This window comes from Nuphar pumila, chromosome 7 (genome assembly GCF_984573655.1).
Source record: "Nuphar pumila chromosome 7, dmNupPumi1.hap1.1, whole genome shotgun sequence".
Classification (NCBI taxonomy): Eukaryota; Viridiplantae; Streptophyta; class Magnoliopsida; order Nymphaeales; family Nymphaeaceae; genus Nuphar; species Nuphar pumila.
Window position 1 is genome coordinate 94,055,893 of NC_143255.1, and position 72,089 is coordinate 94,127,981.

At 37.2% G+C, this 72,089-nt stretch overlaps 1 protein-coding gene and 1 long non-coding RNA gene across 5 annotated transcripts; one reads left to right on the top strand and one right to left on the bottom strand.

Annotated features, from left to right (window-relative positions):
• The first annotated feature begins 1,927 nt into the window (after nt 1-1,927).
• LOC149832504 (tobamovirus multiplication protein 3-like) lies at nt 1,928-53,337 on the top strand. 4 transcript variants are annotated; one of them, XR_016433347.1, is made up of 12 exons: nt 1,928-2,233; nt 3,372-3,462; nt 3,578-3,630; nt 3,767-3,859; nt 3,946-4,017; nt 23,211-23,283; nt 23,427-23,472; nt 44,518-44,581; nt 44,665-44,718; nt 44,823-44,900; nt 52,638-52,872; nt 53,183-53,337. XR_016433347.1 is itself a non-coding variant. In XM_090014540.1 (11 exons), the coding sequence occupies exons 1-11, from the start codon at nt 2,102-2,104 to the stop codon at nt 53,291-53,293; spliced, it is 867 nt and encodes a 288-aa protein (XP_089870666.1). In that variant the 5' UTR covers nt 1,928-2,101; the 3' UTR covers nt 53,294-53,337. The 4 variants fall into 4 exon arrangements, 3 of the variants coding, with proteins under 3 accessions (XP_089870666.1, XP_089870667.1, XP_089870668.1); XM_090014540.1 differs by lacking the exon at nt 52,638-52,872; XM_090014541.1 differs by lacking the exons at nt 52,638-52,872; nt 53,183-53,337 and adding an exon at nt 51,931-52,461.
• On the bottom strand, nt 4,031-53,340 carry LOC149832505 (uncharacterized). Its single transcript, XR_016433348.1, has 3 exons — nt 53,282-53,340; nt 28,265-28,357; nt 4,031-4,946 (listed from the first exon to the last, which is right to left on the bottom strand). It is a non-coding gene; the product is annotated as an uncharacterized LOC149832505 (long non-coding RNA).
• Between the last annotated feature and the right edge of the window lie 18,749 nt (nt 53,341-72,089).

Genomic DNA, 72,089 nt, shown 5'->3' on the forward strand with positions numbered 1-72,089 from the left:
CCAGACTTGGACCAGATTTTCGGGTATGGTATTGGGTCCAAACTTGGATCTGCTATAAGAGAAATCATACTTGGACCCAATAAAAACTACATGAACCAGACCTGGTAAAATAATATATATTTTTCATTTTTAAATTGAAAAATTAGGGGTCTTAATCGAAACTCAGGTTGGCCAGGGTCTGGTATAAAATTCCACAAACTATACCCAGGTCCATGTATTAATCGGATCTTTGGGTCTGGAGCATGTTTGACGGGGAATCTAAGTTCAAATCCCATGGGTGTCACCCCCATGTGTAAGCTGAAGCTTAGAAACTCTCTAGGGTTGAGGGGCAAGCCCTCAGAGTTTTAAGCACATGAACAGAGACGCTTAGTATTGTAGGTTGAGCCAGCAGGGCTAGATCTCTACGCCTGCGCCGGGGGGCAGTTTCTTGGAGTGAAAAAAATATTTGTGATCTGTTCATGGACGGGTTTTCCCATGGCCTAGCCAAAAATTAAAAAAACAGCATAAAGCTTGTAAATTGAGGTCGCGTTATGGACAAAAAGACAAAATTTTCACATGAAATATGAAAAATAAAATAAATATTTTCATATCATTCCAAATGAGAAAAACTTTTCATTAATTTCACATCTTTGTACTATTTTCAAAATCCACATATGATAAATGTGAGCTGTTCATCCACGGTGATGAACGCATCAAACTATAATGGTTGGATTCCTTATGCTTCAGATGGGTCCCACAGGGCCGTCCAAGCTGGTGATGATGATGGATGGAAGGCTGAAACAAAAGCACAAGCCATGGTTGTTTGAATTGACGCAAACGAGACTGAAAAAAGAGATGAGCCACTCATGATTTACTCATCTTTGGATCTTAAAGAGCTCGTTCAAACTCATGAAATAGGGGCTCATTAATTATTAACCATATATATTTTTTATATTCATAAAGTTTAGATGCTTGAAGTGTTTGGCTTGCAAGCCATAAGTTTATAGTTCAAATGCTATTGCTTACAAGTTTGAAAAAATTATTTATTTTTGTAAATGAGTCTATTCAGGTTTGATTCAATAAGTTTAGGGTTCAAATTATGTTATTTTCAACTTAGGCACTGGAATGACAGCTTTCTATTGAGTTTAATCTTTATCGCTGGCTTGCTCGGTCACTTTGCTCCCTCAATAGTTATTTTCTTTTGAGATAGACGAGTTTAGCTCATGCTCGACTCGGGTCACATAAAAAAACAAGCCAAGCCAAGCTTGAACACCCCTGACCTGATCCGCGTTCGTCTGGCGTATGGTTTGCCAGGTAGTTTGTCCCCCCAAAAATCGTGGGCCCCATCACGTTCCTGTCCTGTCTTGAACACTACCTTGATTTAGAGTTCCGCCTATTTTTACTCGCTCACTACCCTTCAAAAAAGCGTGGGTCCCACCGTATCTTTAATGACAGAAGCAGCTTGAGTACGGGTCGGTTCGGGTCTCGCTTGATCGCATCTTTGATACGGTATTCGAATAATACATGATCAAGTATCGTTTTGGATCTAGATCCGATCTGAAACTCGTGACAGAATTTCAGACCCAGATCAGCTGAAAATATTCAACGGAAAGGCTACGTTATTTGTTTTTTCTTTAATTCAGAGGTAAAACATGTAATATGAATCCCGAATCAATATGTCTAGTAGATTAGAAACTGGACCCCACCAAGTTCCAATCGGAATCCCGGTTCGGATACACTTTACCCGTATCCGACATCATGAAACGAATCCGTTTCTCACCTGGTTTGGACATCCGACGCGTTGGCTCGATGCCTCTCACACCTGGCCTGGTCGTCCCCACGAAGCGACCAACACGTGTCCAGCAAAACGACCGGCGCTAGCCGGTCACGCAAAGCCCGCCTGCATACCTTTTTTTTTTTTCAGAGAGGAAAATCCAAAACCGCCTCTCTCTCTCTCTCTCTCATCTCGATCTTTCTATTTTTGTAATTTTCTTCTCCTCTTTTTCTTCTTTTGGCAATTCCTCCGCTCTGTTCTTCCGCCGGTGGCGGTTGTTTTCCTCTTTCCGGGCGTGATTCCGGCCGCGGATCTTCGCCGGAGCTTCTGATTCCAGTGGTGTTGGGGATGGAGGCGACGCCGGGGGTGGCGATGAACGTCAACGATTGGTGGGAGGACGTCAACAGTTCCACCGTCTGGCAGAACCGCATCTTCTACACCCTCGCCGCCCTCTACGGCTTCGTTTCTGCCGTCGCCCTCGTAATCTCTATCTCTTTCTCTCTTAATTTTGATCTTCGATGTTTTTTCTAAAAGAACGTTCTTTGCTCGTGGATTTTTGTTCATTAGGGATATTCCGATTCATGATTGTAAGTAAAATCAGGGATTAGTTGTTCTATAAGCTCTGGTAACTCGTGAGCTTCGTCTGTTTTTTTTTTAGGTATTTCGTTTTCTTTTTGTTTGTTTTGATTAGAATTAGAGTTTCCCCGTTCGTTCATTCATGGCAAGGTGATTTTTTTCACCTTCCTTTTCGTTGTTAGTGGATTTCTCAATGGTTTTTAGATGTAGATTTGTGGAATTTCCATGTTTTTGTCTGCCTTGAGTTGCTTCGGTCTTCATTATTGGTGTATGGCTCGTGCATGCGTGGATTTTTTTGGTCATTTTTCTTTTTGGGTTGTTAATCATTGGCATGAGTTTTATTCTTTTGTCGGTCGGATGTTGGGATTGCTGAGCTGATTGGTCGATTACAATCACTTTGTTTATGGTTTACCTATTCATTACCCTTCTCTTGCTGCGTAGTTTGGGGTTGCTCACGGGGAAGGCTTTTTTGTCACTTTGAAGTTTGTCTTTTGGACCATAAACGCTGGTGTTGGTATGAGCATAACAATGGCAATCCAATTTCTCACGAGAACTTGAATTGTTGAATTGGTCTAGGGGTTGTATCCAGAAAAAAGCAAAAAAAAACTATAGAAAGTAAATGATTACAAAATTGTTGCAGGACACCTTTTAGGTTTTCATGATACTCAAAATTAATGTCACAAAATCAGGAAAATATCAGAATTAGTGACTGTGTGAACTGTTGCCAGTTTTACAATAATGGAATTTGATAATTTTTAAAAATTTTCATTTTAGTGCCATCTTGATGCATCTCTAGGATCGTCTGCATGGGTGATTTTATTGAGACAAGGTTTATTATGCTAAATTAAAAATAATTTTATGCATAGAGTATAGAGCTGTATGCCAGAAGATTGTCCCGTTTTCCTTGGATTTTGATTTGTGGCTCTTTCCCGCTTTTTGATCAATGTCTCTGTTCGTGAGCCAAGACAATGTGGCTCTTTTTTTTGGTGCTTTATCTTCCTAAGTTTTCCATTGTATTGAGTGGTGACTTACTGTATCTCAGATACAACTTGTGCGGATTGAATTGAGAGTTCCTGAATATGGATGGACAACACAGAAGGTTTTCCATTTCTTGAATTTTGTAGTGAATGCAGGTTTGTATGTGATGTTGACCTTTGTCTGTTAGTTATTATTAGTATGATATTGGTTCACGAGGATCTTTCTGTTAGTAAAATTGTTTTTCCTTCTTGATGTTATTATTATCTGCAGTGAGGTCTGTGGTGTTTGTGTTCCGGCGGGCTGTTCAAAGAATGACACCTGAGGTGCCTTTATCTGGTTCTCTTTTTTTATCAAAGTTATTATTACTTTGAAGAACTTCTGGCTCTGAAATTTTGCTGGTTTTCTTCTATTGTAAGACTTATTGTTTGTCCTTTCCCCCCCTTTTGTTTCTGCTTGTAGATTCTCCAGCATGTGCTTTTAGATATGCCGGGTCTTGTGTTTTTCACGACCTATGCACTATTGGTTCTTTTCTGGGCTGAGATATATTATCAGGTTATTACTCGGTGGATCTCTTTTTTCCTTTCCTGCTTATGGCGTGGAGTTTTCTTTTTGAAATGAAAACCATTATGATTTTTTAGGCACGGGGTGTATCTACGGATGGTCTGAGGCCAGCCTTCTTTACAATCAATGGGGTGATTTACGCAATTCAGGTAAAATAGTTGCACAATCAAAGCATTACTTAGATGTGGATTTTTGAGACGGGGAAACACATGGAGAAATTTTGTACTTATTTTAGTGTTTGCTTGTAAATTACCTTGTTGGGACTGGGTGTTGACCAGTAAGGAATCTGGTGGAGTGTTATGGAAGTTGAATAGCACATGTTTGTACAGAAGTTGACCGTTTTAAACTGTTGGATTTCACATTTCTATGTTATTTTTGGTGTATCTGTTTTTTGTATTATGACTGAGTTTGACTAGAATGCATGTTCACTGAAATTCTTAAAGATATTGTAACAACGGGGTGAATTTAAGTTTATAATGGATTCGCTTATTGTCTCTACTTAACCAACCAACCGAGGAGCAAATTATGTCTAGATGCTGAAGACTCTTTGTACACTTCATAAAACTGAGATGCAACTTGTATGTAAGTTGAAACCCATCAGGCATTGATGCTGATTGACTAAACAAGGTTGTTCTAGGTAAAGGCCGCTTTTGGCATTTCTACCATCTCTTTTACACATATTAGAGTATGACTGAAGCCATTGGGTTGAGAGAGCCAGCTTATGATCCATATAATTTTATTGGATTAACCAATTTATGTTTAATGAATTGTAGAGCAATTATTTTCATAATGTCTGAAGAAAAGTGTAACGCCTCGAAATTTTAACCCAAATTTTTAAGGAGATTTTTTTTTATAACAGCGGAAACAAGAAATACTATAGGGTTATGCATTTCGGAACATTACAATGGAGAACAACCAACTCATTTATTTCATTCTAATATCGATGAAAATTAACATCAGAGTTTTAAATGACATGAGCAAATAAATTACAATGAACCTACACGATCCCGGGAACAGTAAATCCGAAACCTCGATCCGATGCCTCATCCTGCAGTTGCTCATAAATCCTATTACTCACCTGAAAAATGGTAAATTTATAGGGATTAGACTACAACTGTCTAAGTAGGACAACTGTAAATTTTCTTGCAGGTATATCATGAATCTAGTATGTGATGTGAGTGTCATGTGTGATTTTCATTTTATACAGAAGCAAGTAAAACAAACTATGCAACAACAATAACATACATATACATAAGCAAGTAAATCAGATTATGCATCAATAATAACAGACATATACATAAGCAAGTAAAGCAGATTATGCAACAACAATAACAGCCATATCAATAAGCAAGTAAAGCAGACTATGCAACAACAACAACATGCATAACTTTCATGTAACAATCACAACATTTTTCGTGTAACAGTCACAATATGAATTAAATTATCTCATAATTACAATTTTTAAAGCTTACTGGAATTTAAGGAATATACATTCTGCAAGACAAAGACAAGACTAGCAATATACTAAGTCTACTCAATGTGATACCTGAACTGTTCTAATTAGTGTTTATTTTTTCTTATCTCGTGGTTACACACGGGCCAAGGCAACCATCATAGAAGAGAACGTTGGGGGTATATTATTCAAGGTTGTTTTATTAACCTGAATATTGTAACTGAGACTGAAATCCTAAGGGAGCGGTCAGTAGCCGAGAGAACCTCCCAAGGGCCAAACCAAAACAGGATGCATCCCTAATTTTTGCAGAAGAATATAGAGCTACCACCTAGGACACATTTGGTAGTCCGGGTCCCCAACTCCGAGGACTGGGGACCAACGAGCCATTTTTTTTGCTCAAAACACGAAACACATGTCCCCGGAGTTTTGTACCACCTACCCTCTCCAAGGTAAGCCCAAGAACTGAGTGGGTTGGTCTTTTCATTTAATTTATTTTTCCAAGGTACTGGGGCATTTTCCTCAACTACCTACTACTACCATATTAGTAGGTTCCCAACCTCAGTCATTTTAGCAAGGTATATACACGTTCCATCCTTTTTTGTACAACCCACTCAGAATGCTCCTGCCTTTAAACCAGTCAAGCACTGATGCCCCGGTACCTTTAAACCAGTCGGGCACACAACTTTTAGGATTAAGTTTTTCACCTTTTTTTATTGCCAAAACACACAAGTTAACAGTCCAAGTACCCGTATCAGGTATTCAACCCATATTGCCCATTAGGCAAGGTTTCCCAAACAACCCCCTTGTGAGAAGACACATATCCATATGTCACTAAAAGCACCATCATATATTTGAACTCAATGTAACAACCTTAAGCATATACATGCTTCTGTATACGTTCAACAATGGTGTATGTGGTCAGTTGTCACAATTCATCATGCAATTTTGCCATAAAGCAGAAAATTTGGAAAAAGTAAAACAATGCATAGGCATCAATTTCATATGCAGCTGGATAGTAACCCGAACGACCTCATAATAGGCATAAAAAAGGCATTAAGTATCAGCTTGATGTGTAGCTTTCTATGAAACCAAATATCATCGTAATAGGTAGCTAACTATGCAGTGAGCATCAGATTAGTGTGAATTTCATATGAAGTAGAGTATCCTCGTAACAGGCACCATTTTGCTAACATAATTTAAAGTACGCATGCCATATTTCACAGACTTGGTTAAAATACACAAACAATAATAATTATAACATGATTAGGTACCCTATGCCTAAAAGAAATACATGAATTTCCATTTCAATTCGGCTACCACATAGCCTACATTAAGCATGCTCTGTTTCACAGAAAATAACAAGCACTATTCAGCAACCATAATCTCAAATAAGCATGTTGTATTTCTCAGACTCATGCCAAAATACACACTCAATAATAAAAGCATGATCAGATACACCCCATGCCTAGAAGAAATAAATGTATTTCAATTGCAGTTCGACTACCACACAACCTACCCTAAGCATGCTTTGTTTCACAAATTACACATATGCAGGCCAGAACTCATTTAAGAGGATTTAGCATGTATTCCCAAATTGAAATACCCCAAAAACGAACAAAACTGTTCAGTGCCATATTCGCTGAAGAGGTATTAACCTCTTTCAACATTGAATTTCAGGATACAGACTTACATAGTCTGCGTATATGCAACAAATCATTACCCAGTTACACAGGGGTAACATGGGGCCACTATTTAATCCCCAACCCCCGAATGCAACGGGCCATTGCATCCGAGAACGCAACACATATTAAAGGTATAAACCCTGAATACTTAAAATCCGACCCCCGGTAACCGAAACCCCGAACCCTTTATGATATATATATAATCGAAATCAGACCTTCCCCCTTTTAGCAGCAATCGCAATCAAAACATTAAAAAAAGAAAAAACTAATTACAGAAATTGAAAAGAACATACTCAACGATTATAATTCCTTTTAATGTAAAGAACCGAAAATATACACCCCAATTTCCTGTTAGATTTAGTTTTTCTTCCACAACAATCGAAATCCCCAAATCAATTGATTTGGGGTTTTCAGACAACCTACCGCATGCTCGACCCACTACCAACCAAGCAAGAACTCCCTCAATGGATCCTACACTCGGATGCCGTAACTACCGGAATCCCCAACTCACAGACGTTGGGTTTTCTGGCAGCCAAGAATCCAGACACTCGTTACCTGTGCAACACAGGGTTTCCCCCCCTTTGACCAACCCAACCACACCCGGATTCACTCAATACCCAACAAGAAAAATTACAGGAATCCTACCTTTTTCCAGCGATCAGAGGAGGATGAGAAGGTAGCCGCTGTCGCAAGAACAGGGTCGTCGGCGCCGACGGCTTGCGGTTGCGTAGGAGGTGTGAAACAGAGAGGGAGATGAGAGACAAGCATTTTGGACGGTCTTTTTTTTTCCATTTCTTCCGCTATGGGTTTCTTGGAACCCGGATCTCGGCAATGGAACTTGGGACGACGATGATGGAGGCGGCTGTTAAAATGTATATTCAAAAACATTATTGTAAGTATAAATATATATACTTATATACATAGAGATACGTATACATATATTATATGTATACGTATCTCTATATATAAGTATATATATTTATATATTTTTCCCTTTTTTCTCTTTTACCCAAAAAGGGTATTCCTGTCATTTCACATTTTGCGCATATTCCATTTGGAATATGCTGTATTTCTTCTTTTATTTTTTGTAACTCTTTATTTAATTTTATTTTTCCTTTTTATTTTATAAAAAGGTGCATTGGGGGTCCCCCCAATAGAGTCGTTGGGGGCTCCCCAACGACTCCTTTGGGGAGCCCCCCTTTGCACCCCTTTGCTCTTGTATAAATAGGGGTGTTCCCCCTTGTTGTCAAATAAGCTTGAGAGTCTCAAGCATTTGCTATTTTATGAAATACATGCCTTAGTGCATGTTTGCTACATTTATCCTTTTTTGCGTATTTTGTTTAAGTGTTGTGAGAGTACCTTCGTGCAAGGTATTTGTGCTTGTATGCGTATTGTCTCTTTGTAGACATTTTCACATGGTATCAAAGCTCCGTTGGTGATTGAGGATCGTGGGATTCTCCTTTTTTCGAGTGCCTCGAAAACCGTGCCTTCGGATCTTTAGAGGTTGAAGTGGTGGATCTTGCTTCTCAAATATTTTAGAAGGATCTTGTGTAAGCTAGAAGTTGAAACATTGTGTTGTTACGCCCTTTTTTCTCCTTTTCGTTACTCCTTAATGAGTGAGAAAGAGTCTCACTTTGCTCTTGGCTTCAAGTTAAATGGGTCCAACTATCATATTTGGGCCGGAAACATGGAGGCTCACATAAAAGGTAAAGGATTATGGGGTTATGTGCAAGGCACAATTCCGGAACCGGAACCCAAAATAACCGTGATAGACGGAAGTGAAATCAAGATTCTTGAGGGAGAGGAAAGGATCAAAGCTCTTGAAGAATACTCCTAGAAGCACGACGAATGGGAAATGAAGAACTTCAAGATTCTTTCTTGGTTCTTCGCATCCGTTGAAACAAAGATTAATGCCAACATTGTCAAGTTCAAAAGAGCATCGGAAGCTTGACATTATCTCGAGAAAATGTATACATCAAGAGATCTATCCCATAAGTATTACCTTCAAAAGAAGGCCCTCTCCCTTACTCAAGGTGAAATGCCTATTAGGGAATATTTTGCCGACCTTTCCTCCATTTGGGATGAGCTTTCCATGCTTGAACCAAAATGGAGTGGAGAGGCAATTGAACTCCGCCACAAGCAACTTGAAGAAGATCGGTTCTTCAATTTTTTGAATGGGTTAAGACCGGAATTTGAGCAAATAAGGTCATCACTTCTATCCTCATTTACTCCTCCCTCTCTTGAAGATGTTCTCACCAAATTAAGTGGTGAGGAGACTCGTATGAGTTTATGTAAACAAGGATCAAATGTTCTTGCGGTTCCTTGTAATTATGAAGAAAACAATGAGGTCAATGCCGTATCAAGACCCGGAAATAATGTAAAGACCTATCGTCCTCCTCATTTCAAATCACAAAATCAAGGAGGTGATGATGGACAAAGAGGAAAGAGAGACTATAGCAAGATTATTTGTCATTTTTGTAAAGAACCGGGGCATATCAAGCTCATATGTCCCAAATAGAAGAAGCTTCTCGCCATGCCTACCACCGGTGTACCACAAAAGGAAGAGGCATCATCAAGTGGGTCACTCTCTTTAAATCAAATAGTGGAAGCCCTTCATCCTCTCCTCAAGGGAGCTACCTCCGGTGCCGTCGTGTCTACTTCTTCCTTTCCAGGTAAAGTCTCTTGGCTTTTGGACTCAGGTGCATCTTTTCATATGTCCCCAAACATGTTTTCACTTTTCGACTATTCAAAAAATGTTTCTCCATCCTTTGTTTCCACTGCAGATGAAACCTCTCTTGAAATTAAATGAATAGGTAATTTTGAAACTCAAGATTTTTTCATTCCAAAAATTAGATTTATACCTAAACTAAACTTAAACCTTCTCTCTGTTTCTCAACTCTCGGACCATGGTTGCGATATTAAATTTTCGTGTGATAAATGTTTAATACAGGATCGCCGGTCCGGAAAATTGATTGGGGAAGGCTTTAGAAAAGGAGACTTATACTATATGAAATCTCTTCAAGTTCCAAAATCTTTTTGTAATGTTGCCTGAAACAAAGATATAAATATGTGACACAAAAGACTTGGTCATCCTAATATCACCAAGTTATCTTATTTACATTTTGCGAAGGACCTATGCAAAAGTTCATTTTCTTGTAATGATTGTATTCTCGAAAAAATGCAAAGTTTACCTTTTGAGCAAAGAACTATGTTCTCATCTAAAACCTTCGAAATTGTTCATTCCGATGTTTGGGGACCCGCACCTGTTGTTTCAAAAGGAGGCTTTTCTTATTATGTCATTTTTGTGGATGATTTCTCCAGATATTCATGGATCTATTTTTTGAAGTTCAAACATGAAGTTTTTACGTGTTTTAAAACCTTCCATTCAATGATCAAGAATCAATTCAACAGTAATATAAAGATTTTTAGAAGTGATTCTGGAGGAGAATATCTCTCCAACCAATTTAAAGTATATTTTGAGGATCACGGAATTTTCTATCTCAGTCTAAACTTGCTTGTGAGATTATTGACAGATCAGGAATTTCTGATGACAAAGTTTACGAGACTTCTGAAGTCGTGAGATAAAAAATGAAGATTGACGACAGAGTTTCTCTAACTGATCCTACTCCTTACAGGCAGTTGGTAGGTTCTTTAATGTACCTTAGCATTACTCGACCTGATTTGTCTCATGCTATACACATCGCCAGCCAGTTTCAACACGCTCCTACAACCATTCATATGAGTGCTGTCCTTCGAATCATCAGATATCTGAAGGGAACAATGAACAATGGAGTATTTCTATCTTCTTTCTCTGAATTAAAATTACTTGCTTATACTGACTCAGATTGGGGAGGTGACCCTAGTAACCGTCACTCCACCACTGACTTTTGTGTTTTCTTAGGTGAGTCCTTGATCTCATGGCGATGTAAAAAGCAACAGAAGGTCTCTCTGTCATCCACTGAAGCCGAATACAGAGCCATGACATCCACTACCATGGAAATTGTATGGATTCGACGCCTTTTGGAAGATATGGGAGTGCTTATCAGAGAACCAACAAAGCTGTGCTGTGACAATAAAAGTGCAGTCTATATTGCCAAAAATCACACCTTTCACGAGCGAACAAAGCATATAGAGATGGACTGCCATTATGTCAGGGAAGAATACTTGAAGGTCATTGATTTACCATACGTGACGTCTGAGTATCAACTTGCGAACTTCTTCACAAAAACTCTTTGTTCGCCCAGATTTCATTTCCTTCTTGACAAACTTGTAGTTATCGCACCGTAAGTTTGAGGGGGGGGGGGTGTTAAAATGTATACTAAAAAACATTATTGTAAGTATAAATATATATACTTATGTACATAGAGATACATATACATATATTATATGTATATGTATCTCTATATATAAGTATATATATTTATATATTTTTCCCTTTTTTCTCTTTTACCCCAAAAGGGTAATTTTGTCATTTCACATTTTGCGCATATTCCATTTGGAATATACTGTATTTCTTCTTTTATTTTTTGTAACTCTTTATTTAATTTTATTTTTCCTTTTTATTTTATAAAAAGGTGCATTGTGACCGTTGGGGGCTCCCCAACGACTCCTTTGGGGAACCCCCCTTTGCACCCCTTTGCTCTTGTATAAATAGGGGTGTTTCCCCTTGTTGTCAAATAAGCTTGAGAGTCTCAAGCATTTGCTATTTTATGAAATACATGCCTTAGTGCATGTTTGCTACATTTATCCTTTTTTGCGTATTTTGTTCCAAGTGTTGTGAGAGTACCTTCGTGCAAGGTATTTGTGCTTGTATGTGTATTGTCTCTTTGTAGACATTTTCACAGCGGCTTGGCGATAAGGACTAAGCAGTGGGACGACGACGAGAGATGGCCATTGGTCATCGTCAAAGAGAGAGAGAGCAGGAGGAAATCCGGTGGTCGTCGTCGGCGAGGAGAAAGGGGTGCTCCGGCGAGGTGGGTGGGAAGAGAGATGAGAGATAGAGGGAAGAGAGAGAGCGAGATAGCGGGAGGAAGAGGGCGAGACCCTCTCCCCCTTAAACAAGAGGCGACCCCTTCCCCGACGGTTACGCTTCCTCCCAACAGATTCACGAATCGTGCTAGGGCACAATTCTTTATCTGGGTTTTAATGAAGCATCCGGGTCTGAAATCCGCGACCCGCGACTCGGGATCCAATCGAAAATTGGATCCGGTTCACGCTATAAAGGTGGATCCACAAGTTGGATCCAAATGGGTCCAACTGTGAAGCAAACCCCAAAGTAATTTTATTTATTTAGTATTATTATATATATTACAATATATATATGGATATATGGATCCGGAAAGCGGATCCCAGCCCATCTATGTATTATTTTAAATACCTATCACTTAAATAATTAAATTAAAGTTATTGCATATATATATATATATATATCTTTATGGATCCTGGATCCAAAACTTGGATCCCAGGCCCAAATCACAATATTACGAAATTTGTATATACTGTTTCTAAATAAATGCTTAAAAATGCGGTTATTACAAAAAGTCCTTGCTCTATGTCTTTGATTGGATTAGTGTGGTTGTTTGACTTAATTGGGATGCGTCTTTATCTCATCAAAGTTAGAAAACATTTTTCCATCGCTCTAGTTAAAAAGCTTCATTTCACATATTATTGAAGTACTCAAAAGGGTTGCCGACAGGCATTCTTGACCAAATAATGCCTTGAGGCATGAAGTTTAAGAAGCCTATATTGATAAAGAAGAATTGCATGTGGGCAATTAAAAGACTGGGGTAGGTACTTAATAACACATGAAGATGTTTTGTATGTGAAAAGACATGTAGATATACAAAATCTAACATAAAGTTGTAAAATTGTCAAGGCTTAAAATAGATAGTAGATCACTTATGCACAAAAACCTTGTGGAATTGGGGCTTTTATGCCCTACTTATTTCATAAAAAGTGTCTTAGGTGAAGGCAATGGTAGGGGGAACTTATAGAAGCCGTGTTGGTTCTTCTTTGGTGATTGTGTGATTTGCCAACTTAGGATGTTCGAATGGTTTGTGTAGTGGTGCTATTTTTTTTTCAGTTGAAAGGCAATTTTATTGCTGGATTCATAGTTTAATATGAAAGCGCTGTTTGGATGCATTTCTATTTGTAAATTTGTATAATAAACAACAATAAGGGTTTTTAGATGTTCATTGCTTTTAAAAGCAGGTTTGGGGCCTTTGATGACTTCCTGATTGGGGTTCTATCATTGCCCCTTATAAACACACACACGCATGTGAAAATATCTCAAAAGAGATAATGTGCAAAATAAGCACCACCTCCACAAAGGGATATGTGCACAAAGGCACAAGAACACTTGCAACAAATTGTACACAAGGTACAAATAGAAAGCACAAATGCTAAAATATAAAGAATTTTATTGAACAATGGAGAACAATGCTCCAAGCATTGAATACATTTAAGAGGGGGGTTCACCCCTATTTATAAGAAAGAGGAGACCTTGGAGGGGCTCCCACTAGACGTTGGAGCCCTTCCAACGTCTAGTGTTGGACCCCCTCCAAGATGTTGACTAAGTCAACAAAAGGAAAAAGAAAAAGAAAGAAAAAAGGAAAAGAGAAAAGAAAAACGAAAAAGAAAGAAAAGAAAAGAAGGAAAAAGATTTACAAACATATTCACTAATGTGAATATGCATAAAAAGTAGAAAAGACAGAAATACCCCTGGGGTTACATAATGAGAAAATAATATATATATATATATATATATATATATACATACACACACACATATACATATATGTGTCATACATATATGTATATGTATACAAAAGAGAGATACAATTTAACAACACACACACAGATGATACAACCTGATGTGACCCTTGTTCATAAATTTTTGAAAAACAGGACATGATGACAGATTTTTTGTATTGAAATATAATTAAAATTACTAGAATCTTAAAATATTTAAATAATCTTTCTACCTTTATGGTATGTGTCAGCATGTTTGATTTGTGCCACCAAGGACATGCGACCAAAATGGCAAGAGAGAGAGAGAGAGAGAGAGAGAGAGAGAGAGAGAGAGAGAGAGAGAGAGAGAGAGAGAGAGAGAGAGAGAGAGAGAGAGAGAGAGAGATTCCAATGTTGTGAGACTTGCTAGAAAATTAGATTTCCTGTGAAATGGATGATAAGAGCTAGACCACCCTACAAGAACAACTCCTCGGATGTCCATTTCATTGTCCTACTGAAGCAACCCAGCATTGACTTGTTCACCCTTGAGTTCGAGGGAAAGGCAATGCATTCTCACCTTTAAGCTCCTTGCGACCATGCTTGCGAGCAATAACTAGTCAATCATGATTATTAGGTGCTAGCGTTGGTAAACTATGGTTGGGAACAAGCTTACATGATACTTATAGCAAGAACAGGAGGATCGGTCGAAGAGGTTGGCTGATGCTATTAGAATATAGATCGGATATGGATCCAGTACTGGATCCATATCCATACAGAATAGATTCACGTGTTCACGTGTATTGTACATTACTAACCAGGGGCAATCTTGCCATTGTAAAAATATCATTGTAAACCTATTTTATATACTAATGATGTTTTAGTGCAGCACACAGAAAACAGTGGCTGCCGATTCCAAGAAAGTCTCTCCTCTCTTCTCCCCTCCTCTTTCTCGGTATTCAAGGTAAAGTACCCAACCCAAAAGCTGTTTTATCATGGTATCAGAGCAGCGATTGGTCTGGGCGTAAAGATATCTTCATCTGGGATCGTGAAAGGGCCTGCTCCTTCTTCTCTTCAGAGGGCCGAGTTCCTGTAAAGGGCCTGCTCATTCTTCTCTTCAGAGGGCCGATCTTCAGTCAAGTTTACAAACAGGTCACGCCTGTTTTATCCTTTTCTCTGTCACGCCTGTTCTACTTCTGAAATATTTACGCCTGCCTGTTTTACTTCTGAAATATTTACGCCTGCCTGTTTTACTTCTGAAATATTTCATTTATCTGTCACGCCTATTTTACTTCTGAAATACTTCATCTCTGTCACGCCTGTTGGTCTGAAAACTACTTTGTCAGACTGCTTTATTCTCTTCTACTTAGCCTTGCATTGCTCTGTCGTTTTCCCTTTTCTTCTTGTTACTTCAGTCGAGCCCTTTGTTCTACAACAGGAATCGAGTCCTTTTTCTTTCTACTTCTGGAATTTTTTTTTTCTTTCCTGTCACGCCTATTTTATCTCTAGTCCTTGTTCTTTCTACTTCTGGAATTTTTCTTTCCTGTCACGCCTATTTTATCTCTTTCTGCTTCAGCCACAAGTGTTTTCATTTCAGTTTCAGTCATTAATACTTCAGGCAAGCCGTGTCTTCCCGTTGTCAACCAGCTACCAATGGATACTTCAGGAAATTCGGGTCTTTCTTCCAGCTTTCTTGGACAGCTAGTTTCAGAAAAATCGACTACCAACAACTACCTGACTTGGAAAAGGCAAATTGCTCCTTTTATTCGTAGTCAAGACCTTTCAGGCCACTTGGATGGGTCTACTCCTATACCTCCAGAATTTATCATAACCGAAACCAAAGAAGATGGAGGATTGCCGAGTACTATTCGCAATCCTGCATTTGTTTCTTGGATGAAGCGCGATCAGGCTCTTGTTGCATACATTACTTCCACATTATCTCAAGCGATATTGATTTCCATTCCTGATGATTGCACATCCAAAGTTTTGTGGGAGGTTTTAGCTCAGACATATTCCCAGATATCAGAGGCTAAAGTGTTGTTTCTCAAACGCAAATTTCAGATGTTAAGAAAGGGGGCAATGAGCATTATTGAATTCTTAAATCAAGTTAAAAGTATTACGGACCAGTTAGCCATGGTTGGATATCCAGTATCAGATAAAGAAAAGGTGCAACAAACATTGAATGCCTTGGGATCAAAATATCACGTCCTTGTGACCTCCTTATTGTGCTTACCTACTTTACTCAATTTTGAGGAATTACGTGCCAAACTGCTTCAATACGAAATGACTCTGAAGAGCATGTCTGATACTTCAGCTGGACAATCATCTACGCATGAGATTCTTGCCACAGGGATGATAGTTGATCGAGCACGAGGAGGACGTGGCAGAGGCAGGGGAACTGCCATCCAGGGTGGACGCGGATTACTACCCACACCAAATTCCACAGCTAGTTTTTCAAGGAATGTTCCCACATGCTATCAGTGTAATAAACGGGGTCACATCAAAGCCAATTGTTGGTTCAACCCGCAGAATCGAAACAGATCGCAAAATAATAGAAATATTGCTACACCAGAAACTGCAGGTACCTTTCGAGTCAGTGATGATGCTAAGGATCTTCTCCTATCTGCGATGGCCAATTTGAACTTGAAACAGAATGATGATGGAATATGGTATGTTGACTCCGGGGCAGCGACTCATGTTACTGGCAATGCAGGTAAATTCTCTACTTTGGTTCCCTATTTTGGAAAATCTAATATTGTAACTGGAGATGGGACTCACCACCCTATTTCAAACATAGGCAATGTCCTTATTCCTTTGACTGAGTCATCTATTTCTTTATCTGATGTTGTTCATGCACCAAATATAAAGAAAAACATTGTCTCTGTATCTAAACTTGTTGACTCTACCAATTCATCTGTGGAATTTACTCCTACTTCTGTCTTTGTCAAGGATCTTCAAACGAAGGAGATGTTCGCTAAAGGAGAGCGACGTGGAAACATGTATGTCTTCAATGAAGATCCAGCCTCCAGTGTCTTGAAGCCCAAGTCTGATCACGTTTCTGAAAATGTCCTAAGTTTGTCCAAATGTAATAAGCCAGATCTCTGGCATTCTCGTCTTGGTCATTGTAGTCAAGTCTTTATTGAAAAGTTAGTGTCCAATGGTTTTCTTTCAGAGTCTGTTTCGGTTTCATTAAAGAATAAAATGTGTTCCAGTTGTCAAGTTTGCAAGAGTCATGTACTTCCCTTTCATCAAATAAATAAAAGATCTTCTATTCCTTTTGAGATGATATGTTCTGATGTTTGGGGTCCAGCTCCCAATCCTTCTTCTTCTGGAAGTAAATACTATGTATCTTTTATTGACAGTTTTTCCCGTTTTACCTGGATATTCTTCATGAAACACAAATCAGAGGTTTTTCTTATCTTTCGTCACTTTCATGCCTATGTTAAAAATCAATTCTCCCAAAATATTCAAATTCTCCAATGTGATGGAGGTGGTGAGTATTCCTCCAAAGAATTTTTAGATTTCCTCAAAGATAATGGGATACATCGTAGAGTTTCTTGCCCGTATACTCAACAACAAAATGGAATTGCTGAACGTAAACACAGACATATTGTGGAAAGTGCAATGAGTATGATGCATTGTTGTAATTTGCCCATCAACCTGTGGACAAAAGCTTTTCATACTGCCACTCATGTGATAAATCGTCTTCCTATGCCTATCCTTGAAAATCAGTCTCCCTATTATGTTCTCTTTGGTATGCAGCCTAATTATGATGAGTTACGAGTTTTTGGATGCACATGTTATGTACATGTTGACAAATCCATGAGAAACAAATTTCAAGACAAAGCCTCTATATGCCAGTTTGTAGGTTATGCAGATGAACACAAAGGGTACAGGTGTTATGACCACATCAATAAAAGGATCAGAATTTTCAGAAATGTTGTCTTTGATGAAAATAGCTTTCCAGAAAATAAAGCTAATTATGATCGTGAATATGGTGATATGGCTGATAATTGGTATAATCCATGGCTCAGTGCTGAACTTATTTCACATGCTGCTGAATGTACCACTTTGGCTCCTGAAGACATACATAATGAGACGGTTTCAGATAAGGTGTCGGAAACAGAATGTCAGAGATACAAAGGGAATGTCTACACCAGAAGACCTAGAGCGCAAACAGATGCACCTGTTGGAGAACACATGACATTCCCCAATAACGTGGAGGCCCCAAGAAGATCAAGCAGGATAAGGCACCCAATTGAAAAATGGGTAAGTTACGATAACTTCTCTATGGATTTTCAGATTTTCCTATCCAAGGTTGAAAAACATGAAGAACCACTTGGATTTTGTCAAGCTGTTCAATCTGACAAATGGATTGAGGCGATGAATGAGGAAATAGAGGCACTTCATGAGTGTCGAACATGGGAGATAGTTGGTCGTCCCCCAGATAAAAATGTTGTTGGCTCAAAATGGGTGTATAAAATTAAATATAAACCGGATGGGAGCATTGAACGATACAAGGCACGTCTTGTTGCCAAAGGTTTCACCCAAGAATATGGTGAAGATTATGATGAGACCTTCAGCCCAGTAGTGAAAATGGGAACCATTCGCATTATCCTCGGCCTGGCCATTGAGCATGGGTGGAGCCTTAGTCAGCTTGATGTCAAAAATGCATTTCTTCATGGGGACTTAAAAGAAGAGGTCTATATGGAGCAACCTCAAGGTTATGCAGAGGGAGACCCAAAAGCATATGTATGTAAATTAACCAGAGCATTATATGGTTTAAAACAAGCCTCCCGGTCATGGTTTGAAAGCTTCTCCTCAGAGATTCAGAACCACGGTTTTATTCGTTCCCAACTAGATCATTCTTTATTCATATACAAGGATGAAACCACTGTAGTTTTCTTACTTATATATGTTGATGATATAGTGGTCACTGGTAATGCTCCAGAGCATATTCAACAAATTAAAGTTTTGCTGAGTATGCGATTTAAGATGAAAGATCTCGGAAAACTAAGGTATTTTCTTAGTGTAGAGGTGGACAGACAGGATGGGGAAATGTCATTAACTCAACACAAATACAATCTTGATCTTTTGGCCAAAGCAAGAATGACAGATTGCAAACCTGTGCCCACACCCAGTGTTGTCAATCAAAAACTCAGCATTTGTGATGGCGAGTTGTATCCTGATACAAGCAAGTATCGCAGTTTAGTGGGGATGTTACAGTATCTTACTTTTACTAGACCAGATATTGTATATTCTGTAAATCAAGTATCTCAGTTTATGCATGAACCAAAGACTGGTCATATGGATGCCGTCAAGCGTATTCTCCGATATCTAAAAGGCACGGTGGGTGATGGCCTCAAATATGCTCAATCTTCATGGACAATACCGAAACATGACATATTGGCCTATACAGATGCAGACTGGGCAAGAGACCCAGATGAAAGAAGGTCGGTTTCAGGATACTGTGTTTTCATTGGAAGCAATCTTATCTCATGGAGTAGCAGAAAGCAAAAAGCTGTGGCAAGGTCTAGCACGGAGGCAGAATATAGATCTATGGCAGCTACCACAGCAGAAGTAACATGGGTTAGACATCTCCTTACAGAAATGGGAGAGAGTATCTCAAGTTCAACCCTCATGTGTGATAATAGAAGTGCTGTACAAATTGCGTTCAATCCTGTTCATCATGGACGGACCAAACATATTGAGATTGATCAACATTTCATCAGACAAAAGATAGCTGACAAAGAGATTGAACCGGTCTATGTGCCTTCAGAAGACCAAGTTGCTGACATGTTCACAAAAGGTCTCACAAGCAACCGCTTTTGGTATCTGAAGAACAAGTTGCACATGGTTCAATCCCATGCACAACTTGAGGGAGGGTATTAGAATATAGATCGGATATGGATCTAGTACTGGATCCATATCCATACAGAATAGATTCACGTGTTCACGTGTATTGTACATTACTAACCAGGGGCAATCTTGCCATTGTAAAAATATCATTGTAAACCTATTTTATATACTAATGATGTTTTAGTGCAGCACACAGAAAACAGTGGCTGCCGATTCCAAGAAAGTCTCTCCTCTCTTCTCCCCTCCTCTTTCTCGGTATTCAAGGTAAAGTACCCAACCCAAAAGCTGTTTTATCAGATGCCTCCCCATGAAACCAAGATGGCAGCCTTCTAATCATGGTGGTTCACCAAGAAGAGGAGAAGCATTAATTGGGAGAAGAAGAGCTCGTGAGAGAGAGAGAGAGGAAGAACAAGATAAATTGGAAGAGAAAAGATCAAAGATAACCTCCCTTGTTAAAAAGGGGATTATTTTTATTTATTTGTAGTAAAATTTATAACAAGTAAATATAAGACAAAGTTTTTAAAAGTAAAAAGAGATAGATGGGAGCTTCTTATTTATAAATTCATCCTAACATTAGAAAGTACATCCTTTCTGGGTTGATTATTTTAAACAAATAAAAGTGGTGTTTAGGTAGAAAAGATGCTATGTCACAGGGATTCGGCTAGCAGGGTGCCGCACCCGCGTCGACGCGACTCAACGCGGGTGCGGGTGCGGGTGCGGCACCGGGTGCGGTCAACCCGATTCTGGGTGCGTTGACCGCACCCAGGATCATTTAGGTCCATTTTTTTTTTTAAATTTGCCCAAATGGGCTGCGATTTTTTTTTTTTTAAAATTATGCTGACAGCAGCTGTCTGTCAGCTGCTGTTCTGTCATCTGCTGTTCTGTCAGCAGCTGACAGCTGCGAAATTTGAAAAAACCCGCGTGTTCCCCCAACCCCCTTTATATATATATTACATTTTTGCCCCTGCCGCACCCCCGCACCCGGGTTTTTTGGAAGTGCCGAATCCCCGCACCTGCACCCGCACCAGCACCCGCACCCGCACCCGCACCCGCACCCATGTGACACAGAAAAGATGTTGGGTGACACTTAATTTGGGGTGTGATGTCCTAGACAGTGGCTAGAGAACTGCAGGTTGTTGATTTGTGCACATAAAGTCAAGAACTATCTGTTAGGTTTATTTGTCACTCTTTTAGGTCTCAAATGTTGGCAAAAATGGCCCAAACATATTGTACATAAAGTAGACATGTTTTAGAAAATATCATGATGTCAAGAATGAGAGAAGAGAAAAGTTTTTGCGTTTAGGGAAAATGCCACATAACTCACATGCTAAGTTAAACCCCAACATTTTGGTGCCCCATACTTAGTGAAATTGTAGTCATCCATTTCTTGTATATTCTTTTTGTAATTTTTAATAACACTGACCCTATCCTATTCTTGAACTTGTGTTGTATCTTGCTACCACAATAGCCCATGCTTAAAATAGGGTGAAATGGAGCAAGGGTTCAATCCAATTTGCAAAATGCACCCACAATTAGGATTGTGTTCATAGTTTGGTTATTGTATCAGGCTATCAGCCTAAGTGCTGACATTGTGATACAATGTATCATATTGTAAATACAATATGTTATTGATAACGTTGGTTTAGATAATTTATAGGAAGAAATTGTTTGTATGAAATAACTATAGAAAATCATCGATATAAAGAAGCTTGGTTGTGATGGTTTTGTTTGTGATGTGTATGAGGCTGAGCTAGGTTGAGCATGGTTGGCTTCCTAAAGTTGTTTAGGGGTGATACGGTTAATTTGGTGAATCAGTAAAAGATAGAAGCTAAGGAGAAAGCATGTGAAAGTTATGTCACGCAGACACTTCACTTATCATGTGTATCCCATATCAACATGATGCTTCGTGGACACAGTCAAACCAGTTTCACATGGTCAACATTGTATCATTAACTTTATCTACTTTCTTTTATGATCTTATTTGCTTATTTCATATTCACTTGAATTCTTTTTCTTTTAAAATTTGTCATCAGTTACATTACATTTCAATTTCAATTTACTTTCATTATTTGACCTTCTTAATTATAGCAATTTAGAATTGTTGGTTTGTACAAGCACACACATGCATACATCTATGTGTGTCTACAGCCTGTCCCCGTCCTAATTATTGAAAATTATCCAATTGTACCAATCGAATCCGCATCGTGTCCCGCTCCCACATCTGTATCCATGTGACAGTGTGTGAAAGCATACATTGATGATTATTAAGAAAATGTTTATACTATCTCGTTCACATAGAATGAAGTCAACTGCTTATCGTAAGTTCATGATGGTCAAGACCATAGCTGGTTTTGGGTTAATAATGAAGGCAACTGCTATAAGTTCAGCAGGGCCTTTTGCAAAAAAAAAAGTTTTGTGAAGACTTTGGCCAAATATAAAGGACATTAACCTCTTTATGAATGAGACATCATCTCTAATTGCTGAATAGGTGGTAAGGCCGGTGCTTATGATCTCTTTGGTTAATTGCTTAAAAGAAACTGTGCTTTTGGGGATAGTTGATGCATTATTTCATTTGAAAAAGATAAGATGCTGCTGCTTAGGTTATTGATGAGTAGTTGGGAAAAAGATAGAGATTATAGTGTGCCTATTTGCTTGTGACGCTTTCATTATTTATGAAGCCCATTTTGTTGACATGATATTATTCTCAAGCCACAATGCATTTAACTACTCATGGGAACCCCTTTAGTTTTGTCATGCATTAGTAGATGAAACTGTTCACTAACCAAGCAGTAGTCTTCCCATGGTTGCATGGCTTGATGGAATGAAACAAAGTGAGGTTGGGAAGACATCCACTTCCTGGTGTCATAAGCAGAAATTGTTTTGGGAGTTAACTCATTCTGATCAACACATCAATGAAGAACCACATAGAGATCCTATAACCTACTCTCATAGAGATAGGAATATTTTTAGAAGTTCCATTGAAAGATATGATAGTGAGTCTACCCCTTCAAGTGAAGGAAATCTTCGTAGAACCGAAAGATCAAGAAGACCCCCTTGTAGGTTCATCTCATATGAGTCCTTTTCACCAAAATATAGAGCATGTCTAAGCGTCATTCACTCGTACACAGAACCTAGGGATTTCGAAGAAGCACATAGAGATCCTATATATTACAGGCAATATTGATATCAATCATATAACCAGATGGCCCAAAATAGTACACATGATTTTTTGTCACTCTAGCTGGATGTCCATTTATACGTATGACATAATGCTGTTCACTACTCTCGAAGGAATATATCCTATTGGGTCCGCAAAGAACTGTTTCGGTTCCACTTGAAAGTGTAATCACATTCGTCCTAGTTCATTTCAAAATTTTGGCAAGTTCTCTTCATGTTAAGTGTAAATATATTTGCTTATGATAGTTCTATGTAATATTTCTTTAATATTATAAGTTATGGATGTCACACATGAGAATGAAACTTCCTCTGCTATTAACTTAAATTCATTTGTTGATTATGGTGGAAGGATGCTTTTACATGACTTGAAAATACAATTTCAAGTCTTCATTTTCTGGATGCATGACCTGTATTTTCTTTTTTCTTTTTTTTCCTTTGCTGCCAGATAGCATTGTGGTTAGTTATGTGGTGGAAGCCTGCTCCTTTTGTGGTCACCCTGTCCAAGCTTTTCTTTGCAGGTTTGTGTTTTTAAGAGTGGAAAATGCTGTCTATTGGATCCAATTGTATGATGTTGTCACCATGTGTATAAAGTATTGAATCTGTTTAGTTGGTTTATTTTGGGCATGTGCCTCTCACCACCATTGCTTGTGTATTTTGACAGGCGTCTCATTGTTTGCAGCCCTTGGGTTTCTTCTCTATGGTGGGAGGTGAATTTTTAATTATTACTGTTACATGCATCTGTTATAGTAGTCCTACTTGTCTCTGTAAATGCGAGATCATTCTTTATGGCCAATGTGCTTTTCTATACCATGTTCAGAATCTATCTATCTTCCTGAATTATTACTGTTCAATCTGCCTTCCAGCCAAGGATTTGTGTGAGTTTTAGGCAGGGTTGGGCCGGCATCTATTTATTGTTCAAGTTTCTGTATCACTTTGCTGAATCTCATGCCAGATTCTTGAAGCTTCAATGCTGTTATAAAACTGAAAAACCGCTAGCAAAGGAACATGCATTTGCATTATCCATGCAATAAATGCTATACAGACACAGGACAGACACTGTATTTTTAATTGATAATAAATTGTTTAATTATCAAATTTATGAACGAGTATCAGATTCCAAATTTGTACTGACTAATCATGGATGACCAACTGAACACAAGATTATTAAGAAATACAGATAAAAGGCATGCCAATGACAACAACAACAACAACAACAACTACGCCTTCATCCCAAAACAATTGGGGTCAGCGATATGAACCAAAAAAGAAATTCATTTTGGGTCTTCCACATGAATCCTTTTCCTCCAATCATTTCTATCCAACGCCATGTCCTCGGTGAGGTTCAAAGCATTCATATCCTTTCCTATCATCTCCATCCAAGTCTTCCTAGGCCTACCCCGACCTCTTTTAACTAATATATTTTCCCATTTCTCCAACCTTCTAACTGGAGCATCATTAGGCCTTCGCCGAATATGTCCAAACCACCGTAAACGATTCTCTCGCATCTTATTTTCAATGGGTGCAACACCTACCTTCTTACGTATCTCTTCGTTCCGAATCTTATCTTTTATTGTATTTCCACACATCCATCTAAGCATCCGCATCTCAGCTACACTCATTTTTTGAATATGATGTCTCTTGGCAGCCCAACATTCCGTACCATATAGTAAAGCGGGTCTAATAGTCGTCCTATAAAACTTTCCCTTCAACCGCAATGGCATTCTACGATCGCACAGCACTCCAGTAGCACTTTTCCATTTCATCCACCCAACCTTTATCCTATGATTTACATCTCCATCAATTTCTCCATACTTTTGAATGATGGATCCCAAATATTTGAAATAATCATTCACCGGTATATCTTGCTCACCAAGCTTCACTACACTCCCATCACTACTTCGTTGCTTACTAAATCGACATTCCATATAATCAGTCTTACTCTTACTCAACTTAAAACCTCTAGCTTCCAATGTCTGTCTCCATAATTCTAACTTAGCATTAACCCCAGCTCTAGACTCATCAATCAAAACAATATCATCAGCAAACAACATACACCACGGTACATTTTCTTGAATTGATCTCGTAAGCTCATCCATCACTATCGCAAATAGGAAAGGGCTTAAAGCAGATCCTTGATGTAACCCAACCGTTATCGGAAAATTGGTTGTCACCCCTCCACAAGTGCGGACATTGGTTACTACTCCTTCATACATATCTTTAATTATACTAATGTACTTGAGAGAAACACCTTTCTTCATCATTGTCCACCAGAGAACGTCCCTAGGTACTCTATCGTATGCCTTCTCTAAATCAATAAAAACCATATGCAAATCTTTGTTCCTCTCTCTATATCTTTCAATAAGTTGTCTAAGAAGATGTATAGCTTCCATAGTGATAAAAATAAAAATGATAGACCTATTTAAGTTGTCTAATAAGTTGTCTAAGAAAAGGCATGCCAATGACAAGTGATAAAAATAAAAATGGCAATCAACAATAAAATCAAGATTCGGTATTGTAAAAGCGATAAATTTAAGTTTTGGCCCTTGGGCACAGTGGTGACGTTGTCCAGCACATTCATTGAGTTCATGAAGTGCCCTGTATCTTATAGTGTTGACATGGACGTGTAGAGCTGAGTGAAGTGTTTGACTTACCCCTCTGTTTGGATGTTTCTATAAATATCTTCTTGCTATTTATATTTATTTTAAATAGCAGTTTTTGTGCTTGGTTTTATTTCTTATTTTTTAACATGTTTTCATAAATATAAAGAGAAGGCACCTCTTTTTTTAAAAACAAGGGGGACCTATTTTCTCTTTCTATTGCTACTAATTCTCTTCCATTCCACCACCATCAGCACCACCTCCTTCACCGCCACCACTTCTTTACTGCCACTACTACACCAGCACTACCACCACTGCTTCTTCACCACCACCACCAATGTTGTAAACACTTAAAAAGCATATTAGAAGGGCTTAAGATACAAGTGTATTGTACCATACTGTATCATATTGTAAGACACAAATTAAAACCTCATTTAAAAATTTTGAAAAATAAAAAAATGCACAAAAAATTAGAAAGTTTTAGGTAAAATCATAGAAGCAATAAAAAAAGAAATCAAATTTAAGCTTTATCAACAATTAACCATATACATGCACTACCAAAACATGTGAAACGATATTGTAATAAACTAATAACTAACAAAAAAATGTTTACTGTTATATGGGCCATATAGTACGATACAATACAATACAATACAACCATGTTTTGTACAGTATGGCTGATACGACCCAATAACTGTGACAAGGCTATATAGTGAGCTATATCGTCTTGACCCTCAGGCCAACAATGTGACACGGTGCATGATACAATACTGATAATATTGATGGTCACCACTCTTCACTACCATCACGACCGCCAACGTTGTAATTATCGTATCAGAATCCGTATCGGAAGGGCTGGTGATACGGGTGAATCATACCGTATCGTAAGATACAAAAACAACCTTGTTTTAAAATTCATTAAATTTTAAAAAAATGCACAAAAATCAGAGAATTAAATAGAAAAAAAAGAAATCAAATTTAAGCATTATGAACAATTAAACATACACGTACTACTGTAACATAGGAAATGATATTGTAACAAACTTACAACTTACAAAACAAAAGGTTTACTATTAAAGAGTCACATTAGATAATAAATAAAAGCAAAAAGTTTTGAGTTAACAAATTATAGCAATCACATAATACAGAAATAAAGTAAAATTTAAAATAACTAAAATCTTTAAAAATATGACCACAGGGATAATTAAAACACATGTTAGTCAAACTACAATATTAAGTAAACTTAATTATGAAAATCGAGCATGAATAAATATGTAATAACTATCAAATATAAAAGTTATAATTACGATGTTATAACAATGTATCCATTACATATACCAAAAGAGCAAAGTAAAAAAAAAGAAAATAATGTCATTTCTAAGTAGTAAGCATTAAAAAAGAGAAGTTTCATAATGTCTTCATTAATTAGTTTCACTAATTACAATAAGCACAAGAGTTGAATAATGTGTGCTCTTCCATAATAATATTTCTCTTCTTTTCTTTTTTGTCTTCACTAATCACAATAAATTAAGAAGAAATTTCTATTCTTTTGTTCACATAGCTTATGAAATAAGTGAATAGGATTCTATTAAAGTCTTATTTATATAAAAAGTTGTCACTAAAAGTGAAAAATGATTCAAAATAAATTGCTTGAAAATTTTCAGCACAAAAAGGTTGTATCTTACGATACGGCATGTATCATACGATACAGTCCGATATGCTGCATTTTCCTATTCAAGGGGGTGTATCATATTGCATGGATCAGCGATACTGCAATACATTGTATCATATCTTACGATACATTACAATACTGATAACACTGATGATCGCCACCACCATTATCACCACCACCACCACCACCACCACTTGACTACCATTACGACCACTATTAAATTGTATGTATATACATAGATACGTATGTATATATATTATGTACATATACATATATGTGTACATATGTATTCTATGAGTTACTAGAAATATGAGAACTCAAAATATGGGCATTTCCAACACTTTTTTTGCAAATCCAACCATGTGGATGTGCTTGGCATGGTGAATTTTCTAGGAATCATCCATTGGATCGTGTATTTTTTATGAAAAAATGTGATTTTTGAATGCTTGAATGCCATTGAATTTAAAGCCTTAAAATAATCTTGTTTATGCATCAAAATTGGACGATTCAAAAGCGGGTTCTTATAAACCCAAGCATGCAGATCACATCTATACAGTTAGATTCAAGAGAAAAGAACAAAAAATCCATGAAAATCGCGGTTCACACATTAGTTCTCATATTTTCAGTTCTCATATTATGTATATATATATATATATTATAATTAAGTATTAGGTTAGTTAGTATTAGGATTTAGTTTCTTTTTAATTAGCTTTTTAGTTCTATTTGAACTAGTCAACATAATGTTGACTAGTCAGATAGAGACGTTGGAGCAGATCCAACGACTCTATTTAGAGCCTTTGGACCAGCTCCAACGTTTCTTTGGTGTTCCATGATGTGTATAAAAAGGGTTGAAACCCCTCACTTGTAACAATGCATTTTCTTGCATTTCTTTTATTAATAAAATAATATTTTTCTCTTTTGTGAGAATACCCATTTGAGGGTTTTGTGTGTGAACTCCATTGTGAGTGTTTCTCTTGTTGATTGTCCACTTGTGTATTTTGTGGTCTTTGGTGGTGATATTTGAATATCACCATTTCATTACATGGCATGGGAGCTCGGTGGTCAAGCTGCATTGTTTTATATTGCTACCTTAAAAAGTGTGCCACTCAAAGCTTGGAGGTGTTAAAGCTCGTTTGTGACTCTTATTCAAGTGTTCATGAGATCATGATTGTGCAGGTGCTCGTGTGATCGTGATTATACTTTTTCAAGTGATAGATCAGTAGTGCTTACTTGGTGGTGGAGTGCTCGCGTCCTTCATCTTGTCTACTTCTCTTCTTTCTTTCTCTTCTCTATTCTTTTCTTCTCTTTTTATCCTCCTTAGCCCTTTAAAAATGAATGACAATGAAAATGTTACTATAAACCCATAAAACTCAATGATTTCAATTATATAACATGAGCTTCAATCATAAAGCATCTCATATGGGGAAAATAGGGACTAGTAGATAAGATCAATCTGAAACCCAAGCTAATCCTTACCAAAGTATAAGGTGAAGGAGAACTACCTCTTATGGAGGTTGAAAAAACTAAGGCAATGACCACTTATGAGAAGAAATGGAAGAAATGAAGAATGAGGCATACCAAGATTATATCTTAGTTTATTAGTTGTGTTTATATAAAAAGGTGTTCTAGTCTTGCTAAATTTGAACATGCAAATAAGGCATGAGATTGTCTTAAGAGACTGTATTCCCTTAAGGATATTGCACATGTACGATTTACAAAACAAAATCTGGAATATGACTCAAGGGTACAATAGTATTAGAGAATTCTATCATGAATTGTCCGAGCTTTGGGAAGAGTTGACTCTTCTATGGCATTGCCCCGAAAATATAGAACTCTGTCAAAATCAAATAGATGCTGAGCATTTTTACCAATTCATTAATAGATTGAGGTCAGAATTTGAATCCACCAAATCAGTTCTTTTTAGTAAGGGGAAAATTCTCTCAATTGAAGACACTATAGAAGAACTAAGTATAGAGGAGAATAAGTTGAAAAAACGCTCCACCAAGAATGAGGATGACTCAATCCTTGTCGTATTTAGACCGAAGAATTACATATTTACTTACAAACCATCACACTATGGAAGACAAGAAAATGAATATGATAAAAAAAAGGTTATTTGCCACTTTTGTTGTGAACCTAGACACATAACGCCCCAATGCCCCAAACTTGGAATGGTTATTGAGAAGAAAGTCATTTCAATTAGCTCTCCTCAAGAGCCAAATGACATTGCCCTTACTCAAGAATCATCCGTTGGAAGCATGTCTCTGACTCAACTTATGGAAGCTCTTCAACCATTTTTCAAAGGAGCATCTTCATCCATTGGAGTTGTTGTCTCGTCCTTCTCGGATCCTGGTAAAAATCCTTGGTTTCTTGATTCTGGTGCCTCGTTTCACATGACACCTCATAGTGATATTTTATCTGAATGTCCTGGTAACTCAAGTGTGTCCAATGCGTTTACTACAGATGGTACAACTCTTGAAATAAAAGGCATAGGGAATTTCAATAAATTTTTTCAAATTTTAAAAAATTTTGTTATTCTAAAAGTCAGATTTATTCCTAAATTAAATTTAAATATTTTTCCTATCCTCAGTCAGGGAAGCTGATTGGGGAATGCCGTAGGGAAGAAGGCCTATATTACATGGATTTTTTGGAAATTTATGAAAATACATTATATTTTAATGTTCGAAAAGTATATTTGAATTTATGGTATAAGAGACTTTACCATCCTAATATATATCCAAAATTCAATACTTTCTAAATCTAAACAAATTTTGTAATTTTGAAAGTTTTACTTGTGAAGATTGTATTCTTGGCAAAATGAAGAAATTACTTTTTCAAGAAAGAACTTTCTTTTTTTTAGATCACTTGAGTTAATATTGTAATGAAATATGCGGAAAAGAAATGTATGTCCTACAATGGGCATTCACACATAGAAATCAAAGAACAAGTCCAAAAGAGGACATACACAAAAGCCAATAATGGCTAGAAAGCATAAAATCTTATAAAGGCACTAAAAGGCTTGAAGAAGCCACACTTACAAAGGGGGAGACCCCACTTATTTATAGGCAAGAGAGGAGTGAGGGAGAGTTAGAGAAAAGAAAGAGAGAGGGACCATTGGGAGTCCCAACAAGGAGTCGTTGGGCTCCCAACGGTCACAATTGTGACCGTTGGGGGCCCAACGACTCTTTGTTGGGCCCCCCAATGGCTGTGCATTTAATGCACAAAAGGTACAAAAAAAAAACAAAAAAGAAATAAGAAAAAATAGGAAAAGAAAAAAGGAAAAAAGAAGAAAAAGAAAAAGTCTACATTGTCCCTATTGGGCGAGTTTACAGAACTACCCCTTATCGGGTAGTGTATGATAAATATATATATATATATAAATATATATATATATAAATATATAAATATATAAATATATATATATATATATATATTACATATATTTTAACACCCTCCCTCAAGCTTTACGGGGATACAACGGAAAGCTTGTTGAGAAGAAACATGAAACGAGGAGCAGCAAGAGCTTTGGTGAAGAAGTCCGCCAACTGGTACTCGGATGTGACGTAGGGCAGTGCTATGGTTCCTTTTAGGTATTCATCTCGGACATAGTGGCAATCCATCTAAATATGTTTAGTACGCTCATGGAATGTGTGGTTGCTTGCAATATAGATAGCACTCTTGTTATCGCAACACATCTTCGAAGGAATTGAGATGACGATGCCCATATCACAAAGGAGACTTCTAAGCCACACAAGATCCATGGTTGTAGTGGCCATTGCACGATATTCCGCTTCAGTTGAGGATAATAACACTTTATGCTGCTTCTTGCATCTCCAAGAAATCATAGAGTCACCTAAGAAAACACAAAAACCAGTGGTTGAGACTCTATCATTGGGATTTCCTCCCCAATCAGCATCTGTATAAGCAATTAAATCAAGGGATGATGAAGAGGAAAGAAAAACTCCCTTAGTTATGGTGTTTTTAATATATCTGACAATCCTTAAGACTGCACTCATGTGCACAGTTGTAGGTGCATGTTGAAACTGACTGACGGAGTGAACTGCATGAGCTATGTCTGGCCGAGTGATGGATAAGTATGTCAGAGACCCAACGAGTTGACAGTAGGGAGTAGGATTCTCGAGAAGTGTCCCATCTTTCAGCCTTAGCTTTGCATTGATAACCTCAGGGGTTTCTGTCTTCTTATCATCCGAAATTTCAGACTTGGAACAAATGTCAGCAACAAGTTGTAAAATTGTCTATGAAAAGACAATACACATACGAGCACAAAAAATATAGAAAAGATGTGCACGAAGGCACTCTCACAACACTTGAACAAATACACAAAAGCGTAAAAATAATAAACATGCACAATGACATGTATTTTATAGAAGGAACCGAATGCTTGAGACTGTCAAGCTTAGGAAAAACAAGAGGGGATCACCCCTATTTATACAAGAAGAGGGTGCAAAGGGGCTCCCAAAGGAGTCGTTGGGGAGCCCCCAACGGTCACTTTTGTGACCGTTGGGGACCCCCCAACAACTCTATTGGGGGATCCCCAATGCACCTTTTGTGAAAAGGTGAAAAGAAATAAAAATAAAAAATAAAAGGGATAAAAAATAAAAAGAAAAGATACAACATATTCCTATTGGAATATGCGCAAAAAGGAAATTTACAATAATACCCTTATCGGGTGAACAAAAAGAAAATAATATATAAATATTTACATCAACGATTTTAGGAGGAGATACATTTTAACACCCCCCTCAAACTTACGGTGTGATAACCGCAAGTTTGCCAAGGAGGAAATGAAATCTGGGCGAACATAGAGCTTTGGTGAAGAAGTCAGCAAGCTGATACTCAGACGTTACGTATGGAAGATCAATGACCTTCTTCAAGTATTCTTCTCTGACATAATGACAGTCCATCTCTATATGCTTTGTTCGCTCGTGAAAGGTGTGATTCTTGGCAATATAAATTGCACTTTTATTGTCACAGCACAGCTTTGTTGGTTCTCTGATAAACACTCCCATATCTTCCAAAAGACTTCGAATCCATACAATTTCCATGGTGGTAGATGCCATGGCTCTATATTCGGCTTCAGTGGATGACAATGAGACCTTTTGTTGCTTTTTGCATCGCCATGAGATCAAGGACTCACCTAAGAAAACACAGAAACCAGTGGTGGAGTGACGGTTACTAGGGTCACCTCCCCAATCTGAGTCAGTATAAGCAAGCAATTTCAATTCAGAGGATGAGGATAAAAATACTCCCTTATTTACCGTTCCCTTCAAATATCTGATGATGCGGAGCACAACACTCATATGAGTGGTTGTAGGAGCATGCTGAAACTGACTGACGATGTGTATAGCATGTGACAAGTCGGGTCGAGTAATGCTAAGATACATTAAAGACCCTACCAACTGCCTGTAAGGAGTAGGATCGGTTAGAGGAACCCCGTCGTCAATCTTCATTTTTGCTCCCACAACTTCAAGAGTTTCGCATACTTTGTCATCAGAAATACCTGACCTGTCAATAATCTCGCAGGCAAGTTTAGATTGAGATAGAAAATAACCACGTTGCGAATAGGCAACCTCAATTCCAAGAAAATATGTCAGAAAACCTAAGTCTGACATCTCAAATTTTGAAGTCAAGACGGACTTAATACCCTTGACTCCTTGAACATCATCACCTGTTATTAACATGTCATCAACGTAAAGTAATAAAATTACAATCCCTGCATTAGATTTTCTAGTAAATAAAGCAGTGTCAGTATAACACGATGAAAAACCATTTTCCAACATTACACTGGTAAATCTATCATACCAGGCTTGGGGGGCCTGCTTTAAGCCATAGAGAGCCTTACGAAGACAAAAAACTTTACCCTTAGGAATTATCATGCCTGGTGGGGCATCCATATATACTTCTTCGTTAAGATCACCATTTAAAAAAATATTTTTGACATCCATTTGAAAAATGTTCCAATTTTTAATAGATGCAATAGTAATAAGACACCTAACGGTAACCATCCGAGCTACAGGGGCAAAGGTTTCTTCGTAATCAATTCCATACTCTTGCCCATACCATTTAGCAACTAAGCGAGCTTTATACCTTTCTAGAGAACCATCACTCTTAGTTTTAACTTTAAAGACCCATCGACAACCTATAGTTTTCTTTCCTATAGGTAGAGTTTGAAAAACCCAAGTTCCTGCCCTTTTAAGAGCATTAAGTTCACTTTGCATGGCTTCTTGCCATTCTATACATTTTTTAGCTTCTTCAAAATTTCTTGGTTCGAAATAAGAGTGAATGGCACTAAGACAAGCCTTATATCGGGGTGAAAAAGAATCAAACGATACAAAGCGAGTTGGAGGTCTTCTATTTCTTTCAGATCTTCTATGGTCAAGAGGAGTGAAAAGCTCACTATATTGATCAATAGCACTTCTAAAGGTGTCTTGGTTTCTACGAGAGTAGGTAATAGGCTCACTTGGAACTCTACTTTCTGGATCATTATGTTCACCAATATCTTCATCATTTTCCTCATCATGGTTTAATGATACATCATCATCACTGGATATGTCATCATTACTAGATAACAAGTCGAATAAGGAGTAATCAAAATTTTCTTGTTGAGAAACATTTTTTTCAAAACCACTCTCATTTTCTAAAAATGTTACATTTCTAGAGACATATAGCTTATCCTCTCGAAAATCGTAACAACGAAACCCTTTTTGAGTTTCGGAATAACCAAGAAAAGCACAAGGGATAGCCTTGGGTGAAAGCTTGTCATTCTTATCCGTAAGTATGAAACACTTACATCCGAAGACTCTTAACCTATTATAATCAGGTTCAAGCTTATGTAATATCTCAAAAGGAGATATTTTACCTAATAACCTAGATGGTAGACGATTTATTAAATAAACAGAAGCAAGGGCTGCTTCGGCCCAAAAATTTTTAGGAATATTTTGAGATATAAGAAGAGTCCTAGTGGTCTCAATAATGTGCCTATGTTTTCTTTCAGCCAACCCATTCTGTTGAGGTGTTTTAGGACAAGACCTTTGGTGAATAATACTGTGATCCTCAAGATATACCTTAAATTGATTGGAGAGATATTCTCCCCCAGAGTCACTTCTAAAAATCTTTATGTTGCTATTGAATTGATTCTTAATCATTGAGTGAAAATTTTTAAAACATGAAAACACTTCATGTTTAAACTTAAGAAAATATATCCACGAGTATCGGGAAAAGTCATCCACAAATATTACATAATAAGAAAAATCTCCTTTTGAAACACCAGGTGCGGGTCCCCAAACATCTGAGTGAACAATTTCGAAAGTTTTGGAAGAGAACATAGTTCTTTGCTCAAAAGGTAAGCTTCGCATTTTTCCAAGAATGCAGTCATTACAAGAAAAGGAGCTTTTACATAGGTCTTTTGCAAAATGTAAATATGATAACTTGGTGATATTAGGATGACCAAGTCTTTTGTGCCATACATTTATATCCTTATGTCGGGCAACATTACACAAAACTTTTGGAACTTGAAGAGATTCCATATAGTATAGATCTCCTCTTCTAAAGCCTTCCCCAATCAATTTCCCGGACTGGCGATCCTGTATTAAGCATTTATCACAAGAGAATTTAATATCACAGCCATGGTCCGTGAGTTGAGAAACAGATAGGAGGTTTAAGTTAAGTTTAGGTATAAATCTGATTTTTGGAATAGAAAACTCTTGAGTTTCAAAATTACCTATTCCTTTAATTTCAAGAGAGGTTCCATCAGCAGTGGAGACATAAGATGGGGAACTGTTTTTCAAATAATCGGAAAGTGACAAAAAGTTTGGGGACATATGAAAAGATGCACCAGAGTCCAAAAGCCAAGAGATTTTACCTGGAGGGGAAGAAGTGGATACGGCCGCACCGGAGGTAGATCCCTTGAGGAGAGGTTGAAGAGCTTCCACTATTTGATTTATAGAAAGGGTCCCACTCGAAGATGCCTCATCCTTCTGTGGTACACCAGTGGTAGTCATAGCTAGAAGTCTCTTCCATTTAGGACATACGGGTTTGATGTGTCCCGGTTCTTTACAAAAATGACAAATAGTTTTGCTATAGTCTCTTCTTCCTCTTTGACCACCATTTTCACCTTGATTTTGGAATTTAAAATGAGGGGGACGATAGGTTCTTACATTGTTTCCGGGTCTTGATACGGCATTGACCTCACTATGTTCTTCAATATTACAAGGGACCGCAAGGACATTTGGTCCTTGTTTACATAAATTCATACGAGTCTCTTCACCACTTAACTTGGTGAGAACATCTTCAAGAGAAGGGGGAGAGAAAGAGGAGAGAAGAGATGACCTTATTTGCTCAAATTCGGGCCTTAGCCCATTCAAAAAATTGAAGAACCGATCTTCTTCAAGTTGCTTATGACGGAGCTCAATTGCCTCTCCACTCCATTTTGGTTCAAGCATTGCAAGCTCATCCCATATAGAGGAAAGATCGGCAAAGTATTCCCTAATCGTCATTTCACCTTGGGAGAGAGAGATAGCCTTCTTTTGAAGGTAATACTTATGAGAGAGATCCCTTGAGGTGTACATTTTTTCAAGATAATGCCAAGCTTCCGATGCCTTTTTGAATTTAATAATGTTGGCATTAATCTCGGTTTCTACGGATGAGAAAAACCATGAGAGAATCTTGAAATTCTTCATTTCCCATTCATCGTATTTCTTGGAGTATTCTTCAAGAGCTTTGGTTCTTTCTTCTCCCTCAAGAATCTTGATTTCGCCTTCTTTTACTATGGTAATCTTGGGTTCCGGTTCCGGAATTGTGCCAAGAACATATCCCCATAGGCCTTTCCCTTTTATATGAGCCTCCATATTTCCGGCCCAAATATGATAGTTGGACCCATTTAATTTGAAACCAAGAGCAAAATGGGACTCTTTTTCGCCCATTAGAGAGAAAAGAGATAGAGAAAAAAGCGTACCAACACAATATTTCCAACACCAACTTTGCACAAGATTCTTCTAAAATATTTGAGAAGAAAGATCCACCACTTCAAACTTCAAAGATCGGAAGGCACGTTTTTCGAGGCACTCGAAAAAAGGAGAATCCCACGATCTTCAATAATCAACCTTGCTTTGATACCATGTAAAATTGTCTATGAAAAGACAATACACATACGAGCACAAAAAATATAGAAAAGATGTGCACGAAGGCACTCTCACAACACTTGAACAAATACGCAAAAGCGTAAAAATAATAAACATGCACAATGACATGTATTTTATAGAAGGAACCGAATGCTTGAGACTCTCAAGCTTAGGAAAAACAAGAGGGGATCACCCCTATTTATACAAGAAGAAGAGGGTGCAAAGGGGCTCCCAAAGGAGTCGTTGGGGAGCCCCCAACGGTCACTTTTGTGACCGTTGGGGACCCCCCCAACGACTCTATTGGGGTATCCCCAATGCACCTTTTGTGAAAAGGTGAAAAGAAATAAAAATAAAAAATAAAAGGGATAAAAAATAAAAAGAAAAGATACAACATATTCCTATTGGAATATGCGCAAAAAGGAAATTTACAATAATACCCTTATCGGGTGAACAAAAGGAAAATAATATATAAATATTTACATCAACGATTTTAGGAGGAGATACATTTTAACACAAGTTTCATCTGAGAGAGAATATACCCTCGGGGAGAATAAGCAACTTCAATACCTAGAAAATATCTTAAGAAACCAAGGTCAGACATGTCAAAATTTTCTTTTAAAATTTTCTTAATATCACGGATCCCTTGCTCATCACTTCCAGTGATGATCATATCATCAACATATAGTAGTAGAATAACTACAGAGGACCCTGCACTTTTCACAAATAACGCAGTGTCAGTATAATATGAACGAAAATTTAAGCTAGTCATTACATTGCTAAATCTGTCATGCCAAGTCTTTGGAGCTTGTTTTAACCCATATAGTGCCTTTTTTAGTTTAAGGATTTTATTTTCACCAATAGATACTCCTGGTGGAGGATCCATATAGACCTCTTCACTTAGTTTGCCATTAAGAAATGCGTTCTTAACATCCAATTGATAGATAGGCCATTTTTTAACGGATGCAACCGCAATAAGAGTCCTAACACTAGTCATTCTAGCTACGGGAGCGAAGGTTTCTTCATAGTCTATTCCGTACTCTTGAGCATATCCTTTGGCTACCAACCTAGCTTTATAACGTTCTAATGACCCATCACTTTTAGTTTTAATTTTGAAGACCCATCTACATCCAATAGACTTCTTTCCAGTGGGTAATGAAGTTATTTCCCAAGTTTTAGCCTTTTCAAGGGCGCTAAGTTCTAGTTTCATGGCCTCAACCCATTGAGGAATGTTTTTGGCTTCATTATAGTGTGATGGTTTATGATAAGAGTGTAATGCAATTAGGCATGCCCTATATTTAGGTGTTAGGGACTCATAGGAAACAAACCTATTAGGAGGATTGGAGATTCGGCTAGATCTCCTTAAAGAGGTTTCTTCTATGTTGGAATTTTGAGAATATTTTTCTAGAGCGCTTATGGGAGTTTCTTGACCACGCCTAGCATAGGTTTGAATTGAACTATTTTCAAAATCATTACTTCCATTTTCAACATTACTAAGAGGAGTATCCTCTAAATCATTAGGAACATCCTCTTCGTGAGGAGTCACATCTTCTTGAGAGAGAAGATCAAATAAGAAAGCATATTCGCTTTCATCAATATCTTTATTTTTCTCAAAGCCGTTCTCATTTTCTAAAAAGGTAACATCTTTGGATACATATAGTTTGTTGCTTTTGGGGTCGAAGCACCTAAAACCTTTTTTATTTTCTCCGTATCCTAAAAACACACATTCGATAGCTTTGGGAGATAACTTATCTCTTTTATGTGTAAGGACAAAACACTTACACCCAAAAATTCTTAATCTATTAAAATCGGGTGTTCTTTCAAAGAGTTTTTCATAGGGAGATATATTTTGCAGGGATGAGGATATCATTTTATTTATCAAATAAGTGGAAGTTAAGGCGGCTTCGGCCCAATAGCATTTTGGAATTTCTTTGGAAATGAGAAGAGTCCTAGTGGTTTCCAAGATGTGTCTATGCTTTCTTTCGGCTAGACCGTTTTGTTGGGGATTCCTAGGACATGACCTTTGATGACAAATGCCATTGGTTTACAAGTATTGTTGAAATTCATTTGATAGATATTCTCCACCTGAATCAGATCGAAGAATGGAGATATTAGTTGAAAATTGATTTTTGACAATCATATGAAATTTTTTAAAGAAATTAAAAACTTCGGATTTTAGATTGAGAAAATAGATCCACACATATCGAGTGAAATCATCAATGAAAGTAACATAATATGAGTATCCTCCTTTTGATATGACCGGAGAAGGACCCGAAACATCCGAATGGACTAATTCAAAGGGTCTTTTGGACACAAATGTTCTCTTTGGAAAAGGGGTGGATTTCATTTTTCCAAAAATACAACTCTTGCATACAAAATTTTTCTCATTACAAAATTTCTTTCCGAAAGGAAAGAAGTACATTTTTGAGAAGCTTGGATGTCCAAGTCTTTGATGCCAAGTTTCAATATTTTTATCTTGGACATGATTACAAAATGAGTTAGTGGAAAGTTTCAAATTGTTCATGTAGTAGAGATCTCCCCTCCTATGGCCTTGCCCAATCCGCTTCTCGGACTGGAGATCCTGTATAGAGCAATCCTTGGTTGAGAAGGAGATTTCACATCCATGATCACATATTTGAGAGACAAATAAAAGATTTAAATTAAGTTGAGGTACTACTCTTACATTTGGCACAAAAAAATCTTTTGAAAAGTCTAAGGTTCCAAAACTTTTAACTTGTAAAGAGGTACCATTGGCGGTGGAAACAAAAGAATTTTTGGAGTTGCTACATACATTGGATAGTCCATTTTCAATAGGGGTCATATGAAAAGATGCTCCAGAATCAAGAATCCAAGAAGGCGTACCTGGAGGAGAAGAAGAGGCAATGGCGGCTCTCGAAGTTGACGGCGATTTGAGTAGAATTTGAAGTGCTTCGGATGGTTGAGAAAGGGAAAATGACTCTTTCCCTTTCATTGGCTCCTCCTTCTTTTGTGGGATTTCTTCAATAATAGCAACTTTACCTTTTGGAGGTTCATTTATCTTTGGACAATTAGGTCTTATATGACCCGGTTCTTGACAATGATGGCAAATGGCTTTCCTATAATTGCCATTATAGTTATTTTGCCTCCCAAAGTGTGGAGGCTTATAAGCTTTCATATGATTGCCGGGTTTAAACACGGCAAGAACTTCATCTCCTCCTTTAATCATGCAAAGACGCGTTTCTTCTTGGCATATTTCGGCTATGTCATCTTCCAATGGAAGCAGTTTTGATCTATGAAGAAGGAAGGACCTAACTTGTTCATATTCGGGCCTAAGCCCATGTAAAAATTGGAAAAAGTGTTCTTTTTCCATTTGTTCTCTTCGCATTTCCATATCTTCACTAGATACCCATTTGGGTTCAAGAAGGGATACCTCATCCCATAAAGGTCCAAGAGTGCTATAGTAATCTCTTACACTCATTTCACCTTGCTTAATGGTACAGATTTTTTCTTGGATAAAGAATTGACGAGCAAGGTCTTTTTGGGTATACATACCTTTCATAAAGAACCATGCTTCATTTGCTAGGCGGAATTTAGCAATGTTGGCGCAAATCTTTAGCTCCACGTTGTTCATGAACCATGCAAGAATTTTTGCATGCTTACTTTCCCAATCTTCTACCTTGGATTGGTGATCTTCAATAGCCTTCATGCGAGCATTTCCTTCTAGAGCTTTTTCTTGATCACCATCCATTTTCGTAAGTTGAAGTTGAGGTTCCCTAATGGTGCCCATAACATATCCCCAAAGCTTTTTACCTTTGAGGTTGTTCTCCATGGCGGCGGCCCACATCATGTAGTTAGTACTATTAAGCTTGAAGGAGAGATCAATCTTTTGTTCTCCTTCCATCATATAATCAAGAATGGAGGACAAACCAAGAGAGAGGTAAAACTAGACAACTAGCTATATGAATCAAGAGCACAACCAAGGCTTTGATGCCATGTAATGAAATATGCAGAAAAGAAATGTATGTCCTACAATGGACATTTACACATAGAAATCAAAGAACAAGTCCAAAAGAGGACATACACAAAAGCAAATAATGGCTAGAAAGCATAAAATCTTATAAAGGCACTAAAAGGCTTGAAGAAGCCACACTTACAAAGGGGGAGACCCCACTTATTTATAGGCAAGAGAGGAGTGAGGGAGAGTTAGAGAAAAGAAAGAGAGAGGGACCATTGGGAGTCCCAACAAGGAGTCGTTGGGCTCCCAACGACTCTTTGTTGGGGCCCCCAATGGCTGTGCATTTAATGCACAAAAGGTACAAAAAAACAAAAAAGAAATAAGAAAAAATAGGAAAAGAAAAAAGGAAAAAAGAAGAAAAAGAAAAAGTCTACAATACCCCTATTGGGCGAGTTTACAGAACTACCCCTTATCGGGTAGTGTATGATAAATATATTTATATATATATATATAAATATATAGATTACATATATTTTAACAAATATATTCAGATGTACGGGGTCCGACACCTGTTATATCTAAAGGTGGGTATGCTTATTATGTAATTTTCGTTGATAATTTTTCTAGGCATACTTGGACCTATTTCCTTAAACATAAATCAAAGTTTTTTCTCAATTTTAAATATTTCATAACTTAGTCAAAATAAATTTAAAAATGATATTTCTATCTTTTGCACCGACTTAGGGGAAAATTTTTATCAAAAGAATTTAAAGATTATTTAAATCTTCATAGCATTACACACCAAATGTCATGTCCTCACACACCACAACAGAATATAACAAATCAAGTACCAAAATAATTTTGGGTTGAACCAACTTTAACTATTGTATATCTTTTCAATAGAATGATATCTTCTATTTTGCAAAATATATCTTCAATTGAAAAACTTTTTATATTAGCTGCAGATTACTCTAGATTAAGAGTTTTTTTATCCAAATGTTTTGTTTTTACTAACAAAAATGTAAACTTTCTCCTCATGTTATATTCCTTGTGTCTTTTTGGGTTATGCAGATGACTAAAAAGGTTAAAGGTGTTTTGATTTTAAAAATGAAAAATTGTATGTTTTCAGGAATGTGTCATTTTTGAAAAAAAAAAGTTTTTTTGGCTTTAAAAATACTAAGGAAGTAACCGAATATTCCTTTTTGTTGGATTTAATTCCACAATATGATGATTGTGAGTATAAGTTTAGTAAAGAATATGAGCCTAAAAATAATTTGGTAGATGAAAACCAAGTTCATAATGATGAAAGTATTGAAGAGCAATACCTTCAAGATAAAAACTGTTTACAATACTCTAGGCATAGATACATTAAACAACCATGTGCATTACAAAAGTATTCTAACATTGAAAGTCAATCAGTAGTTTCAACTAGAAGGTCATCGGGAATCTCAAACCACCTAGGAAATTTGTGTCCGATGACTCTTTCTCATCCAAGTATAAAACATACATTTGCTTTGATTCATTTATGTATAAAACCATCTACTATGCTCAAGCCAGAGAGCATCCTCAATGGATAGAAGCCATGAGAATTGAACTAGAAGTCTTAGAAAGAGCCAAGACTTGGACTATTCAAGACATCCCACAAGAAAAGAAGCTCATAGGTTGTAGATGTGTATTTAAGGTTAAACCAAAAGTGAACTCTAGAAAGACACAAAGCTAGGTTAGTTGCCGAAGGATATTCTTAAAAATATGACATAGCTAGGATGAGTCAGGACTTTAATAGTCTTAACCTCTGTTAAAAAATAGCCTATATACCAGATGAATGTCAAAGATGCTTTCCTTAATGGAAGCCTAGTTGAAGAAGTATATATGGAAGCTCCAATTGATATTACTATTCCTAAGAAAAAAAAATCTTCGTTTGGACAAATCTCTTTATGGTCTTAAACAAGCATCAAAAGACTAGTATGATAGGTTTAGTCGGGTCATACACTCATGCTATATTGGATTTTGATCTTGTTTATCTAACACAAAATTATTTGTTAAGCTCTCTAATGCATGTATTATCATCATTCTTCTCTACGTGGATGATATGATTATCACCGAAGGAGATAAACAAGGAGTTGAAAACATTAAAAAACTTCTCAAAAAACATTTTGAAATAATTGATTTAGGTTTTTTTAAATATTTTCTAGGAATTGAGGTTGCTTATTCTCCTAGAAGGTTATCTATTGTCTCGGTCTAAGTTTGCTTTTGATATTGTTTTCAGGTTTGGTATTACAGATGAGAAGAAAGTTGATACTTTAGGGATTGTTAATGCAAAAATGAGAATTGAAGATGAGGGACCACTTGCATATCCAACCCGTTACAGATAACTTATATGAACACTTTCTTATCTTTTAATTACTAGACCTGATATGACACATTGTACACAACCAATCAATTTTAGCGTACTCCCACTTCTGTTCACATGGGAGTTGTTTTGTGCATTATTAGATACATTAAGTCTTCTATTTATCAAGGTATTTTCTTATATGCTTCTTCCATGTTAGATTTAATTGTTTGTACCGATACTGACTGAAGAATTATTGATCTCATGGTGGTGTAAGATGCAACTGAAGTAGAATACTCAACAATGACTTCAACCACTATAGAGGTGGTTTGACTTAGAAGATTGCTGGCTGATATGGATGTTCAGATTAATAGGGCATCGCGAATGTGTTGTAACAACAAAAGTTTCATCTACATTGCCAGTAATTGGACCTTTCATGAGCGTACCAAACATATTGAGATGGACTATCACTATCTACAAGAGGAGTATCTACAAGGCATTATCGATCCTCTCAATGTTACCGCAGAATATCAGTTGGCAGATTTCTTCACCAAACCTCTCGTTGCTCATAGATTTCACTTTCTCTTAGTCCAACTTTCGGTTGTTCAGTCATAAAGTTTGAGGGAGAGTGTTAAATTACCCCGGGGAAGCCAGAGTTGAGGTGGAGCCAAGTAGGTGGGGGTCATAGGGGGAGGACCCCTGAGACTCAGTCAACAAAATGGCCTGGTCAATCAAGCTGAAGTGAGGCCCCCGCGCGTTGTATGCATATACATAGATTGTGTACATATACATCTATGTGTACATATGTATATATATTTTTATTTAGTTAGTATTAGGATTTAGTTTCTTTTTAGTTAGCTTTTTAGTTCTATTTGAACTAGTCAACATAATGTTGACTAGTCAAATAGAGACATTGGAGCAAGTTCAACGACTCTATTTAGAGTTGTTGGACCAGCTCCAACTTCTCTTAGGTATTACATGATGTGTATAAAAAGGGTTGAAACCTCTGTCACATAGGTGTGGGTACAGGTGCAGTGATGCGGCACTTTAAAAAAACTTGGGTATGGGGGTGCGAGAGGGTATATATTATTTAATATTTATTTTTAAAAATAATGGGGATGGGGTTACCCTTTTATTATATAAGAAGGGTAGCCTGTAACCCCATCCCTTTCTATTACGTAACTCCCTATCCCCCTCTTATTATAAAAAGGGAAGGGGTACCTCATGAACTCATCCCCCTTTTATTAGTCATCTCCACCGTGTCTCTCTCTCTCTCTCTCTCCACGAAAGATAACAAGGAGAAGACGAAGATGAAGAAGATGCTCTCCACGAAAGATAACAAGGAGAAGACGAAGATGAAGAAGATGGAGGAGCTAGGGAGGACCCAGCCCCACCGTGTGTGTGTGTGTGTGTTTGTGGGTACGAAGAAGGAAAACGAGGAGGAGGATGGGGTCGACCCAGAGAAGACAAAGGAGGAGGTCGACCCCAGCCCTGTGTGTGTGTGGACTCTCTCTCTCTGATGTGTTTGCCACACCGGGTGCGGCACCCGCACCCGCATCGCGTCGCATGCGACGGCCCTTTTGCCGAGTCCCTGTGACATAGGTTGAAACTCCTCACTTGTAATAATGCATTTTCTTGCGTTTCTTTGATTAATAAAATAATGTTTTTTATCTCTTTTGTGAGAATACCACTTTGAGGGTTTTGTGTGAACTCCATTGTGAGTGTTTCTCTTGTTGATTGTCCACTTGTGTATTTTGTGGACTTTGGTGTTGATATTTGAATATCACCATTTCATTACAGCCACCACCACTGCCGCTGTTATCACCACATTACCACCATCACCACCACCACTACTTATCCTCTCCCATTTACTACATATCTCCCTTTCTTTTTCATTCTAGTTTAAATAGTTTGTGATCCCAACATTCACTTAATTATCAATAAGAGCAAGACTCTTTGTAAAATGTTTTTATTTATGTTTGTAAACAATAAATAAAAGCCCATCCAAACAGGGCCTTAGCTTATTAGTTTATTTAAATAATTCCTGATTGTTCACAGTGAACTTGTGTTGTGACTGTGTTAGGCTTTTCCTGATGTTGCAACGCTTCCCTGTTGAATCAAAAGGGCGACGCAAAAAGCTACAGGAGGTTATTGATTTCAGTATTATTGGATTTGTAGCTGCATTGTCATTTATTGGCACATGATTTCTTGCCTTCTGTCTGATATACAGGTTGGCTATGTAACCACCATATGTTTCACATGTTTCTTGGTGAGATGTATAATGGTAAGTCTTTTTCCCATGTTTGCAGTCAGAAGCACAATTGTCCATCTTTTTGTGCTGCTTTTATCGTATGCTCTTATGATGGCATTTCCTTTGTTCTGCTACAGATGTGCTTCTGTGCATTTGACAAAGCTGCAAACCTTGATGTTTTGAACCATCCCATTCTGAACTTCATCTACTACCTGGTAAGCTTCCTGTCTATGCGTGTCATCCTGTTTATAGATCATGAGAATCTAACCAAAATTAAATCTCCACATTCAATCAAGTCTGATACAATTATAAGTGCTAGAATTCTAGAACTTACCCTCTACTCATGGTTCTCTGTTATAATCTTTCTTCTATGAATTTTGGGGTTCCTGTGCATCATTCTGTCAGAATATTTTTCATCATTATCATCATTGAGTCCAAGATTGGTTTAGTTTACTGATGTTACTGTGCCTGTGCCTGTACTCTGGCGTATTTGTTGTTTGCCAAGTCTTCTGAAATATTCCAATTCTTGTCTGGATCCTCATGTTTCTCTTTAGTATTTTGTCTGAGGACTACCAATTCTTTAGAGAATTTGTCCCTAAATTTTCAGCAGTTATTAATTGTCTTGCGTAAATCTTCTGATGAAAATTTATGTTGCCTATGCAAAATGTTGCCATTGGCTTGTGTTGATTGTTTGTTGTTCCTTTGCCTCTTCATGTATGATGAGTTGATCAATTTGCGTGACCTTGGATGTCCACTGAGGTGAGGATAGTCTGTCACCCTAAAAAGATAGAATCAGTGGGCTTCTCATTTTAGGTTGCGCTTTTTTAGACAATGATGCACTGGAACCTCCTTCAAGTTGTCTATTTGGTTATCTGCAATCAGCATTACAATGTTTTATTGCTTAGACAACTTGAAGCAAATAGGCCATCACTTTCAAATGGTTTATCAAAGGAAATTGATTATGAGTAGTTAATTTCATTAAGACAACAGGAAGTCTGAGGTTCAGAGTGTCGTTCAATTTATGTTCAAATTTCAGTCTTGACATTCAGGATTATGAAATCTGAGCCAAAAACAAGAGGCTTCCCTCTCAACCACACCATCCCCCTGCTTCCCCCTTTTCCGTTGCTGATGCAAGAGTTCTTTCAGTCCCAACAGCATAATCTGTTGGATTATTTAAGGAATGGCATCTGAAACTAAATGTTTCTTCTTCGTTCCCTTTTGCCTTGTCAAATTTGGTGGGTGAAGAATAAGGACTTTTTGTTGCTTCCTTCGAATTCTGTAGCCTGGACTGTTATAAGAATGTCATGGAAAACGACTTCCTAATTAACCATTTCCCATTTTTCACATAGAATGTCATTTTCCTCAAGGGGTTTGGCATAGTGGGATGGGGCCTAGGCCGCTAGACGGGCGGTCTAGGTTCAAATCCCATAAGTGTCACCCCTTGCACAAGCCGAAGCGTGGCGACTCCTTGGGGGCGAGGGGTAAGCCCTTGGAGTTTTATGCTGCCAGGACAGCGACCGTAAGTATGGCAGGCAGAGCCAGCGCGACTAGGTCTCTGATCCCTGGCGTGATTACTTCGAGTAAAAATCCCAAAAAAAAAGTCATTTTCCCTTGTTTCATTTAATTCATAAGAAAATGGGATGTTTATTCAGACGAGCCATCCATGTTGGAATGTTTTAGATTTGCCTTCCCAAATTAAAAGCTGAAACCTGAATCTGTCATCATTGTTAAAATGTACCTATTATATATATATATATATATATATATATATATATATATATATATATATATATATATATATATATATATATATATTCTGTTTATTACATCAATACCCGATAGGGGTATTTTTGTAATTTCACAGTTGTTTTAGAAAACAACTATTTTTTTCTTTTTTGATCAAATGTAATTTTTATTTTTTATTTTTTTATTTCTTTTTTATTATTTTTGAGGACCAAAAGGGGCTCCAACATAGAAGTCGTTGGAGCCCCCAACGGTCACAAATGTGACCGTTGGGGGCTCCCAACGACTCTATGGGAGCCCCCTTTTGGCTCTCCTTTTGAGGCCCTTTGGCCCTCCTTTTTCCTCCTCCTTCTCTTGTATAAATAGGGGTGATCCCCTTGTGTATTTTCATCTTGGAGAGCTCCTCTCTCTTTTCAATAAGAGGCTTTGTATATTGTTGCCTTCTTAAAGGCTTGTGCTTGTATTGTCCCTTCGTGGACTTGTGATATTTTCTCTTTTATTCATTGTTGTATGTGCTTGTATGCACTCTTTATATTTCCGCAATATCTCATTACATGGTATCAGAGCCACTCGATTCTTGAAGGAAAGGTGTGGTTCGTGTATCTCTTATTTTGGTGGACATCTTCTCACTTCTTGGCAACATCATGGAGACAAAGATTGATCTTTCTTTCAAACTCAATGGAAAGAACTATATGATGTGGGCATCGGCAATGGAGAATAATCTCAAAGGGAAGAAGCTTTGGGGTTATGTCATGGGGACCGTTCCGGAACCGAAGCTTATGCTCACAAAAATGGAAGAAGATCAAGAAAAAGCTCTTGAGGGAGATGCTCGTCTCAAGGCCATTGAAAATCATCAAAAGGAAGTAGAAGATTGGGAAAGCAATCACGCAAAAATCCTTGCGTGGTTTATGAACAATGTGGAGCTTAAGGTATGTGCTAATATAGCTAAATTTCGTCGAGCCAATGAGGCTTGGTCCTTTATGAGGGGTATGTATACCCAAAAGGATCTTGCAAGAGCATACTTCTTGCAAGAAAAAGTTAGAACCACCAAGCAAGGTGATTCTAGCATTCAAGACTACTATAGTGCCCTTAACCCACTATGGGATGAATTGGCTCTTTTAGAGCCAAAGTGGGTTTCTATGGAAGATGTTAATTTAAGACAAAAACAAATGGAACAAGAGCGATTGTTTCAATTTCTTTTTGGGCTACGCCCCGAATTTGAGCAAGTGAGATCCTCACTTCTCCATAGATCTATTTTTCCTCCTATTGAGGATGCTATTGCCAAAATCACTCAAGAGGAGACAAGGCTTGGCATGAGTAAGCATGTTGATGAAGTCCTTGCCGTATCCAAACCGGGTAACAATGTTAGAACCTATAAGCCTCCTCATTTTGGGAAACAAGGGAACTACAATGGAGGAAGAAAAATGATTGTTTGTCATTATTGCAATGAGCCGGGTCACATTAGACCCGTTTGTCCAAAGCTTATGGGAGCCTTCAAGCCTAAAGTAGCCTCTCTTGAAGAAACCACCTCCAAAGAAGATGAAGGCAAAAACAATGACATTAAAGAAACTCTTGGACAAATATCTATGGCTCTCCAACAAATGCTTAAAGTTTCTTCCTCCACATCGGGTGCGGCCATTGCTTCGACATCATCACCCGGTACGTATTCTTGGATCCTTGATTCCGGAGCTTCTTTTCATATGACCCCTCATGAGAATGCACTTAGTGATGTTTGCATCAATTCAAAGGACTCTTGTGTCTCAACGGCCGATGGAACTTTTTTGAAAATTTCAAGTATTGGCTCTTTTAAAGATTCTCAAAATTTTTGTGTTCCAAAAGTTAGAGTTGTTCCCAAATTAAATTTAAACCTTTTTTCGGTTTCTCAAATTGCCGACCATGGATGTGAAATATCTTTCTCATCTAATGGTTGCTTTGTGCAGGATCTCCGGTCCGGGAAGCGGATTGGGCAAGGCCATAGAAAGGGAGACCTCTATTATATGGACCATCTTGATCTCCCTACAAACTTTTTTTGTTCTTATGTCCAAGAAAAAAATATGGAAACTTGGCATAAAAGACTTGGTCATCCAAGTTATTCCAAAATGTATCTCTTTCCTTTTGGAAACAAATTTTGTAAGGAAAAAGAAATTAATTGCAAAGATTGCATTTTTGGAAAAATGAAGTCTATTCCTTTTCCAACTAGATCTTTTTTCTCATCAAGGCCTTTTGAATTGGTGCATTCGGATGTTTGGGGTCCTTCTCCGGTTATGTTTAAAGGGGGCTATTCATATTATGTTACGTTTGTTGATGACTTTACTCGGTATGTTTGGATTTATTTCCTTAGTCATAAGTCGGAAGTATTTACTTTCTTTAAAGATTTTCATAAAAAGGTTCAAAATCAATTTCAAAGTAACATATCTATTTTAAGATCCGATTCCGGTGGTGAATACTTATCTCACGAATTCCAAAACTATTTAAACCAAAATGACATTTGTCATCAAAAGTCATGTCCTAGGACTCCTCAACAAAATGGCCTAGCGGAAAGGAAACATAGGCACATTATAGAAACCGCTAGAACATTGCTTGTGTCTAGAAATATTCCAAAAAAATTTTGGGCGGAAGCCGTTCTTACCTCAACCTATCTAATCAATAGAATGCCCTCTTCTAAGTTAAAAAATGCTTCTCCCTATGAGAAACTCTTTAAGTTTTCACCCGATTTTAATCGACTTCGTATTTTTGGTTGCAAATGTTTTGTCCTACTACATAAAAGGGATAAGTTATCTCCCAAAGCAATTGAATGTGTATTTTTTGGATATGGTGAAAATAAAAAAGGGTATAGATGTTATGATTTTAAGAATGATAAACTATATGTTTCAAAAGATGTAACATTTCTCGAAGAAGAAAACGGTTTTGATAAAATAGAAGAGACAAATGAAATTGATTATGTATTCTTATATGATCTTATTGATGACATACAAGAAGATTCTCTTGAAAACATAGATGACACTCACGAGGTATCCCCTCTTGACATAACACTCTCAAATGATAATAATTCAAATACAAATGTTCATGATAGCAATGCCAATATAAATGTTTACTCAAGAAGAAATCAAGAAAAACCTATTAGTGCCCTCGAAAAATACTCTCAAATTTCCGAATCCATTGAGGAACCACAAGTTAGGCATTCTTCTAGAATATCAATACCCCCAAATAGGTTTGTCTCCTATGACTCTTTAACTCCCAACTATCGGGCATGTTTGATAACTCTACACTCTTATTTTGAACCAACCCACTATAATCAAGCTAAATCTATACCTCATTGGGTTGAAGCAATGCAAGTTGAACTAAATGCTTTAAAAAAGGCCAATACTTGGGAAGTAGTTGATCTACCCTCACACAAAAAACCTATTGGTTGTCGTTGGGTCTTCAAAGTTAAAACTAAAAGCGATGGCTCTTTGGAACGATATAAAGCAAGATTGGTTGCTAAGGGATACTCCCAAGAATATGGTATTGATTACGAAGAAACATTCGCCCCCGTAGCTTGTATGACAAGTGTCAGAACCTTAATAGCTGTCGCATCAACCAAAAAATGACCTATTTATCAACTTGACGTAAAAAATGCTTTTTTAAATGGAAGTTTAAGTAAAGAAGTTTATATGGATCCACCACCCGGAATAAATATTAAGCAAGGTCAAACACTTCGGCTTTTAAAGGCATTATATGGTCTTAAACAAGCTCCTAAGGCTTGGTATGATCGTTTTAGTGATATCATGATAAAATTAGGATTTCATTCTTGTTATACTGACACTGCTCTTTTTGTTAAAAATGCAGGTTCTAGTATCGTAATTTTGTTGCTTTATGTTGATGATATGATTATCACTGGAAATGATCAAAGTAGTATTATTAATGTTAAAAGATAATTTTGATATGTTTGATTTAGGTTTTCTCAGATATTTTCTTGGAATTGAGGTTGCATATTCTCCTAGAGGATATATTTTGTCACAGATGAAGCTTGCTGCAGATATATGTTCTAAGTCTGGGATTTCTGATGATAAGAAGGTAGAGACTCCCGAGGTTATTAATGCCAAGTTACGGTTAGAAGATGGGGTTCTTCTGGAAGATCCTACACCGTACCGACAACTCATTGGGTCTCTTACATATTTAACCATCACCAGACCAGATATCACTCATGCGGTTCACTCAGTCAGTCAATTTCAGCATGCTCCTACAACCGTGCATATGAGTGCGGTTCTCCGAATCATTCGCTACATTCAGAATACCATCAATAAAGGGCTATTTCTATCCTCCTCTTCCCCTTTGAATCTTCTTGCTTATACTGATGCAGATTGGGGAGGTAATCCCAATGATCGAGTCTCAACTACTGGTTTTTGTGTCTTTTTAGGGGACTCATTGATTGCCTGGCGATGCAAGAAGCAGCAGAAAGTTTCACTATCATCCACTGAAGCTGAGTACCGGGCAATGGCAACCACAACAATGGAACTTGTATGGCTTCGCAGTTTGCTTAAAGATATGGGAGTTGATATTACTGAAGCCTCCAAGCTGTGTTGCGACAATAAGAGTGCCATCTATATCGCAAGCAATCATACTTTTCATGAACGTACGAAGCATATCGAAATGGATTGCCACTATGTTCGTGACGAATTTTTACGAGGAACTATTGCTCTGCCATATGTCACTTCAGAATATCAGTTGGCAGACTTCTTCACTAAAGCTCTTCCGGCTCCTCGGTTCATGTTTCTTCTCGGCAAACTTTCCGTCCTTCCCCCGTAAAGTTTGAGGGGGGGTGTTAAAATGTACCTATTATATATATATATATATATATATATATATATATATATATATATATATATATATGTATATATATTCTGTTTATTACATCAATACCCGATAGGGGTATTTTTGTAATTTCACGGTTGTTTTAGAAAACAACTATTTTTTTCTTTTTTGATCAAATGTAATTTTTATTTTTTATTTTTTTATTTCTTTTTTATTATTTTTGAGGACCAAAAGGGGCTCCAACATAGAAGTCGTTGGAGCCCCCAACGGTCACAAATGTGACCGTTGGGGGCTCCCAACGACTCTATGGGAGCCCCCTTTTGGCTCTCCTTTTGAGGCCCTTTGGCCCTCCTTTTTCCTCCTCCTTCTCTTGTATAAATAGGGGTGATCCCCTTGTGTATTTTCATCTTGGAGAGCTCCTCTCTCTTTTCAATAAGAGGCTTTGTATATTGTTGCCTTCTTAAAGGCTTGTGCTTGTATTGTCCCTTCGTGGACTTGTGATATTTTCTCTTTTATTCATTGTTGTATGTGCTTGTATGCACTCTTTATATTTCCGCAATATCTCATTACAATCATGTGATCTAGGAATTCTTTTTGTCCTTGTGGTTCATGGGTCATGCCTTTTTAGAGCATATTCTTCATCTAATTATGGGGTTGAAGGTTTTTCAAGTCTGTATGAATGTTCTCGTTTTGTTCCTTGGTTTATAGCTCGTGGAGATAGTTCCATCCACTCTGGTACTTTTCATTCTGAGGAAGTTGCCGCCAAAGCGTGGCGTTACTCAATACCACCCCATCCGCTAGAGATGATAGGCAGAAAGTAGCAAGTTATGCACAACAGCCCATCAAGAGAAGGGATCGGTAGGGACTTCAATGCTGGTCACCTAATTCGACCAAGATGCAGGAGTGCTTTTGTAAGGTTTGAAATGATGTCTGCTATTGGTGTGATCTATTCTAGTTATCCTGTGTGCCATGCTTCTCAACCAATTTGTGTTTGGACTGTCTGTAAATTTGTGAAATAGGTTTATTACAAGATATTCGTTTACTTCTCTATCGAATCCAATCTTATGGTCAATGTGTTACCACGTGACTAAACAGCTCGTGTATGTTTATCCTGAGTTTTTGGAATTTCAGTTTGTAGCTCCATTTTTACTTTTGATGTTCAGCCTATGTTGCTCTCACTACTGCTACTGTGATCTGTAAGATTGGGCCTATTTGTGTTATAATTCGTCTCTAGCTTGATCATAATTCCCTAATAGCCTCCGTTTGGATGATGGGTAAAACCTGTTTTTTGAGTAATTCAGGCAGGTTTTGCCTGAAAAACAAGTTTTTAAGTTCTTTGGATTATCAAAATCTTGAGAAAAAAAGATGACCATATTCTGGCCAGTGGATGATGACAAAATAGTTGAAATAAACAGGTTTGGAAAAAGGAGTATTATTTTGGCCATTTTCAACTGACGAGTGGTCAGAAAATGACTCGTCTCCTTTGAAAAAAAATGAAAGAAAGAAAAAGAAAACAAATCTGGTGGTGAGCAGATAAAAAACTGTTTCAAAGAAGGGGAGAGGAGCTGACGGGGTTAGGGACCTCAGCCGCCTGATAAAGCAGGTTCAAAAACCTCATAAGGGACGTGGGGCATGATTTTCTGATACCAGGTAATGATGCCGAAATCTTATTTAAAAACTGGTGTCGTCTAAAGAGGGCCTTAATATCATGTATCCTTCTAAGTTTACAGGACATTTTACTGTTAATTAGAAACCTTAGCAGTGTATTTATATGTGTCGCTAGTGCTGTGCTGTGATTCTTGCCTATGTTATTCAGATTGCTCATCTTTCGTGCGTCCAAACTTCGCACGGTGAACTGCCATATTTGGCACTGCAGAGTTCTTTCATTCAACCACCCTCATGCTTTTGTTTCTCACATTTACAACTAATCTCTCTAAAGTTGATCATGTACCAATATCAGGCTAAACAACAAAGATGTCGAGTGCAACTCAAAGTGAAAATTCAAGCAAGAACTGCAATCAGATGCATGGGCATGCGTTTATCGATGTGGTTTACATACCTGTTTGCATGATCGCTCAGCTTATTCCTGCCGCTCCTGAACTCTCTCTCTCTCTCTCTCTCTCTCTCTTAGAGAAGTTGAAAATTTGCAGTATATGATTTAGAAAGGAGAATGATTGATATTGTCTCGTTCAAACCTACCAGTCTTTCACTTTGAACATTTGTCTGTTTGGTGTAAACTGAAGGTAGCCCGAGTTTAGCTTCTGGAGTGCATGATTGGGGCAAGGTGGATTGACTGGTAGGTTTGATGGTTAAACCAAATTGATTCAGACCAGCATTTGTGTTTGTAGTGGCTCACACAGATTTGAGAACCTGGATGAAGTTCTTGTGACTTGGCTAAAGCTTCGATCCCTGTGGCCTTCATCGTAGGGATGGGGCCTTTGGCCAAAATGAATAAGCATTTGGTTGGGGTAGTTAGTAGAGTGGATTGACCCTGCCACAATTTTGGGTTAGCTGTTGATTTTAGTCGTTGGGGTTCTGGCTTTTAGGTTATGGTTAAGGGTGTAAATGGGTCAGATTCAGGATGGAGGTTTTGCAATTTTGTGGTTGTTTCATATGCAGGGACTCCCATGTATTTAGCTGTTCCAGATCCAACCCGTTTGCATCCCCATGCCATTTTTAGGTCCCTCATACAGAGACGGAGGGTTTGTGAAGGGTTCAGTGAACTCAGATGATGATGCTCACGAGAGCTGGTCATACATTGCAGGCATTTTGAAGCAAAAAGGATGAAATTGGATTTTAACGGTCAACACAGTCCAGGGGAACAGTTTAAATGATCGAACCAATGTCAGAAATCTCATTCCAGGGAAAATCTCGCAATAATCCAAAAAAGTTTGGTTTCTCTTAGGAATGTGAAAATGTGTCATACATAGGGGTGTCAATGGATTGGGTTTGGTTCAGACCCAGGTGGGACCAAACTCAGATTTGATTTAAGATGTTGGTATTGGATCTGGACACAAGTCCAATTGGACCTACCATAAGAGAAACCATACCAGGACCCTATAAGGACTACATGAACCAAACCCAGACCATACCTGGTAAAATAGTAATGTTCTCTTTTTTGCATTGAAAAGTAGTGGATCTTAGTAAGAACTAGGTCATGCCCAGGTCTGGTATAAAATTTCATAAACAATACCTGGCTCTATATATTAATCGGATCCTTTGAATCTGACCGACTTTAATTGGATCTCCTTGTTTATCACCAAACCCTAACCCTATAAGGTTGGGTCAGATTCAGGTCAAACCCGATCCATTGGAACCCATAGTCATAAAAGGGTTTTTGGCAAATTGGTCCGTCTTATCGGGTTTTGCAAATCAGTCCCCTCCATTTGGTTAGTCTTTGCAAATTGATCCCTCAGGTTAACAATCATCTCTCACTGCTGATGTAAACTGTCAAGGTCAGGTAAATTGATGGTTTTGCCCTCAATGAGAATTATTTTGCATAAACCCTTAAAGGTATGGGATGATTTGCAAAAAGGTGAGCTAAAAAAGACTTTTGCCTATGATGGAGTATTTGGCAAACAAAAAAATGACCGTATTGTATGACAAATATGATGCATTTTTGAAATGCCTTATAATTTTTGCTATTCTCCCCATGTCCAAACACAAATATCTTGTTTTAAATAAACCTTTTCACTTTTTGTGCATGCAATTTCTTAAATATATGTGAATTTTTCTTAAGTATATGATTAGTTTTTGCACAATAGTTTATGTTCTCATATCTGTATCTCTCTTATCTAATGTCAAAAACTTGTATTTTTTATAGTTGTTGGAAAGCTAAGATATAGGCCTATAACTTTTCTGTTCTAAGTCAGAACCAAAAATCCCTCTAGAATTTTCGTTTTTGAGATTCAAAACCGGAATAGAAGCATGCTCTGCAAACTGGAATAGGCGAGGATGCGCCTTTTCTGTCTATTCTATGCTATTTTTAGTTACATACACTAAAAATAGAAAAAAGAACAACGATAGATCAGGACGTTAGCTTTCCAACTCCATAAATATCACCTTGATCTGATGAGCGGTTGGAGAGAAAGGTCATTTGAAAGATAGACAATTTGGTTATTCTAGCCTTTAGAACATGCTTCTATTTCGGTTTTGGAGCTCAAAATAGAAACTTAGAGGGTTTTTTTACTCTAACTCAAAACAGGAAAGTTATAGGCGTATATCTCAGGTTTTTAATGACTAAAAACTCAGGTTTTTGACATTGGAGTAGAGAGATACAGACTTGAGAACATACACTATTCTACAATATATATATAATTTTAATATTTATTTTCTGTGATTTCTTCTTAAATATGTTATTTTTTTATATATGCAATTTTTCTCTTAAACATGTGATTTTCTCTTAAATATATATGAATTTTCTTCAAACATATGATTTTCTCCTAAACCTACAATTTCTTCTTAAATATATGCGACTTTTCTCTCATATATGCAAATTTTTTCCTAAATATATGTGATTTTTCTCTTTTATATGTGTTTTTTTATTAAATATGTGATTGATTTATATATATATATATATATTATTTTCATGAATGAAAAATCACATATATAGGAGAAACTCTGAGTATATTTGGGAGGAAATCATATATATTTAGGAGAAAAATATATATATATATATATATATATATATATATATATATATATATATAGGAGGAACTCCACATATATTTAAGAGTAAACACAAAAAGTATATGTGAAAATCACATGTTTAGGAGGAAAATCACATATGTAGATGAAAATCAAATATATAGGAGAAAAATTATATATATTTAAGAAGAAATTGCAAAATATATATATGAAAATTGCATATTTAAGAGAAAAATCATGTACATAGGAAAAAAATCGCATATGTAGGAGAAAATTTGCATATATAGGAGGAAAATCACATATATTTAACAAAAAATTACAAAATATATATGTGAAAATCACATATATATTTTTTATAGAACAGTCTATGTTTTCAACTCTTTATCTCTCTGCTTTGACATTGAAAACCTTCTCTGCAGACTGGAATAACCGAACATTTTATATTCTAGATGATGTTTCTCTTCAATTGCTCATCAGATCAAGGTGATCTTGATGGCATTGAAAAACTAACATCCTGATCTATCTCTATCCTTTTTTTTATTCTTTCATTTTCAATGCACGTGGCTAGAAAATAGCATAAAATAGATAGAAAAGGCATAGCCACACCTATTCGAGTCTACATAGTATACTTCTATTTCAGTTTTAGAATGCATAAGTGAAAATCCTAAAGGGGTTTTCGGCTTTGATTCAAAAAAAAAAAATTATAGGCCTATGTCTCAACTTTTTAACGACTATAAAAACACAAGTTTTCGATATCGGATCAGAAAGACACAAATCTGAGAATAGAGATTGTTCTGTAAAAAACAATCACATATTTGAGAAGAAATTCATATATATCTAGGAAATCACATGTGCGAAGGGTGAAATGGCCTTTTTAAAACCAAATATTTACAATTTTAGACATGGAGAAAACACCAAAAATTATGGAGCATTTCAAAAAATGTGTCATATTTATCACAGATCATTTTCCGTTTGGCAAAAGAGAGAAGTTACAAGAGGAGGGGACCAATTTGCAAAAAAACTACATAAAAATACAGAAAATATATAAAAGATATAATGCTATAAGAACTGTTTTTATAATGTTAATATCATGGTAAAAACAGGATGTTTTGAAAAATATGTGATTGTTAACATATCTTGTGAAAGAAAAACACAGTAAAATGCAAAATTTCAAAATATGTGATATAGGACCTAACAACGATCTCCAGGTTTCGGTACCACCAACATCCAGAGTTGACCAAGCAGACACCACTGAGGCTAGACACTAGCAATAGTGTGACCCTGCGGGTTCTGCTAGGTCTCAGTCTTACCGGTGTGAGGGAACATTTTATGACTATGGTTAGGTGTTGAGACCATAGTCATAGGAAGCGCTTCCCTAGGTCGGGAAGAAAACTCACTTCCTATTTGTGGGAGGCGAGCTTCTCACTGGATTCTCAAATCGCTTTCCTCTCACATCTCTTTCGTTTTTCACTCAATTCTTCCTTGTTTCCTCATCACTTCCTCTTTATTTTTTGTGGTTTTCATGCACATATTTAAATTTTTTGCTTCTCACTCGTTTCTTTCATGTTTCCTTTTCGCTTTTCACACGCTTCCACAATTGCTTAAAATCTGAATCTTACTACTTTTTAGCACTCACTTTCCTGCCTCCTCTTCTCGCGTTGCTTCCTGTATCCATTTTGCTTGATAACTATGGTCGAGACCCATTAGATCCTGGGTAACAATTAATCTGGTTAGGGTTCAGGTTATATCTGGTTAAGAACCCAAACTTAGGGGTGGGCAACAGGCTGGGAAGTTTGACCCCGAGCCAGCCTGAACCTGTCCTAGCTAGGCCTGGCTATGACTTTTAACTAGTATGTATATGGGCCCGGTGCTCTTCTTGGCTAGCAGCTCAGCCTGGCCCAACTAGGCCTGTCGGCCTAATGAGCAGGTTCCCAGCAGGCTTTTTGGACCCAGGGCTGGCCCAACTAGGTTCATAGACCTAAGCAGCGGGCCTCAGGCTGACTTTTTGGACCTCTAAGCCCCTGAAGCGGGCTTAGGCCCCAGCCTGTCAAATTCTAGGGCCAGGCTTGACCGAGCCCAGCCTGGTCAAATTTCAGGTCAGACGGAGCTGGGCCAGTCTGGTGCCGACCCCTGTCCAAACTGATCCTATGCATTGTCTCTAGCGTTTAGAATATACATTTTCACTTAAAGATACTTATAAATTTCTAGAGTATGCTCAGGTTGGATTGGATATTCAGCAAGAATCATAGCTCAATCCAGACCCACATAATATGGAGCAACACAAAATAATTTTCAGGTTTTTCTGGGTCAGTGTTTTTTTGCACCCATATCCGAAATCACAGGTTCAGGTTGCATAGGATACCCATCATAATTCATGCCTGGTTTGTGCTTCCAGATAAACGAGAGTCATATTCTGACAATGTCTTATTTTATACAATTTATCCAGATAAATTTGGTATGCTATGATGGTAAATTTTAGAAGAGCACAAAAGACCACGATTTATCTCATAAACCCCAAGTGGGTCTCACACAATGTTATCAGAATCGAATCGATTCGATTCAAATCATCCCTTTTAGTGGTTTTCTTTTCATTTTCTATTTTTTGTGATGATTATGATATTTATTGGCTATTTCCTTGTTTAGGCATTAAATGCATATTTTAGAATTTGATTAGACCTTATAAGTTGCCATTTATTTTATTCTACATTTTCTTGTTCTTAGAAATTTGTTTTTGAACTCTGTTATTTTTTTAATTTCTGAACTTCAAAAATAAAAAAATTAAAATTTCTGAATTGCTTTGGAAAATGATTCGGTTCAGAAACCGATTCTCGCTACATTGTTTTCACACCCTTGTGGGTTTGATTAAGGAAAGCAGAGTTCTTCCTCTTGTGAAGCCTGAAAGCTGAAAGCTGATGATATATTGCAGTACCCATTGACTCGTCTACCCATCTTAATGTCACTCTTTCTAAGATTGGGAGTTGTCTTCACTAACGGGAAGCTCAGCTTGTCTGGCAGGAGCAGTTAGTGCACGTCACCTTGTTGTGACGTTGCAAGTTCGAATCCCAATGGTATGGTTGTATAACAGGTAAGAGTCAGCCTGCCGAGCCCGGATCAAGTGCCTTCACATGGCACCCTTTGAGTGCGCCACTGCACTGGTGCCCTCCATCTTTCAGTTGTGGAGACCAAAAGCAGATTGAGGTCTGACATGCATTGTGTCACTGCATCCCATCACCCTCCATTATATATGAAATATTACAACGATATGATAGTAGGGATCCAAAAGGGAAAAAAAATTGATAACAAAATAAATAAGGATAACAAATGGAAGGATACTTTTCTTAATTCAAGGAGGTCGATCAGTTTGAGGTGGTTTCCCATTTCGTCTATCATTATCTTCACAACAGCTGGCCACATTTGGTGGTTTCCGATTTCTTCTATCGTTATCTTCATAACAGCTAGCCACATTTGACGTGGGTTGTTGTTCATTTGGATCACATTCATCACCCCCCCCCCCTCAAGATGGGATTGATTATACCCATCTTGCTAATCAATTGAATGAACTGATCAGTGCTTTTGTGAAGATGCCAGCCATTTGACTTTTGATGAGAATAAAACTGGTGTTTATGATTCCTTGCTGCAATTTTTCCATCACAAAATGATACTCTAGTTCTATATGTTTCGTCAATTCATGAAAAATAGGATTTGCAGTTATATGTAAGGCTGACTGATTATCATAGAATATCTAAGCAAGTTCTTTTTGTAAAATTCCCAGATCATGAAATAAATTTCTTAGCCAAGTGACCTCTCAAGTCTCAACTGTTAAGGCCAAATATTCTGCTTCACCATAATATGGTGAGATTGTAGTTTGTTTTTTGGATTTTCATGAGATGAGAGATTCTTCAAGGAAAGTGCAATATCCAGTGGTGGGCTTTCTAATGAAAGGATAACTTGCCAAGTCTGAATCCATGTAACAAGACATGCTCAAATTATCCCTGGATTTAAGTAGAATTCCTTGACCCGGTGTCAATTACAAGTATCTTACTAATTTCATGGATGTCTCCCAATGTGGTTACCTTGGTTCTTGCATAAATTGACTCAAGATGTGAACCACATATGTGACATCTGGTCCTGTTATGATGAGATATATGAATCTTTCTACAAGTCTTCTATAAGCCATGTGATCTTTGATGATTTCACCACTATAGTTCAATTTATGATTTTGTTTCATAGGTGTCTCACCAAGCTTGGATCTTAAGAGACTAACAACTTTCAATAGTTCAAAAGTATACTTTCTTTGATTCAAAAAGATCCCTTTCTTTGATTGATCCATCTCTATTCCAAGAAAAAACTTTAATTTTACAAGATCTTTTATATGAAAGCATTGATTCAAGAAATGCTTTAACTTTTGCACGGCATTATTGTTCTCAATAATGATAACATTATCAACATAAATAAGGACAAATGTTATTTATCCCCTAATATGAGCGAAAATTGGAAGTAATCTGCTAAAGATTGTCCAAAATTGGCTTTCTTTAGGGCATTTGAAAATTTGGCAAACCATTGCCTAGATGCATGTTTTATAATCCGTATATGAATTTATTCAAATGATATACATGTGTCTCTTCCTTGTACATAAAATCGAGCGCTTTATCAAGATCACTATGAAGAAAGACATTAACATCTAATTGATGCAACAACCAATTGAATTTTGCTGCAACAAATAAAAGACAGCACATGGTGATAAGTTTAGCAACATGAGCAAAGGTATCATGATAATCAACCCCTTCTTGTAGAGTGTATTCTTTGGCCATGAGTCAGGGTTTGTATCGTTCAATAGTTTCATCATATTTGAACTTGATTTTGAATATCCAATTGGACTCAATGGGTTTCTTTCTGGGAGGCAAATCCATATGTGTCCAAGTTCTATTTTGCTCAAGGGATTGAATTTCTATTGACATGGCTGCACGCCATTTCTCATCTTTGACTACTGTCAGATAGTCTCTTGACTCTTGGTGGGAGAAGAAGAAAACAAGAAAAGCTTTGCGTTCTTGAGAAAATGAAAAGAAATGATAAAGAGGGAATGATGTTTTGCTAATGACGGAGACATTGTGTAGGCACAAAGAGCAACAAAATCACATCGGTAATCATTCAAATATGTGGGTTGAGATTTGGCTCAACTAGAACATCCAGATTGATCCTGATTTTGGACGATTTTAGGTTGGGGTTCTTGAGCATCAATGTCAGCTTGCGCCTAATCAACATTATGAACGTGTTGGGATTCATGAACGACAATGATCGGCGGTGGCATATCGATTTCAAGAGTATGCTCCCCTCTTGATGATGGGGATGTGACATTTGGAAAGGGGCTGATTCGGTATATATTTCATGCATGATGGGAATAGGTAAAACTACTTGATTCTTTTGAAAACTAAGTTTGGATTTGTAGAGAAATACATCATCATAAAAATTAACATTCCTACTAACATTTTTTTTTGTTTTTCAAGATTGAAAACTTTGTATTCTTTTTGACCTAAGGGATAACCAATAAATATACATTTATGAGCATGTGGATCAAATTTGTGCTTGTAGTGTATATTATGAGCAAAACATAGACATCCAAAAAGCTTTAAGTGGAGTATTTGGGCTTGCTTTTGTGCAACACTTAATGAGAAGTTTTGCCTAACCCATTTTCCAAGGATGAAGTTGGAATACAGTTGATGATATAGGCAACTCTTAGAATTCATTCTCCTAAAAACTGGGTAGGTAGATTTGCTTGAAACAGTAAGGCTCTTGAAATTTCAAGCAAATGCCTATGTTTTTATTTCACAACTTCATTTTGTTGAGGTGTGTGTGAAAACCAAAAAAAAAATCAAAATTTAAAAAAAAATCTCCTTTTTGCCCCTAGCCCCCATTTTCTGAGTTATTGAGTCGATTTTGAGCTAAAATTCCAGTTATTTCTCGGATTCACTGGAATCAAAATCCATTTTCTATATTTGACTCGATTTTGGATCTGGATCCTATGTCAAAACCCGACTCTGAGCCCTGTTATCTAATTTTTAAATCAAATTTATAAAAATCTAAAATGTGATTTCTGAATGGCTTAGACAGTCCATCTGGTATCCGTTTGGATCCATTTACTTTGTATTTCTCGATTCGAGGTCTAAAACTTGAATATTTCTTCAAAATCTGGATATAAACCCATTTTCTGAAGAAAATTCCAAAGAATAATCCGAAGTCTCAGAAAACCCCTCTTTTGTAAATATTTTTAAATTTGTGCAAAATTGGTTTAAAATCCTTTAGTTTTCAAAGTTTTTATTTCAAAAACAAAAAAAAAATACAGAAAATATAAAGAAAAAGAACAAAAAAAATAAAAAAGAAAATATGAAAAAGAAGGGAGTAGAAGCCCCTTTTTGAAAAATATCTTTTTGCTAAAAAACCCTTTTATAAAACCTTTGAAAAGGAGCCGCTTCTTTTAAAATTTTCAAAAATGTCTTCACCCAATTCGTAACTTTGCTAACGGCCTCCTGCTATAAAGGGAGACTGCAGGGGGGGTGTCGAGATCATCCATCGTCCACCTCAGCATTTCCTCATATTCCCCTCCTCTGGATTTCCTTTCCTCTTCACCAGCAACCAGCGAAGAAACTCAGTCGGTAGAAGAAAGGAGGAACTTCCTCCTTCAGAATCTCAAGCAAACTTAAGGTAAGAATCACTTCTCCCATTTTCTAAATTTCGTTTTTCCCCTGTCTGCAACCGTCGTAGTGTCGATCTGCTTATTGCAAAATCAGCCTACACATATGCCACACCAAAAGGAATAGCTATATTCTGACAATCTTTCATTTCTTCATAATGCATTTTCGAAATTCTTTAATAATTTATCATTAGTTCTTCGTTTGCATCTGTGTTTTCTCATAGCATTTTGTCTGGAATTCTCTGACTTCCTGTATTTTCGGTTTTCATTTTTTTTCTCTCTCTCAACAAGAGGCATACTCTACAATGTCGAGTTGTATATAGCAACATCGACCTGTAGATTGCGACAATACGCTATTGAATTCACTTTCGTTTTTATTCCAGCATGTTATTATCTATAATTTTTACTTTCTGTTCTAAGTCAATTTCATTGTCAATTCTGCATCTGGAAGTAACCTCTGTCGCAACATCCGATTTGATCCAGTATCAGATCGGGTTTGCTCAGCAGTGATCTTCCATTGATTTCATATTTTACCTGTGATCACATCAGAATCATCTTGCTTTCTGTATTTTTTTTTTCCTTCAGGATAAGGGATAATCCTGAAATCTTTTATCATCTTTCAATTTTCCACCAATTTTCACCAGACTTTCGTCAGTCTTTGTCAATTTTTATTCTTTGTCAATTTTTATCAATTTTATTGATTCTTCGTCAATCTTTATCAATTTTTATTCTTTGTTAATTTTTATCAATTTTATTGATTTTTCATCAACTTTTTATCAATTTTGTCAAATTTTCATTTATGTCCCCCTCCCCCTTCAGGTTAAGGGTTAAGCCTGAACCTCGTTCTTCGAGGTATTTCTCTTTCAGGTTAAGGGATAAACCTGAACCTCGGATTCGAGGTATTCTTCTTTTTTTCTTTTAAGGTGTAATAACCGAAAGAAATATGCATATTAGTTGATTTGGGCCTAGGACTCGATACCCGGATCCGTAAATACCCTACAAATTGGATATTAGAACATACGTAAAGAAATAAATAATTAATATTAGATATAAAATAAAAATTTTTGGTATAAAGGGGGACAGATCCATAGTTGGAACCAAATGGCTCCAACTGAGGATCCGCTATTCAAGGGCGATTCAGATCCATTTTTAATAATGGACTCGGTGTCGCGGGTCGCGGGGCTCGAACCCGGACCCGTGTTCATGTTGTAAAAAGGAAACAGAAACAAGAATCGTGCCTAGGGCATGATTCTTGCAGCACGGTTCAATAGAGAAAGGGAGGGGGTTACGCAGAGAGCGTACTCCTTCCGACCTTTCTGGAGGAAGAGAAGGGGAGCACACCTCAAATAAAAGGGGAAACCACCCTTCATTCGATGTTTTGATCTTCCTCTCTCTCTCTCTCTCTCTCTCTCTCTCTCTCTCTCTCTCTCTCTCTCTCTCTCTCTTTCTCGCGTGCGCGCGCGCGTGTGCGTGCGCGCTCTGTCATTCGTGCGCACTGGAAGGGTGCTCCATCACCAACAAAGCTCCGACTATTTGCGGCCATCGAAGGCCCCTCAATCACTCCCCTTCACGACAGTGGAGAGAAGCGACACCAACCAACATTCTCCTGCAAGAGTTGTCTCTGGCCACCGAAAAAATCACCATAAAAGGTATGGTTCTTCATTGAATCTTGGTGAGGGATCGAACATGGGTTCAATTTCGTGTAAGGGTTTGAGATGAAAAGCCACGAAAATTCGTTAGATGGCTACTTTCTTGGTTTTCAAGAATCAATGGGGTTATTTTGGTCTAACCCTAACCCGTAAAATCCCCAAATCAGGCCGATGTGTGTGTGTGTGTGTGTGTGTGGGAGGGGGGGGGGTGTTGAGGTAGTGGATGGCCCCAGCCGTGGAGATCTCGAGTTTCTTATGGGGATACCCCAGACTTGGGGGTTTCCTAGTTAGGAAACGAGAAACACAGGTGGCCTGAGTTTTGTCTGTAGCTATTTTCATTTCATTCCATGATAGGCTTAAGAAGGTTCTTGAATGTTTTTTTTTTTCTGTAACCCTGTTAGTAGTAGATTTGTAGAACATAACATGAAGGTCGAAATTGCTGTTAGTTGATCTTTTGAGTTTTTCTTCTTGTGTCTCTGCCAAATGTTCTGATCTTGTGTTTGACAAGAAAATGTTGTTCAAGCTGACGAATACAGTCGACCCGACGTGTTGATTTCAATCTTGTTTCTGTTAACCACATAAAATTTTTTGTATTCCTGTTCGAAATCTTGATTTCTGACTTCCATTTAATTTTTTTGCTTCCATTGGGGGTAGTGTATTCTTGGATTGAATGTATGATTTTGGATCTGGGTTGGATTTGTGTTATGGATGCACGTCAAGAACGTAGAGATATACTACTTGTTTACTTCTTGCTGCCTATTTGGCACCCACTGTTATACCGTGACATGCTGACTATGCACACAGTTTTATTAAGTGGCACAAGCTTGTTCTTGAGTGCAGCTTAAACCCATAACTGTATGATGCAGTATGGGATTCTTGAATCATAACTTGAGTTGCCAGTTATATCTAATAGTGTTCAATATAACCTATTCAAGAAGAAAGGACATGTAAATCTGAAATCCAATACATGACTTCCAGATGTGATTTGCCTTTGCTGTTTCCCTTTTGGGCATTGTATTCTTGAATAGGAGTCCATGTGTTCATTTAAAATGTTGCGTATTGGTATATCAGTGAAGTATATGATTACATGTTGACTAATATTATTCAGTTTGTGCTGGTCCCGAAATTGGTCCAGATTTAATGGATTTTGTGTATGATCAAAATTCTGATCTGAACAAAGGAAAATTTTTGGAACCTACATATATTTGTGTGTATGTCAAGGATCCCAGACTTTAGGACTAAGGATGGCGGGTCCGGGTTTGGTAAGCCTGACCTAGCATATGTCAAAGCTTACACTTCTGCCTGGTAATTATGTAAATGTTGTTTTTGCATTTCATGATACTGGTTGTGTAATCATGAATGTGAGTGTGCCTCGGTTATCGATATTTCTTCTTGAGCATGTATGCTTTATGGATATGTGAAATTTTACATGTACACTCACACACTCAAAAAAGATATGCATTGGTTAATACCCGTATGTGATGTAGTAACACACATAGTGAAGATGCATATGATTGAGAAATGACATGCATATGGTTGGGTTATGGTTGCATGAGTGCATATACTTTTGGCACTATTGGCCTAATGTTATGAATAAACACTACTTGGTGTTATTATGTGATGCATTGATGGCCTAAATGGACCATCATCGGCCCGGAGAGTCGTGGGTTTGGTTTCTTTTCACATATATTTTTGACTGCATCACTTAAACCACATAAGTTGGTATGGCACACTACTATACTGTTCTAGTTGTCCTCGCGGGCTGGAGACCCGTAAGGGAGGATGCGTGTGTTCATTTTACTTTTGCATATGGTGTTGCAAACTTAAAGAATTGACTTTAATAAAAATATAAGAAATAAGAACATTGTAATATATATTCTGAGGTCTCATCTGGAGAATAGAGATCTTAAAGATCCGGTCTTGGAGAGACTGTGAGGATATAAAAACTCCGTGCACTACAATTTTGTCTCCTGAACCCGATATTGAGGTTTCTTCTCCTGGCCACAGTTTTAGGGAGAGTCTGTCACTTTACCTCGGGGTGGTGTATTGGTCACAACTGTGAGTTGGTTTTGGTACCAAAGAAGTGACACTTGTGGGCGTGGGGTGTCCCTTGTGTCCCCGACATTAGATGTGGAGGTTTAATGTTCCGAAAGTGATTCGGTCGAGGGCTAAGTTGGAACCCAGTTATAAAATACAAATTGTGTGTTATGCTATCCTGAAAACCTAACTTAACCTCGGGGCTTGTACTTGTTTGGTATATCCGCAGGCAATAGTAATTAAAAAGAGGAACCTAAAGTTGTATGCATTTATTAGGGCATGCTTATGAAAAGGAAAAAGAGAACTTAAATGTAAGATAATAAAATGATTCATGCATCGAAAAAAACCATGCATTTTTTTGTCTGCACTAGATTATGCATAATTGAATTGTTCTCTAAATCATGATATGATGGTGGGTGTATGTAATTTACTTCCTAAAAGCATGCTGAAAGATTTGGTTACTTAATGCTTGCTATATGCTACTGCTTTATTGTTCCCTACTGGTGAGTATATGAAATATGTCGCATGTATGATTTCTTATATACCGCAAACTGTTATATCTGCACTCACTCAAATTATTATACGGGATCTTATCAATGTTCTTTATCTCACCTGGTTTCTTTAGAAGTAGTTGTGCTCAGAATTTCGATTCTGACACCCTACTTTGTTGGTTTTTCACAGGAAATGGTGAGCAGTGAGGGTGGACTGACTTCTGGGAATGAATAAGAGTCATATTTGGATATTGACAGTTTCAGCAGGGGACAAAGTGACTTTCTTATGTTTCAGTTCTTCTTGCTTTTTCAGTTGTTGCTTTATTTTCAGTCAAATAAAACATTGTCTCTGAAATTTACTCTTATTCATAAATAAAAAAATTGTTTTTGTGCTTATGGATGATGGTTTTAAGTTCGTTTGTGGTGTTTGGCTATCCAGTTGGAATTGAAACTGTGAGGACTCTGGGTCTCTGGAAAGTTTTTTGCACTGTTTAAAAAAAATATTTTGCATTTTCAAAGGGTATGAGTTGGGGGTCGTTACATAAGGGATAAACCTGAATCTTGACCTTCGAGATATTTCCTTCTTCCCCTTCAGGATAAGGGATAATCCTGAAAGCCCCGAAAATCATTTCTGCTTTGATTTCCAAATATCTTGAGAATGTCGGTCTCCTTTTCAACTTCTAGTTGGAAAATCCAGTGCTCGTACTGATGCCTTTTCAAAATCCAGTGCTCGTACTGGTATATTTTTAAAACCCAGCGCTCGTACTGGTGTATTTTCAAAAATCCAGTGCTCGAACTGGTATATATTTTCAAAAACCCAGTGCTCATACTGGTATATATTTCAAAATCCAGTGCTCATACTGGGGCATTTTTCAAAAAACTAGTACTCGTACTGGTGCATCTTCAAAAATCCAGAGTTCGCACTGGTGTATTTTCAAAATTCAGTGCTCGTACTGGTGCATCTTCAAAAATCCAAAATTCGCACTGGTGCATTTTCAAAATCCAGTGCTCGTACTGGTGCATCTTCAAAAATCCAGTGCTCATACTGGTATATTTTAAAAAATCAGCATTCATACCGGTATGCCTAGCACTCATGCTAGTGTCTGACTGATTGATCAATTGGCCCCCCAGATTCGGTCTTTGCACTAACCATTCATCAAAATTCAAAGCTCCAATTCCAATTTCGACCTTCAAGTCATCCAATTCTGAATTTCAAGCCTTCGGGTTACAATCTTTATCAATCTTTCCTTAATTTTTCTTAATTTATGTCAATCTTTCATCAATTTCTATCCCTTTTCATCAATTCTCCTCAATTTTATTCGTTCCCCGTTCAAGATAAAAGGATAATCCTGAAATCAGTCCACGTACCATTAACTATGATGGTCTTCTTCATTGCAAATCAAATAACCCAATCCTCAAACTGGTTATTCTCAAAACTTTCGATCTCAGTCCTTGCACTGGCGATTTTCAAAATTCAATCTTCTAATTAAAGATTTTCCTTTGAAATTCGGGTTTCGACTCGAACTTCCAACTCTCTTTTGATTTTCGAGCTAGACTCGAACTTCCAATTTTCTTTTGAGATTCGAGTTCTGACTCAAACTTTCAATTCTCCTTTAAGATTTGAGTTTTGACTCGAACTTCCAACTCTCCTTTGATATTTGAGCTCGACTCGAACTTCCAATTTTCCTTTGAGATTTGAGTTTCGACTCGAACTTCCAACTCTTCTTTAATATTCGAGTTTCGACTCGAACTTCAAACTCTCCTTTTTAAGTTCTGACTCAAACTTTCGATTCTCCTTTGAGATTCAAGTTTTGACTCGAACTTCTAATTTTTCGTTTGAGATTTGAGTTTTGACTCGAACTTTCCAATTTCCCTTTAAGATTCAAGCTCTAACTCGAACCTTCCAGCTCTTCTTTGAAGATTTGAGTTTTAACTCAAGTTTTCTTTCCTTCAAAATCTGAACTTTCCAATTTTTCTTTGAGATTCGAGCCCCGACTCGAACCTTCCACCTTTCCTTTGAAGATTTGAGTTTCAACTCGAATTTTCTTTCCTTCAAAAACCCGAGTTGGTCTAGTTTTCCTTTGGAGATTTGGGTTTCGACCCAAATTTTCTCTCCTTAAAAACCGAACTTCCTAGTTTTCCTTTGAAGGCTCGAGTTTCGACCTGAATTTTCCAGCTTTTCTTACAAAATCTGAGTTCTGATTCAGATGTTTTTTCGAAAACCAACTTCTGAGTTGGGCTTACCTTCAAAATCCAATATTGTGCCAGAACTTACCTTCAAAATTCTAATTTCGTATTGAATTTACCTTTGGAGTTCAGCTTCGTGTTGGACTTTTCTCCAAAATCCCACTAATGTATCAAACTCGATGTTAAGCAATTTTCGTCATCAAGGATTTCAGGAATATTTTGCCAAATTGCCATAAAAAAATAGTTGTTGATCTCAAGCTTTTATTGCATAAAGAATTACCTCAAATCTCTTTTAGTGTTCTTTCCAAAAGGGTGAAGCTTTTATGAAGAAAGACTCAAAATTCAGATTTTCTATTGGTCAACCAAGAGGATGAAGAAAAATCTTCGATATGAGTGGTGAAGGAAAATTCAATAATGTTGAAAAGCCATAAGTGAACTGATATTGATTATAGCTGTGACACATTCTTAAAGACTATTCTTCTGGCAGTAAGGTAGCGAAAATATCTTGAGCGCTAAAAAGAATTCACTCAATCCATATCTTCTCAGTCATTTAAGTTGCAATCAAATATCTGCAAAATGGATCTCTCAATTGTTGTCAAGTTGAAGACGAATATGCGAGCTAGACCCCCGCGGCCAAAGAAGATTTGGATCATCTCCGAGATGAAGGAGTTTGTGACGGATCCTTCCAGGGAAAGTTCATATCACCGTCAAGATGAAGGCAAATGAGATGAACCTCCCGACAAACCCTAAAAGATATTTAATTTCTGCTATTATCAAGAGATTTTTTACCAATGAGCCAATATCATTAGTATAATTCTTAAGACAAAGAAGGATCAGAACATCTCCAAGATGATGGAGTTTGTGACGTACCCTTCCAAAAAAGAAAAGAAAAGTAAGGACATCTCCAAAATGAAGGATGATGTAATAAACTTCTCTCCAAAACCCGAAAAAGCTCAATATCTCAAAAAGAGTGCCAAAAAGATCATTGTAGGCAAAACTCAGATATCAAACTGCTAGGAATCTTCTTTATTTATGTGAGATTCTTCTATCAATATCTTTTCATAAATTGCTTTTACGATACTGAGAGTATCTTTCCTTTCTTTTCATATCGAGGAAATGGATAGCTTTCTTGAAGAAACTCAACAACAATAATTTGACCTTGATTCTGGATTCTACAGAGTTAGCCCAGTTGGAGGTAATACTCTAGGTAGAAGAGAGAATATCTTTCAAACAAATGTGCTTGCTTTCAATTACCTTGAATCAACTACAATTTTTATCATTCTGGCAATATTTTTCAGCTTTCCTGATAACAAATAAAAACTTGATGTCCGTTTTGATACATCTTAGTGTTGCCTTTTCTTTCTTTCGCATAGTCGAAAGAGTTGCCCTTCTCCTTTAAAAAATGATTGCCTTATTCATCTTTCGCATCATCGAAAGATTTGCCCTTCTCCTTTAAAAAAAGATTGCCTTATTCATCTTTCACATTGCCGAAAGATTTGCCCTTCTCCTTTAAAAAAGGATTGCCTTATGAAAGTGCTATAGGATCGAGGCAACGAGCACTAGAGGGGGGGTGAATAGTGCTTTTAAAAAGCGTCTTTGGAATTTTGACGGATTTTGAAATTCACAAAGCAATCACACAAAGAACACAAGAATTTGTCCTGGTTCGATCTTTCCCAACCTACATCCAGTCCCCAAGCAAAACCCGCTTAAGATTTCCACTATCAACCTTGTTTAACTACAAGATCATACAGATCAAATTCGGTCCCACATATAGTAACACACCTACTGAAAGCAAAGAACTCCTTTAAACCAAGGAGTCCTTTCTTTTACAGAAAATTGAAATAAGTAACAACTTACAATACAACCTACGAGCCCTTCTTTTGAATGCAAATGAGATGCAATTGGCTTTTGAGGTTGTTGAAATACTCTACTCACGAATTCACTATCTCTCAAAAGAATTTGAGTGAAAAACTGAAGTGAAAAATATCACGTGAGTGAGAAAATGAATATGAGTGAAAAGCAAAGAGTAATTCAATGTAATTTGATTGGATTGCATTCAATTCGATGTTCTTGAATATAGAATGCACTCATATTTATAGTTGAAAGATTCCATACGTTGAGGGTATGAAAGAGTGTCAAAACAGTCTATTTTGAACGATCAAAACGTTTGAAAAATGAAAAGACAAGCCTTTTAAAAGTTTCAGGAAAAATGGCAAAATTAGTCAACTGGAACAGTAGTTAGTTGACTAATAATTAACTATTAGTAGACTGACAGTTATCGTCGATCGACTAATGTGTTTATCAAGCTGTTTGAAAATCTGAAGTTTTAAAACTTAATCGACTAGAGAAAAAGTTAGTCGACTGATAATATCATCAGTAGACTGAAAAATCTTTCAGTCGACTGCTGCTAAATATTTCTGAAAATACATGTTCTGTCCGGTCGACTGATAAAATCATTAGTCGACTGTTGCTAAAGTTTCCAGAAAAAAGACATTCTGTCTAGTCGACTGATAAAACCTTCGGTCGACTAATTTGACAAAAATGATATTTTGCTTAGAAAATTTGGCGCGAAAGGATTAGTCGACTGGTGAGTCTATTGGTCGACTAATAAACATAAAAAATTAAATAAAGAGTTTTCTAAAAAGATTTTCATGAAGGGTTCTTTTAAAAAAGTTTTTCTAAAGACTTTTTAGGTGAAATGCAACCGAAATATGCACTCTAAGTAAGGCTCTTACAAGAATCTAAGACTTTTAATGAATTTTATATTTGCACACTAGTCTTCGAAGATTCTTCATCGAATTCTTCAATTCTTGTCATCTTTCTTCATTGCCTTAGCTGAAATGCAGTTGATTCACTTGTTCATCATCAAAACCTTGTACTTTAAGTATCGTGTACAGCTTCATTGTTGTAACAATCTCCCCCTTTTTTATGATGACAAACTAGTCAAAGATGGAGCATTTAGATGCATAGATGGAGATTTTACTCCTATCAACATGTTGCAAAACATTAAAAGTTAGTACATTCAAAATACATATAGCACATATTGATTGTTTTGCATTTCCATCATTACTTCATGCATTTCTAAAACTTTTTCATGAATGCAATTTTTAATGCTTTCACATGATGCAATTTTCATGTTTGTCCTTTTCTCCAATTTCCATGCATGTG

What these genes read in the sequence shown, in the direction of transcription:
- LOC149832504 (XM_090014540.1), top strand. Translation starts at nt 2,102, where the DNA reads ATGGAGGCGACGCCGGGGGTGGCGATGAACGTCAACGATTGGTGGGAG. An exon ending in TTCAAAGAATGACACCTGAG is followed by an intron (nt 3,631 to 3,766) that starts GTGCCTTTATCT and finishes TTCTGCTTGTAG; the next exon opens with ATTCTCCAGCATGTGCTTTT. An exon ending in TTTCTTCTCTATGGTGGGAG is followed by an intron (nt 23,473 to 44,517) that starts GTGAATTTTTAA and finishes TGACTGTGTTAG; the next exon opens with GCTTTTCCTGATGTTGCAAC.